Source organism: Pongo abelii, chromosome 1 (genome assembly GCF_028885655.2).
Source record: "Pongo abelii isolate AG06213 chromosome 1, NHGRI_mPonAbe1-v2.0_pri, whole genome shotgun sequence".
Taxonomy (NCBI): domain Eukaryota; kingdom Metazoa; phylum Chordata; class Mammalia; order Primates; family Hominidae; genus Pongo; species Pongo abelii.
The window spans coordinates 220,221,102-220,292,269 of NC_071985.2; the positions used below are offsets into that span (position 1 = coordinate 220,221,102).

A 71,168-nucleotide genomic window follows, 5' to 3' on the forward strand; every position below is an offset into this window, starting at 1 on the left:
GGCTCACTGCAAGCTCCGCCTCCTGGGTTCATGCTATTCTCCTGCCTCAGCCTCCCGGAGTAGCTGGGACTACAGGCCCCCGCCACCATGCCCACCTATTTTTTTTGTATTTTTTAGTAAAGACGGGGTTTCACCGTGTTAACCAGGATGGTCTCGATCTCCTGACCTCGTGATCTGCCTGCCTCAGCCTCCCAAAGTGCTGGGATTACAGGCGTGAGCCACCGCGCCTGGTCTGCACTTAGAAGTTTCTAATAATCACGATGCCCGGAGATGAAGAGAGTCGCTTCAGGGAGGAATGGTTACAGCTATTAGTAACAACTACATAGCTAGAAAAGAAAGTAAGAAAGCGTAGGCTGCATACATCAGGCTTCCTGGTAACCAGTAGACAGGTAGAGGGAGGGAGGCACGAGCAGGGAGGTGCTGGGGAGACCTGATTAATACCATCCCTCGTCCCTACCAGGGCTCAGATCAATGGAGAAATAACAGAACTGTTAGTGGACAGAGGACTGAAGCATTTTTTTTTTTTTTTTGAGATGAAGTCTCGCTCTGTCACCCAGACTGGAGTGCAGTGGCACCATCTCAGCTCACTGCAAGCTCCGCCTCCCGGGTTCATGCCATTCTCCTGCCCCAGCCTCCTGAGTAGCTGGGACTACAGGCGCCTGCTACCAAGCCTGGCTAATTTTTTTGTATTTTTAGTAGAGACGGGGTTTCACCGTGTTAGCCAGGATGGTCTTGATCTCCTGACCTCGTGATCCGCCCGCCTGGGCCTCCCAAAGTGCTGGGATTACAGGCGTAAGCCACTGCGCCCAGCCACATTCTTTTTATTATGAAGAAAGCTGACCATGAAAAAGATGTCATTTAAATCTGAAAGTGAGTGCACATTCTGCAAAATGGAAACAGACAGCTGTGCCTGCCCAGGTATAGGCAGAGTGGGGCCAGCGTGGGCCTCCCCACTCCTAAGGTGGAGCTGCCTCTGTAAACCCCCAGGTGGGAGAACAAGTCCCAAAAGGAAGAGAGAGAAGAGGGGCCGGGCTAGGCACATTCAGTTTCTCCAAGCTGCCCTCCTTCCCACAGGAGGAATGGGTGCCAAGGCCAAGAGCGGCTCCCTCACTAGCAGGAAACATCAACCCCAACAGAAACATCAGCTCTTTGGGGGTTTTGGCTGGCATGGCCTTGGTGGGGGGGTTGGCGGGGAGCGGGCTGCACAGCCCGTTTCTAAACCAGCCCTGTATTTTGTGTCTAACTCAGCACAGCATGATGTGCAATCTCATAAACAGGAACTAGAAAGAAACAAGTCCCCTTTCATGCCAGCAGCCCCAGGGCTGAGCAGCAATTGTGGCTTTGCCTTCTCCTTCACCTCGGAGAAGCCACCTTCGGAGGCTTCTGCCTTTTCGTTTTTTTTTTTTCTTTGAGACGGAGTTTTGCTCTTGTTGCCCAGGCTGTAGTGCAGTGGCGCGATCTCGGCTCACCCCAACAACCTCCACCTCCCGGGTTCAAGTGATTCTCCTGCCTCAGCCTCCTGAGTAGCTGGGATTACAGGCATGTGCCACCATGCCCAGCTAAGTTTGTATTTTTAGTAGAGATGGGGTTTCTCCATGTTGGTCAGGCTGGTCTTGAACTCCCAACCTCAGGTGATCCACCCACCTCGGCCTCCCAAAGTGCTGGGATTACAGGCATGAGCCACCATGCCCAGCCTGACTTCTGCTTTTTCTAGCCTGGTTTCTGGGCTTTTGAGATACCAAATTGGGACAATGAGTAAAGAAAATCAGAAAACAGGACATGAAAGGACAGAAAAGGTGAGTGGGCTTAGACTTCAGACAGCGTGGAGAGTGAGACTTGGAGCTTTGAAACAGCTGTGCAGATTTAAGCAAATTGGAGAGAAGAGAATCAGAGAGAAATAGAGAGCGAGCGAGAGAGAGAGGAGAGATTTTTGAAGAGTTGCTGAGGCTTATTACTCGGAGACTCCTTAACGTTATTCAAGAAGTGCCAGCAAAGATTGAATGTATATTTTAGCTACTTTAGGTTGCAAGATGGCGATGGCATTTCTTTGAAGTTGATACCATAGAGATTCTTTGCATGCATTCCTGGCGTATAATTGGATTATCCAAAATACTAAAACAACAGTCCAGGCGTGGTGGTTCATTCCTATAATCCCAGCACTTTGGGAGGCCGAGGTGGGCAGATCACCTGAGGTCAGGAGTTTGAGACCAGCCTGGCCAACATAGTGAAACCCCGTCTCTACTGAAAATACAAAAATTAGCCCGGCATGGTGGCTTGTGCCTGTAATCCTAGCTGCTCCGGAGGCTGAGGTAGGAGAATCACTTGCAACCGGGAGGCGGAGGTTGCAGTGAGCTGAGATTATGCCACTGCACTCCAGCCTGGCGACAAAGCGAGACTCAGTCTCAAACAACAATAACAGCAACAACAACAACAACAAAAACAGGTCTGGTCTTTTCTGAGCACCTGTAATGGGCCAAGTGCTGGGACAGGGTCTGATGAGAAGAGTGAGTCACAGTCTCTGCAGTCTCTGCCCTGACAGGGCTCATGATTTTGTGCAGGAGACGGACAAATAAACAAATCTCTGTAGTTCAGTAAGGCTAGAGGCGCATTAGAGGTCAGTACCAAGCACTATGGGAACACAGATAGGTGACAGTGGAGAAGTTGTTGTTTAAATCTGAAAGCAAGCGCATATTCTGCAATGGAAACACACTGATGTACCTGCCTGGATATAGGCAGAGTGGGGCCAATGTGGGCCTCCCCACTCCTAAGGTGGAGCTGCCTCTGCAAACCCCCAGATGGGAGGAGAACAAGCCTCCAAAGGAAAAGAGAAAAGAGGCTGGGTTAGGAGATCGAGACCGTCCTGGCTAACGCTGTGAAACTGCGACTCTACTAAAAATACAAAAAAAATTAGCTGGGCGTGGTGGCGGGCGCCTGTAGTCCCAGCTACCAGGAGGCTGAGGCAGGAGAATAGCGTGAACCCGGGAGGCGGAGCTTGCAGTAAGCAGAGATCGCGCCACTGCACTCCAGCCTGGGCGACAGAGAGAGACTCCATCTCCAAAAAAAAAAAAACAACAAAAAAACGCACACCTGGTTATGTCTCTTCCCAGATTAAAGCCTTTCAAGAGCTCAGAACAAAGTCCAGATTCCCGACCCTGCAAAATATACTGGCTTTTCCCAGTGCAACCCAGCCCCTCTCCAGCCTCTCTGCAGCTCCTCTCCTGCCCCATCTCTCATCTTGGGTATCAGGTTCACCCAGGTGTGCCATTGTATCCCCAGTGGGTGAGTCCATATATTGGAATCCATTTAGAAAGCACTTCGTAGGCATCGTTGGATGAACGAGTGTAAATTGCAGTTTTGTGATCACAGCTTTTAAAATGCTGGTACATACTGCTTCTTGGCCCTTTGGCAAAGGTTAAGTGTAAAATCCTTGTGCATAGCCATGAGACCCTGGGATGGCTGCAAAAAAAGGTCAAAAACTAGTACGGACTAGGAATTGGGAGACCTTGGTTATTTTCTAGCACCCATTGTAAAGGTTTAGTGAGCCTTTCTCAAATGTTCATAGCCAAATTCACGAAACATTTCATACTGTTAGACCTCTATGCCTTTATGTATGCAGTTTTCTCTCTCTGGAACATATTTTCCTTACCTAGAACAGATTCCCCATCTGCTTAGAGAACTCCTATTCATCCTTCAAAACCCTGGTCAGCCATCACCTCTACTGTAATATCTTCTCTTGATCCTTTCCACCCAAGTAGAATTATTATTCCCTTCCTCCTCTGTACTGCTGTATTTTGTACATACTTTTATCATTGTATATTTTGAAAAATTATTTGCTTCTATGTCTGCATACCACACTACACGTCAAGTTGTCTAGGGAACTATTTCCCATTTGCCCTTGTATCACAAGGCACTGGAGCCTTGGGATACAGATATAGGAGCTCAATAGTTTTGTTTTGTTTTTGTTTTTGAGGTGGAGTCTCACTCCGTAGCCCAGGCTGGAGTGCAGTGGCACGATCTCGGCTCACTGCAACCTCTACCTCCCGGGTTCAGGTGATTCTCCTGCCTCAGCCTCCTGAGTAGCTGGGACTACAAGAGTGCACCATCATGCCCAGCTAATTTTTGTATTTTTAGTAGAGACGGGGTTTCACCATATTGGCCAGGCTGGTCTTGAACTCCTGACCTCATGATCCACCCGCCTCGGCCTCCCAAAGTGCTGGGATTTCAGACGTGAGCCACTGCGCCTGGACTAATTGTTTTTTAACTAAACATTTTCAAGCCTCAAGTTCTCCTTTCATCAAATGGAGATGACAATACCTTCCTTAGCTACCCTAAAAGTTTTTTTTATGAAAATAAAATGACTAATAAATAAAAATTCCTTGACAAAAGGCATGAGAGACTCTACGAAGGTCAAGTCTAGTCTAGTAAACTCTTGCTTGGCCAGGGTACCTGGCTACTCGGCTGGACATAAGTTGACCTTATTTGGTTCAGGAAGTGCTTGAGGCTCTCCTAAGCCTTCATCATTGTCACTGTGAGCATGGGTGGAATCAGGGGTCAGTTAAGGACAGTGATTAAGAGCTGATGACTGTGTCTAAAAATGTGACCCCATCCTTCTCCAGCCCTTCCTCTGCTTTATCTTCATTGCCTTTATTGCTCTGTGACATCATCCAACAAATGTATTTGCCTTGTGAATGTCATTTCATGGCAAAGGCTGCTGGTTGCCCACCCAAATCCATTCTCCTTTTTACCCTGGCTGTTGATTAAACCCCATTCCTTAACCCTTTTTGAAGTAGGATGGGTCCACAGGCCTAGGTTCTCACCTACGGAAAGGAAACAGAAACAATGGCTGCCCCTCCCAGGCCCAGGCTTAAGCATGGTAGGTATGGCCTCTCCGAATTCCCTTTCACCGTCCCGTGTCTACACAAGGAGGTGGCAGCAGCCTAGCCTCACCTAAGCAGCTGAAGACAGCGTCCTAGGTGCTTAGAAGAGCAATGATGTGCAAGGGACCAGGGTTTTCCACATGACCACATGGCTAGGGCAAGATTGTCCATCAGTCTGGGACATACGCCTTGAATTACTACTCAAGAAAGAAATTCAGGCCGGATGCTGGGGCTCATGCCTGTTACCACAGCACTTTAGGAGGCCGAGGCAGGCAGATCACTTGAGGTCAGGAGCTTGAGACCAGCTTGACCAACATGGCGGAAGCCTGTCTCTACAAAAAATACAAAAAGTAGCCAGGCGTGGTGGTGCTCACCTGTAGTCCCAGCTACTCGGGAGACTGAGGCAGGAGAATCACTTGAGCCTGGAAGGTGGAGGTTGCAGTGAGCTGAGATGGTGCCATTGCATTCCAGCCTGGGCCAAGGAGTGAGACTTTGTCTCAAAAAAAAAAAGAAAAGAAAAGAAAAAAGAAAAGAAATTCACTTCTTTGTTCTTTAATAAATTTTGGGGTCTCTTTGTTCCCAACCCAACCTTACTCTAACTTACACATACTAATGCTTTGTGACAACTGAGACTTGGTCTTTTTCCTTCACTGCAATGTTCCTAGTGCCTAGAATAATATCGGGCTCATAGTAGGTGCTTAAACTAATACTGGCCCATAAATGAATGGAGTCAGTGCCTGTGTTTGAATCACTGACAAGCCATGTGGCCTCAACCTTGTGAATCTCAGCTTCCTCACCAGTAAAATGGTAATAATTGGACCTACCTTTTGGATTATTGAGGAGATTAAGATAATATATTCAAAGCTCATAGAGAAATGCCTGACATATATGTGCTCAGTATTAGAGATTATTATTACCACTATTATTATTATTATTATTTTGAGACAGAGTCTCGCTCTGTCACCCAGGCTGGAGTGAAGTGGCGCGATGTTGGCTCACCGCAACCTCCACCTCCTGGGTTCAAGAGATTCTCCTGCCTCAGCCTCCTGAGTAGCTGGGACCACAGGCGCATGCCACCACGCCCAGCTAATTTTTTTTTTTTTTTGTATTTTTAGTAGAGACGGGGTTTCACTGGGTTAGCGAGGATGGTCTCAATCTCCTGACCTCATGATCCGCCTGCCTCAGCCTCCCAAAGTGCTGAGATTACAGGCGTGAGCCCCTGCGCCTGGCAGCACTATTATTATGATTGCATCCATGTCATGTTTTCTCCAGCCTTTGGGGTCTTCAGTAATATTAATACTTAATGATGATTTTATGCTAATTTAGAATAACTTACAGGGTAGAAGAAGCCACGGCTGCCTGGATGGCAAATGTGTCTCTACTTCTGCCATTGGCTGGCATAGGTGGAGTGGCTTTACCTGTTACTTGTTTCAAGAACTCAATGGGATAGCTTTGGGAGCATATGAAAATATATGCAAATTGCACACAAATTTATAGAAAACAGCCTTGTGTGTGCCTCCGCATGTACTAGAAAGAATTCTGGTGGCTTTATACAATTCTACCTTTGGGTTATGCCATTTTGTATTCTGCTGTTTCAGAAAGACTTACCTGGAAGGAGGGAGGTGCGTGCACGTGAGTGTGTGCTCACGTCTGCAGGACGGGCCGGGGGAGGGCAGAGGAGGCCAGTCATGACAGCGGAAATACTGCTCAGCAATCAGATATGTTTGCTGAGCAGTGTTTCAGCTGTCAAATTTTTATTTTATTGATCCAAAATAAAATGTAAAATTCCAGGCTCTGAGGCCCTACCTCTAATCAGTCAGTCCATGCGATCAACAGCCACTAATGACCTCCCATCATTAGATAACCCTCCGCTGTAGGCCACAAGGGCTGCAAAAGGAGTACAGGAAACTTGTCTTTGGGTTTGAAATGTCAAGTATCCTTAGGGCTACTCAGCTGTGAAAGGGTAAGTAATCAGCCACCCACCAGGGGTTTTTGTAAAATGGGCACAAAGATGCAGGCTGACCAGCCCCCGAAACAGCTGCTCTGAGGCTCACTTGAGAGCATGGGTGTAAGGGGTCTTTGCAGTGTTGCATATGGGTGTGAGAGTGCACATGTCACCATCATTATTATCAGGAGGGGAGATTATGAGCAAGGAGGGCAAGTCCTGAGGCCGCCTTCTGCGGTATTTGTGGGGTTAAACAGGTAGGGCAGCAGCAGCATCGCAGAGACCCGCACCTTTAGAGACTTCCAAGGCAATCCTAACCTCAAATGCTTTGTCTACCAATCATTCCACACGGCAGAAGCATTTGCTTGTCACGCATGCGCTCATTCATTCATTTGGCAAAGATACCTTGAGCACCTTCCCTGGGTGGTGTCCTGTGCTGGGTTCCAGGATATAAACACGGAGAAGACACGGTCTTTGCTCAGGAGGGGATGTTCTTTCTCACACTAGAGCCGAGTAATAATCCAGGAAAGGAGAGAAACATGTTATCAATAAATACCACACTGCATACAAGGGACAGTAACACAACGGAGGAAAGACACAAGGGAGAAAATAATTTGGCTGTACCTGGGAAGGCTGAGGCCTCACGGAGGAACACATGGCATTTTTGAGAGTGAGCAGGGGCCTGCCAAGTGGACTGGCAGGGAACCCTGTGTGCCGGGGTAGAGAAGTGTGTAGCCACATGGTCGTATGCTCTGAGAGCTGATTTGGAAAATACAGTCCCCTGTGTCAAGATGTGGCTTTCTCCAATCATCCCGGCCCAGACATCCCTGACTCCTCCAAATGCCTGTTACATTTATTAACCCACAGTACTTGTTTGGCAGTCACTGTACAGGACAAGTCCTTGCTGCGGGTGGCCTGTCTCTTCAAGGAGGTTGTGAGTCACCAGAGAACTGAGGCTGTCTACTCTGTCTTGGTCTCCCCGGGACCCAGTTCAATGCCTTCCTTTGGAATATTAAGCAGGCAAGAGAAGTTTTTTGCTGGAAGTGTCCAAATGGATGAGAATATTCGCACCTTCAGATGCTACTATGTATTGAGAATCCCACAGGTGCTGTGCCAAATGCTAATTTGTATATTATCTTATTGAATCTTCACAATAACCCTATGAGGTAGACACGGTGGGTCCCCCTTTTACAGAGGAAACAACCGAGGCTTATGGCGATGACTTCACTTGCAGAAGAACAGCAGCTTAGAAGGGATGGAGCCGGGATCTGAATATGGGCTAACTGGCTCAAGGGCCAAGGTTTTTAGCTCTGACTCTACCCAAATGTACAGCTTCTATTTTGGTATACTTAATAACACTATATGAATTCGAGTTTTAGAGACCAACACATAAGTCCCAACTCTAATGAAACAGTGGTTATTTCTTCTTGTGGCTGTCTCTTGAGCCCTGGGCTCCTTGAGCATGAGGCTACACCCGTGCCCTCTTTATGCTCCATACCTAGCATAGCACTTATTCTCCTGGAATGGAGAATAAAGGGGACCAGGGAATTGTTCAGGGTAATTCTAGGAGGACTTCCTGGAGGAGGCCAAATTTCCTTAAGCAAACTGGGAACATGGTGAGAGGCAAGCCAGGAAGAGGGTATGAATAAAGGTGCAAAGGTGGATGTGATGACCTCATTTTTGGGGTGCCATATGCTTTTGATGAAGAGGAACTAGATATGTATTTGGGGGAGCCCCAAACTCCCAGGCTACTTCAGGGGTACAGTTGGAGCGCTTTGTGCTCCCCACGTAAATCTCATTCCTTCCTGGGAAAGAGAGCCAAGGCTGTCTTTGGAGGGATGAAGTTCCTTGCTCTACCAGAAATGATGAATGAGCTTCTCTAGGTGAGATACTGCTGAGAAACTGGTAGCCTAGTTGACAGGCATCATTTACAGGTGACAATTAGTTAATTAATCAATTCTTGAGTGTTCTGGGGCTGATTCTAGGAACTGGAATAAAGCATTGAGCCTGACCTGGCACAGTAGCTCACGTCTGTAATCTCAGTACTTTGGGAGACTGAGGCAGGAGGATAACTTGAGCCGAGGAGTCTGAGACCAGTCTGGGCAACATAGTGAGACACCCCCCCCGCCATCACTGCAAAAAGTAAAAAAAAAAAAAAAAAAATTAGCCAGGTATGGTAGCATGTGCCTATAGTGCCAGCTACTTGGGAGGCCGAGGTCGGAGGATCTCTTGAGCCTGGGAGGTTGGGACTGCAGTGAGCCATGATTGCCCCACTGGACTTCAGCCTGCACGACAGAGTGAGAACCTATCTCTAAATAAATAAATAAATAAGAAAGAAAGAAAGAAAGAATGAATAAACAGATTGGCCCTTATAGAGGTTCCATTTTAGTGGCGGAAAGTAGCGTGAATAAGTAGACAAACCAGCAAGCTGAGAAATGCCAGGGGGTAATAAACATGTTGAAGCTGGGAAAAGAAGGGAAGCAACTTAGGAAGACAAGGGAGAGTGACTGGAGAAAGATAGGAGGTCAGTGAATGCCATTTTGGGGGGGTGACATTTGGGCTGAGACAGTCCAAATGACCAAATGGCACCAACCATGCCAGGAGCTGGGAAGGAAGTACTTTCAGTGGAGGGCACACCAAAGGGCAGAGGTCTGGTGGTGGAAACAAACATGAGGAATTACATGTATGAAAAGACTAGAGTGTGGTGAACCAAGAGAAGAGGGGTCCCAAATTAGGGGGGTGGGGGAAGGAACATGAAGCCAGGCCATGCAGGATCTGGTGGGCTCTTGTTCTAAGTTCCTTAGTGTATCAGTTAGCTATTGCTGTGTAACAAACTACCCCCTTTTAGCAGTTTTAAACAAAACACATTTCAAAGCTCACAGTTTCTGCAGGTCAAGAGTCTGGGCAGGCTTTCTCTGGGTCTTCTTCAAGGAGTGTCACAGGTTGCAGTCAAGGTGTTGGCTGGGCTTTAGTCTCTCTGGGTTCAACTGGGGAAGGCCCCACTTCAAGCTCCTGTGGTTGTTGGCAGGATTCAGCTCCTCAGGGGGCTGTTGATCTGAGTACCCCCAACCCTGTTCCTCACCATGAGGGTCTCTCCAACAGAATAGCTTTCCTCATCAAATTGTGCAGGAGACGAATTGTTCAGGGAGATGACGCAGTCTGCCAGCAAGACAGAACCTGAACACAGAACTGACCTTCATTGCCTCTGCCATATTCTATTTGTTAGAAGCAAGTCATGGGTCCCACCTCCACTCAAGGAATACCTAGAGGTGGGGATCATTGGGGGTCATCTTAGAAGGCTGCCTGCCACTCACAGGAAGTCACTGGAGGTGTCTAAGCAGGGAGGTGACTTGATCTGACATGTATTTTCAAAGGGTCACTTTGGCTTCCTTAAATATTGTGTGGGTGGGGGATGGGCAAGAGTGGGAGCCAGCTGGCCAGCCAGGGGCTACTGTAAAAGATGATGCCGGTTTGGGTTCAGGAGGTAGCGGTGGAGATGCAGAGAAGTAGAGGCAAGGGGGGCTTGCCAGTGGATCCAGAGAGGATCACATAACGAGGAACTGGGGATGACTCCCAGGCTTCCCAGGGCTTGCAACTCGTACCTGTGGGAGGATGGCGCTTTAGATTCTCGTTTTTCTCCTCCTGAGACAGACAGGGTGAAACTCTCTCCACCCTCCTCCAACCCTACCCAAGGTCGCACACTTGCTGGATGGCTGGCCAGCATTAGGAGCCCCGGCTGTGAGCAGAGAGCAGATGTCTCCTTGTGCCAGGCTGAGAGACTGACCCTGTGTCCTCAGTCTCATTAGCCTGCCCACGCTCAGACCAACCAAGCCAGTGGGCCAGAGGGAGGGAAGCCGCTCCCCCATAACTGTGATCACAAAGTCAACCAGAGCTGGAGAAGGCTCAGGGGTGTGTGTGTCTGTGTCTGTCTCAGATGGGCTACACTTGGAGTAGGGAGCGGTTCAGGGCTCTAGACCTGACTCTAGGTTCTGACTCTAGAACGTCAGGGCATCGCTAGTCAATATATTCCAGAGAAACAAACACCTAAGCTCTTTATCTGAAGAATATCCGTGTACACGAAACCTTTATTTGCTCCATGTGGGAAGAGAGAGAAATAGATCATCATGCAGTTACCATGTATTGTGTTTCCACTACGTGTCAGTCTCACTGCTAAGCCCTCAACAGACGCCTCATTTCATCCTCATAACAACCCAGTGAAGTAGATATTAGTATTATCCCATTTCCTAGATGGGAAAACTGAGGCTTAGAAAAGTTAAACAACTTGCCCAAGATCTGTTTAACTTCAAACCCACGTTCCCAACGGCTACCACCACTCTGGCTCCCGTTTAGGCTGGTGGAAGATTCATTTCCTGCTTCCAGAGGCGAAACTAGAGGCAGCAGTTTTTCTTTTAAAACGTGGGTCCAGCCTTGCTCCAGGGAATAAACTGCGTTGAGAGAAGCGCTCAGTTTTGAGCAGTGGGGGCAGCAGGTGGTACCCCCTAGCGGTGGTAGCTAAAAAGGGCAGCGGCCGTGGGACGGGAACATGGAGCCGCAGTTGCAGCCAGTCAACGGGCTGGTGACAAAGACACGGTTGTGTCTGTGGAGCAGGGAGCCTGTTCCATCGAGGCAGGCTGCCCCAAGTAAAAGGCTAGAGAGTGTCTCCTTTCCTGGGGCCCATGAGATGTCCTCATGCTCCCTGGCCAGGCCAGCCAGGTGCTGATCAGAGGTGAAATACGCCAGTAACGCAAATGACATCACCAGACACCAGCCATACTCTTATTCAAACCTAGCATTTGCACCTAAATTCAACTTCTGCACATAAAATACTGGCAGCATCTTGTTTACGACTTGAGGCATAGGATTTTGGCTAATTTAGATGTCTGTCTGGTGAACAAAGGGGGATATTCTTATTATTGAATTTTTCTTGCTTACAGCAACCAGGCATCGCGTGGTGGGTTTCCTGGGGACCACCTTGCACATAGCTTCCCAAGGCCCAACCTCATGGGCAATTGCACAGGGATGGAGAGTGAGACACGACGTGCTCTGTAGCTCGGAGAACACAGAGAGGAGTGAGGATTCCGATGGGGGTGGGGGTTGGGGAAGACACGACATCAGGTTTTTAAATCATAGGGATACCTTGGGTATTTGCCACACTCCTGCTTTGAGCCTTTTGAATAGGAATTACAAAGTGTGCTGACTCTGAGAATACATACAGAAACAGAGCTGACAAGTGGAATCTCTCAACGTTCCTCCCTGTTACCTGCAATGTTTGTTACCTGCAATGTTCGCCCTCAAGGGTAAGAGACTCCCTTCCTGGGGAGGGGGTGAGTGGGTGAATTGGTGAATGGCGCAGGTGGGGACTCAGAATGCCTGTGTTCTATTTCCAGCGCCTATCACTGACTCACATTGTGACCTTGCTGAGGTCATGGCTGTTTTATTTGTTGGGGGAAAAATTTAGAGGTGGCAAAGCTTGTATTTCCCCCAAGGGATGGGAGCTCTGGAATGTGAGATACCTCCCTGCCCCCGGCAAAGCCCGATCTTGTCTAGTTCTGCTGATATTAATGAAAAGAATGCTTACATTTGGATCCAAGGAACTTTGGGGGACACTCGATGAAACAAGTGGTTCCTGCCATCGCAAGATTTGTGGCCACTTTTATCTGCAATATTTCTCCAAAGACCTTTCAAATCATGTTTCCATACAAATACTTCCCCATGCGGCCCTCACGTTGTCTGTGGAAAGGAAGAAGAAAGGTATTTTTTCCTTAGTTTCAGGATGAGGAAACCAAGGCTAGGAGTGGTATTTCTCAACAGGTTTGTTACCAAGAGCCCCTCTTAATATTTTAGTACCATGCATTCCCGTTTTGCAAGCCGTTGTCAACTAAATATTGCATTTATTCAGTAGAAACTCATCTCTGTTTTTCTTAAAGTCACCTATGAATGCCGGTTCTGCACAAAAGGACTAGTGCTACCATTAAGTTCGCTGGCAAGAATTGCAGTATTTAATCCGGGAGACCTCCTCAAAGATAAAGGCCTAATTTTCACCAGACTTTTTTAAATTTTGAAAAGACCTCCTCTTCATAGTATCTGGGGACCCGGGCTGAGAAGTCCCCAGAAAGATCAAGTGGCTTGTGAAAGATTCTGTGGCTAGCGGTGGGGCCAGGACCAGACACAGGGTCTTGATTCATACAGGCCAGTGCTCCAGCCAACCACACCACTTGGCAGGGAGAGCTTGTGTACACACTCAGACATACAGACACGTGGGCGTGCACGTGCAAGATGGCAGCCCAACCAAATGCGGGTGTCATGAAACCATGATGCTATGGGCTCAAACCAGTAATAGGTTCCCCTCAGTACAGGAGGGAGCAGCCAGAACCAAGCCTGAGATTAGCAGAGGGCAACAGTTTGGTTCAGGCTGCTTTTGCAGAGTTGCAAGGGTGGGAGATGTGTTTATTCTGCCACCTGCCTGCACTTTGTGTGACTCTTCATTAATTTATGCATCATTTATGTAGGCAGAAGCATTTTCATCCACTCTGGGAGCATTCAGACCACTCCCCCGGGCACCTGCCTCTTCAAGAGCATGAGACTGGGGTGGGAAGGCTTAGCCCTTGAAGTTGGGGATGGCAACGGCAAATTGGGCACCCTGGGAGAGTGGAGATAGAGATGGAGAACTCAGGGAGGTCTGGCTTAGTGGCTTGGAATGTAAGTAGGGGAAGAGCTGCAGGACTCCAGGTGCCTCAAAGCTTCCCCCTGGGTCTCCCCCGCCTCTTCCCCAGGGCTCCTGCAAATATGCTCATCTGTTGAGCCCTTGGCTCCATCCCAGGGGATCAGTTTTTTCATCCCATGGCTCAGAGGCATCAAGTCGGCCTGTACCTTTGGAAGAAGGCCGAGGGCTGAGCTTTATGGCTTCAGAATCCAAGGCTCCACCAATCCCTAGCACGGCCAGGGGCCAGGGCAGGGTCTCTGGGAGCCTGCTGCCCAACAGCTGTTCCCCGGGTTATTTTGGTCTAGTGGGAGTCTGTCAGTTCTAGGGCATTTGGACCAAAATAGCCAACAGCAGGACAATCTCTTGGTAGCTTCTGTGGGGACCCCTCCCCATACAGAAGTTTCTAGAATGAGGTGGGACAGAAGGAAAGGAGTTTGGCATGGGAGGGGTGAAGAGGGAATTTTCCTGCCAGTGTCAGAGGCTGACATCAGCAATTCCTCACTGTCCTTTCATCTCAGCCTTGGCACGTTTCTGACCACCTCCCTAGGCTATCCAAGGTGGGGTTTTGAGGGGGAGAGAGGAAAAGATAATTTTTGAACTTTGTTTTTGACTTCTTGGTCCTCCGCCAAAGCTGGTGAGGTATATATTACCCTTTCCCATTTCACAAATGGAGCTTCCAGGTCCAGAGAGGCAGAGGCACTGGTCTGAGGCCACACAGCTTGGAAGCCAGGCCTGGTGACTCCAGGCCTCAGAGCCTCAGCGGCTGGACCTGTCAGACCAGCAGCTGATCCTTGCGTGGATGCCAGTTCCATCCAGAAGTTCGGGGCCAGCATGGAAAGTGCTGACTGGCCTGGCCTTCTTTCGGGCCACAGCGGGGGCCCTGGCAGGCACCTGCCTCGCTCACCCTCCGGCCTAAGATGGTTCAAGTGCAGGTGGGGGAGGGAAGAGGGAAGACCAGTCACTCTCTCTCTCTCCTTGGAACCCCGCCCAAATTCAGACCAGCAGCCCCTGGCACGGCACCCGAGAACCTGCGGGGATTGCCCCCGGAGCAGAGTCAGAGTGACCCAGGTCCCACTCCCTTTGGCGACATAGGGTGACGTGCAGGGAGCGTGCTTTGGCACCAGGCGGGCGCGAGGGGGCAGGGCGCACGCCCGGGACACGCCTTAGGGAAACCGCTCCCGGGCTTGGTAACTGAACTTAGACGTCGAGTGCAGCCTGCCCGGTGCGCGCGGCGTCTTACTTCCAGATCTCGGAAATCAGCTGCCAGGGTGGGGCCGCGTTTTGGCGACGGCCGCTCGGCCACCCCTGCCGCTCCTGCCTCTCCCAAGAGATTTTTCTAGCGGGTTAATTTCCTGTCCGGGTAAACCCTTTGGTGAGTCCCTTGCCCCTCCCTCCCCGCCCCTCCCCTCTCCATCCCAGCTGTCCCGGCCCCCTAGTCCGTCCGCGCCGCGCTCCATCGCCCCCGCACGCCCGGGCGCACGCCCTCCCCGCCCGGGCCGCCCTGTGGCTCTCCGCGCCCGGCAGACGGTGCCTCACCGCGCCGCCCCGCGCCAGGGCTCGCTCCGAGAGCCGCCTCCTTGTCGCCGCGGCCGGCGCGGGCCCCCCGGCCATGCGCCCCCGAGCCCCAGCCTGCGCCGCCGCGGCGCTCGGGCTCTGCAGCCTCCTGCTGCTGCTCGCGCCCGGGCACGCGTGCCCCGCGGGCTGCGCCTGCACCGACCCGCACACCGTGGACTGCCGCGACCGCGGGCTGCCCAGCGTGCCAGACCCCTTCCCCCTGGACGTGCGCAAGCTGCTGGTGGCCGGCAACCGCATCCAGCGGATCCCTGAGGACTTCTTCATCTTCTACGGCGACCTGGTCTACCTGGACTTCAGGAACAACTCGCTGCGCTCGCTGGAGGAGGGCACGTTCAGCGGCTCGGCCAAGCTCGTGTTCCTCGACCTCAGCTACAACAACCTGACCCAGCTGGGCGCCGGCGCCTTCCGCTCGGCGGGGAGGCTGGTGAAGCTTAGCCTGGCTAACAACAACCTGGCGGGCGTGCACGAGGACGCATTCGAGACCCTGGAGTCGCTGCAGGTGCTGGAGCTCAACGACAACAACCTGCGCAGCCTCAGCGTGGCCGCCCTGGCTGCGCTGCCCGCGCTGCGCTCCCTGCGTCTGGACGGGAACCCCTGGCTCTGCGACTGTGACTTCGCCCACCTCTTCTCCTGGATCCAGGAGAACGCATCCAAACTGCCCAAAGGTGAGCCGAGGTGGCTGGGCTGGGAGAGGGAGTGGGGCAGGGAGAGGCCACCCCAGACCCCAGTCTGGGTGCGAGGAGCCGTGGGTTGAGTTTGGAAGAGGAGGCTTGGGGGATCCTGAACTTTTCCTGGGTCTTTGCTGGGGAAGTGGGTGGAGAGGGACACATCTGGAATTCTTTGGAGTTTCTGAACCCTGAGGCTGGACTTCTTCCCCTGTTTCTCCAGTAACTCACTTTCCCAAGTTAGCGACCTTCCCGTTCTCGGGATGCCCAGGATCATCTCCCTGGGCTTTGGGTCCTAGGACTGGCTGGTGTGGATTACTTATGGGTCCCTGGTAAGCGGAACGCAGCCTACTACTGTGTGGGGAAACGGCCGTATTCTCAGTACCGTGCACGAGGAGTCAGGCAGTTCCAAGGGCTCTCCAGCAGCCTCCCAGCCTAACCCGGCCTCTCAGCTTCTCAGCTCTAGTTTGCTCTTCTGTCTAATATGGGTGTGGAAGATTTCTGATGAGGAATAATGGCAGCCCATTAAGAGCCAATGATGCAGTAATGATTTGTAGTTCTCTGTGGGTTTTCAGCCAGATGTGAAAAAGCTGAACCAAAATGTAGTGGGCTGGTGCCCCCTTTGCTTTCCTGGTGCACGCTTCCAATGGCGGCGTGGGCATACAAACCCACCTGGCAGACGGGAACACCAGGGCGGAGGGAGTTAAGGGGCTCCATTAAGGCCCGCAGGAAGGGAGCAGGGGTGGAGCTGAGAAGGAGGGTACTCCAGCATCCACAGGGATGAGCACCCTGAGTGAGGAGGCAGGTGGCAGGTGGGTGTCCTTCCCCCAAGTGGATTCCAGCCTTCCACTTGTGACCCTATGAGCACCAGTGCCCGCAGTGACCTCTCAGAGCTGAACTCTGCCTCCTGCCTTGCTCCCAAGATTTCAGCAGAATTGGAACCACAGCTGCAAGGCGCACATCATCAAAGGTGACATACATGCAGATTTAGCTTCAGAATATCTTTTTTTTTTTTTTTTTTCCATTTACGGAGGAATCAAGGATGCTGTTCATCTGTGTGCTGAACTCCTGCATTCATATCTTCGTTCCCGACTGTCATCAAACATACCCCATGCTTCGGGGTGCTCACGCTTCAGCAAATGCAGGCCCCTGAGCCATCACTTTCAGCCTAAGCTGGCTGAAATTCCTAAAACGATCTGGCCTGCAGGGTGCAGAGTCCCCACCTTTAAACTTTGTCCTCATCCACTTGTCTGGCTCCCCAGACCCTCCCCACCATTAGACTCGGTCCTGGAGACAGGAGTGACTGGATGAAGAGCTTATGGTGGGATGGGGTACACCTCGGTTCTGCTTGCTTCTGCCTTTCCTTTTCAGTGGGGTTGGCACCATTCACCCCTGTTGTTGGTTGGGTTGGTTTATTGGCTCCAGTTGTCTTCCAGGTGAAGGCAAGGTTTTAAGAAGTCAGGAGCTGTGGGTTTGTCTCAGTTCTGCCATGGTGACTGTGACCTTGAACAGGCCACTTGTTCCATTTGGGCCTCAGTTTCCTCATCTCTAGAATACTTGCGTTGACCTCTGAGATCTCCAAAGAGCCCTGGATTTGGAGTCTGAAGACATGGGTTTAAGTCCCGGCCTAAAATCTGGGGGACTCTGGGTGGGTCACTCCAGTTTTTTAAGCTTCACCTTTCCCCTTGAGTGAAATCAAGACATGGGTAATGCTGCATAGCCCATCCCACTCAGTGGTTGTTGAGATCCAAACAAGGTGATGTGGGTGAAAGTAATGAGCAATGGGAGTGAAATGTTCCTCCTCCTGCTGTCTGTGATGTAGAGAAGAAACTGGATTCAGATGGGAAACACTGGAGGAAGGATGGACAAGTTCAGAGCAAGGAGCCATGTCCAGAGCCCTGGGAACAGAGTTTGGGGGTGTGGCTTTGTCTCAGCCAGTAGGGAGAGCATGGACATAGCTCTAGGGCACCTCGCAAGGTGCAGTGCCGTGAGCAGCTCTGGTCTCACTGCCACTGTCCATGCTGTGTGGCCCAAGAGTGTCTCCTAAACTGTGAGCCAGATGCAGTGTGGGTGGTGGAGGTCTCAGCACATACCTTGAAGTGAGACCTGCATTCAGGTTTGGACTCAGGTTTATAATCCTAGGCAAGTCCCTGACCTCTCCAAGCCTCAGTTTCTCTGCATCTGGATTCAGAATGTGGTAACGGTGTCCTCTGCCGTGCTTGCTGTGAGATTTAAATGAGATCATCTCTGTAAAGGACACCGTCTTGCTTAGTGTGCAGTAGGTGCTCAATAGGTGTTCACCGCCCCCTCCCTCCTCCTCCTGCATTTGTGCTTTTTCTAGTTTTCACAGAGACAGCTTAGAGCCCAGACGGGCGCCAAGCTGCTTGCGTTCAAATCCTGCCTCTACTTCTTACTGATTGTGTGATCTTTTTGTACCCGTTTCCTCATCTATAAAATGGGGCTGGTACAGTATCCACCTTCTAGGCTTGTCAGGAGGATTAAAAGGGCATTATTTATAAAGGACCGAGAACAGTGCCTGGCTCACAGTATGTATTATGTAAGTGTTTTAATTGTTGCTGTTATTATCCTGTTTTGACTAGAGAAGTGATGTAACTTGCCTTAGATCACACAGAGAGTTAAACCCAGAGCTGGGGGTGCACCAGGATGTCCTATCTCCCAGCACCTCCTCCATGAGGACCACCCACTTCCTGCCAGAGAAAACCAGGCTCCATTAGGGTACAAGCTCCAGGGCTTTCTAGGCAGGCCTTCTGCCTCTTCCAGGGGAGGAAATTGAAGGAAGGAGCAAAGAGGATCCTACCCTTGCTTTCCCTTGCTTCCCTGCCCCCTTATCCTCCAGAGAAGCAAGACAGAGCCCAGAGCGTTTGCTCTGTGACCTTGTCTAGCTGTGACAGTTGCAGTCATTGTGCTGTCTGCCAGGTGAGCCTCCCCCCTGTGGCCACAGGGCTGATGGGGAGCACTCAGCCCCAGAGCATACAGCAGAGGGGAGAAAGGAAAGGCTGTCAAGGGCCAGTGGTACCCTCTGTCCAGGCTCTTCCATGGTCTAGGGGCTGGGGGAATCTGAGACTGAGGACTGAGGAGGAACTGCCTTGCTGGTGGGAGGACGGCGAAGGGATGCCAGAATACCCAGCAGCCAATCAGCAAAAACCAAAACACAACGATACAACAAACCAAAACACCCAAGATGCCCAATTAATATTGAATTTCAGATAAATGACAAATAATATTTTAGTATAAGTAGGTCCCATGCAATATTTGGGACGTATCCAAAACATTATTTATTGTTTTTCTGAAATTTAACATTAATTGGGGATCCTGTATTTTATCTGGCAACCCTACCACCCTACCTTATGGGTGCAAGCCACCTTGTAGTTTACAAGAGCTGTGTCTTTTAATACAACAGCAGTGCCTGGCAGATACCTTTACCTATGGGTTACCCAACAAGAAACAGAAGAGGTGCAAAGAAGTGAAGAGGTTTGCACAGGTTACATAGTGGCTAAGATGAGCTTGAACTCAGGAGTGTTGAACCCACACCCAATTCTTTCTGATAGGCATAGAAAACGAGAATGAGGCCAGGCGTGGTGGCTCATACCTGTAATCCCAGCACTTTGGGAGGCCTAGGTGGGCAGTTCACTTGAGGTCAGGAGTTCGAAACCAGCCTGGCCTACATGGTGAGACCCCCGTCTCTACTAAAAAATACAAAAAAAGTTAGCTGGGAATGGTGGCGGGCACGTATAATCCCAGCTACTTGGGAGGCTGAGGCAGGAGAATTGCTTGAACCCAGGAGGCGGAGGTTGCAGTGAGCCAAGATTGCGCCACTGCACTCTAGCCTGGGTGGCAGAATGAGACTCTGTCTCAAAAAAAAAAAAAAAAAAAAAAAAAAAAGGAGAATGAGAGTATCCCCAGCACGCCCCGCCCCGACATCACTGATCCTTCTGGGTGACAGTGGCCTGGTCTGGTGGTTCTCCTGTGAGACAGTGGGGTTTCAAGCAGTTTAGCACAATGTATAGCCAAAAGGACAGTGATGATCTCTTTTTTTGAGATGGAGTTTTACTGTTGTTGCCCAGGCTGGAGTGCAATGGCGTGATCTCGGCTCACCGCAACCTCCACCTCCCAGGTTCAAGCGATTCTCCTGCCTCAGTCTCCCGAGTAGCTGGGATTACAGTCCTCCATGTTGGTCAGGCTGGTCTTGAACTCCTGACGTCAGTGATTCACCTGCCTCGGCCTCCCAAAGTGCTGGGATTACAGGCGTGGACCATCACGCCCGGCTGATCTCTTTTTAAGTATTAGAAAGGGCTCCAGATCTGGAAGCCAAGGCAAAGTGAAAGAGTAGGGAGGGCTCAGAGGAGACGAGGAAGCAGTGCAAGGACACTGTCTTCATCTGGCAGTGATCTTCAAAGCCTTTCACATCATCCATCGTCTTCTCTGCACAGCAGCCCAGCGAAGTGGGCAGGAGATAAAGACACAAAAGTGGGGAGCACCTGAGAACCACCGGCATGAGAATCGCCAGGGGAGCTTGTGTGAAGTGCAGATTCACAGGCCCCCAGATCTACGACCGAATGAGGGCCTGGGGGTAGGGGGCTGAGGCCTGGGGATCTGCATTTTAGCAAGCTCCACACCTCCAGGGGATTCCTGTGCATGAGAGAGCTGGGGCTTTTCGCTGGCTCTGTGGTGCAGTAACTCACTCACCGTGGGACTGTGTATAAGTTGCCTGTCCTCTGTGCCTTCGATTTTTCTCTTAAAGAGTGTAGGTAGGAGGACCGTAAGGCTCCTTCTAAGTCTAAAGTTCTACAGTTTTAGGGAAGGGGACATTGATTTGGTTTTAAAAGTTGGGAAGTCAAGGCCTGGGGAGGCACGTGAGCTCCAAAGACCCCTCTGCTGGAATTCAGGGGGCCGTAGTCTCTGTGCATTAGGGAGGGAAGAGCTCTTGGGTGCACTGGGGCTCTGGGCTCATGGGCCTGAGATGCTGTCACCGTGTGGAAGGACTTTACACATGCTGTCCCTAGCCCTGGTCCTGGGCCATAAGGGAGAAAATGCTGCTGGGTTTGAGAAACCGAGGCCAGTGGGCATGAGGCTTGGTAGGGGTCATTGGACTCTGGGCTTGGCTTTGGAGGGGCACAGAGCAGCTGACACAGCCCACAACATGCCTGGGAGTGTATCACAGGAGGGGCACTTGCAGGTGTCAAGGTGTAGGAGGCTGCATTCACCCAGGCACCCTCTTGCAGCTCCCTTTCTAGCCGCAGCCACGTGTGGCCTGAAGGTCACAGCCTACAGCACTAGGAAAGAGATTTGAGCTGATTCTCTCGCTCTACAACCTTGATGCATGGAGGTGTAGGGAGGGCAAGGCTGGGAGGAAGGATGGACTGGAGCGGAATTAAACAGAACCACATGTCATGCCTTGGGTCTGTGAACCCTGTCTCCTGGGTGGAGACAGCTTCCCAGAAAAGATCCACTAAAGGGCATCTGGAGCATCTGAGTATTTCAGGGGCTTGGGGCCCCCATGGGGCAGACCCTGAAGATAACATCCTGTCTAGGAAGGGCATCATGGCAGGCAGGTCACGTCGTTTAACCCCATCAGCTTACCAGATCTGACTTGGGACTTGCCGGGGGAGCCTCTCCCCATTTCCCCGAAGCTCCACTTCCGTTTTCTGATGTCAGACACTGTGAGGGCCTGGTTTGGTCAGAGGAATGAGGAGTTCTTGTCGTACTGACAACATAAATGGTATTTCAGCCTAAGGGACAAACCTGGCGCTTGCCTGAAGGTCACACTGGCCCTTTTTCCCAGGTGACTCTATTTCTTTTTCTTCTTTGAGAAAATAAAAGCAGCTTTATGTTCCTGATGATAAAAATAACAGGCTCCTGTTATTAGACTGGGGAAATGCCGAAAGTTTCATGAAGAAAATAAAAGGTACCCAGAATTCCATTGCTATTAAAGTTTTGCTGTATTTTATTCTAGTTGTATTCTTACGTATATGTATATTTAAACAGATTGATATTATACTGTACATTTGCAGAATGATTTTTCTGTTACTGAATTGGGAGCATTTCCTGTCATTACAGTTGTTGGAGGATTTAACTTGAAATGGCCTTGAGAATAGGTCATTTTATAGATTTATTAATTGGACCCATCCCCTGTTGTTAGAAGTGTGGGTTGTTTCCTTTTATGTTTTGTATGTAGGCAGTGCTGAGCTGAATATCCTTACACATGGAAAGTCTGTGGAAACCTCTGGTTATTTTATTTGGGGTGGAAACACAGGGTGAAAGTCTATGTTTTTTTATTTTTTTGAGATGGAGTCTTGCTCTGCCACCCAGGCTGGAGTGCAGTGGCATGATCTCAGCTCACTGAAACCTCCGCCTCCCAGGTTCAAGCTCTTCTACTGCCTCAGTCTCCCCAGTAGCTGGGATTACAGGTGCCCGCCACCATGCCTGGCTAATTTTTATATTTTTAGTAGAGACAGGGTTTTAGCATATTGGCAAAGCTGATCTCGAACTCCTGACTTCAGGTAATCTGCCCGCCTTGGCCTCCCAAAGTGCTGGTATTACAGGTGTGAGCCACCGAGCCCAGCCAAGTCTATGCTTTTTTTTTAAACCCCTGAATGCATTAATGGTGCCAGCTGCCTGGCACCATTAGCAGAGAGTACAGGTGTAGCCACACCTTTCCCATTGCTTTTGTTTGTTTGTTTGTTTTGAGATGGAGTTTTGCTCTGTCACCCAGGCTAGAGTGCAGTGGTGTGATCTCGACTCACTGCAACCTCCACCTCCCAGGTTCAAGTGATTCTCCTGCCTCAGCCTCCCAAGTAGCTGGGATTACAGGCACACGCCACCACACCCGGCTAATTTTTGTATTTTTAGTAGAGATGGGGTTTCACCATGTTGGCCAGGCTTGTCTCAAACTCTTGACCTCAGGTGATCCACTCACCTTGGCCTGGCAAAGTGCTGGGATTACAGCCGTGAGCCACTGTGCCTGGCCCCCAATGTTTCTTATTCTCATTTTTAAAAAATGTTTTTCAGTTTGATGGGCAAGACAACAACATCTCCTTATTGCTTTAATTTGCGTTATTTGCTCACCGGTCGAGTGAACATTTTGTGTGTGTTTATACCTGACAGAGCCGTGTTGCTGGGCAGAGGCTTATTGAGGTCTCGGTTTTCATGCAAGTGACCTCCGTCCTGCTGTTGATGAGTCGGTGCATGTCCTATGTGCCACAGTCCACTGCACGCTTAACTTGTCTCTTAGAGTTGAGTCACTGGGGTGTCACCTTTCTCACCATTATCAGTGTCTAGGAGCCAGGTGCCAGCTCTTATGGGCACTGTGGTCTGGCTTTCTGGTGCCAAGCCAACTGCAAGCTTGACCTAAGGTAACCTCACCAGGGGGTCTGCCTTGGTTGCTCCCTGGAGAGCCCCCACAGGGTCACCCTACTCTGGCCCCAAAAACCAGATCTTTCTGAAATGTTCAACTCATCCAGTTACTCTACCAGTGAACTCAAAGGGAACCCTTTTTGCTGAACAACATAGGACAGTGGACAGATAGCCCCAGGGGAACCCAGGAGGGGATTTGGTTTGGAGAGGACAGTATCACCAGTAGGTACATCAGGCAAGTTCCAGCCGGCTCAGTTACCCAAAGGGTTAAGCCCTTTAAGCCAAGTGGCCGCACGGTTCCTGCTGTCCTAGCATCTTGCGGTCTGGAACATGGTTTGCAGGGATGAGGTGCTTGGCCGGACTTATCAGCCTTCGGGCTGGTGCGGGCTGTAAAAATGCATCAGGGCTAGGCGTGGTGGCTCAGGCCTGTAATCCCAGCACTTTGGGAGGCCAAGGTGGGTGGATCGCCTAAAGTCAGGAGTTCAAGACCAGCCTGGCCAAGATGGTGAAACCCCATCTCTACTAAAAATACTAAAAACTAGCTGGGCACGGTGGCATGCACCTGTAATCCCAGCTACTTGGGAGGCTGAGGCAGGAGAATCACTTGAACCTGGGAGGTGGAGGTTGCAGTGAGCTGAGATCATGTTATTGCACTCCAGCCTGGGCGACTGAGCGAGACTCTGTCTCAAAAAAAAAAAAGAAAAAAGAAAAAGAAATGCATCAGGACCTCCATGTGCTGGGAGTTGTGGTGAGTCCCTGGGTCAGGAGCGTTGGTGGTTCTGAGTCAACTCATATCCTGAGCATGGCCACAGTAAGATCACAGCCGAGTGCATCCCTTTTGGTCCCGGGAAACATCATGGGCTGTGATGCCACAGGTCTGTGCCTGTGCTGTTACCCATCCTGGGGTTCTTTCTTCCTCCCCATTCCCTGCCTTGACTTCTTTACCCTTCTGGTTCCCACTTAACCTTCCATGCTCCACCTCTTCTCTGGGCTCCTGAGGCTGGGTTGGGAGCCCATCCTGTGTGATCTCCTGGCATGCTGTGCTTATCCTGTGACCACTGCCTGACATTACAGGTCACGTCTGACCCTTTTTGAGGAGGCAACATGTGTCTTGTTCTTCCTTGAATCCCCAGAGGCTCGTACAACACAGGGCATATTTGGAAACCTTCCAGTGGCTTCCATTGCATTTTGAATCAACCGAGCTCCCTCCCACAGCCCAGACGGGCCCCTCCCTATCATTTCTCCTCCATCCCTGCCCCTTCCCCACCTGTGCCACACCAGCCTTGTTCTGTCCCCGGAACACACCCAAGTGCCAGTATCCAGCCGGAGCCCCTGAACTTGCTGCTCTCTCTGCCTGGAAGGACACCTCCCCCCACTCCGATCTTCCTCATCACCAGGTCTTCCATCAAGCATCACCTCCTCCGAGAGGCCTTCCCTGACCATCCCACCCCTACCCCATCACTCTTGGTCACATCTTCTTGTTGTAGTTACGTCATAACACTCACTGAGGTTGACATTATCAAATTCACACATTTTGTCCCACTAGAAATGCAGGCTCCAAGAGGCCAGCATGCCTGCTGCTGTCAGCCGCACCCTGCGTAGGAGACTAGGAGGGTCTCAGTGGGGCCAAGGAATGCCCACTCCTAAGGGTCATCCACGGACGGGCCCAAATCACTGGCCTTTGTTTTTGTTTTCAGCAAATACCCGTCGGTGACTTCGGGTCAGCAAAGCATATCCGGATTGCCTTCAGCCAAGGCAGGGCCCAGAATGCACGTTCTCAGGGTTTCTTTCCTAGGTTGGGTTGTTTTGATCTTGGTCAAATCCCCCCCGGTAGCCCCCTGAGCCGCAGCTCCTGCTATGCAGGAGGGAGGGAGCGGCTACTCTGCCCCCATCTGCGGGAGCGCTGCTGGGAGAGGAGAGGGCCCTGGAGAGGCAGCTGGAATGTTCTTCCCTCCTCTGCTAAGCACAGCGGGAGTGGCTGATGGACAGAGTTCAGGATGCTGGGGCCACAGGTCTCAGTTTAACTCCAGCTGAATTGGACAGCTTTGCTTATCAATTCACAGAAACAGAAACCAATGTCATCTGGAATAAGCAAATAGGAGGGTTACTCTTAAGGATGCTGGTGTGGCCAGGAATGCTTTGTCCTGAACAGTCAAGCCCCAGGAAGTTGTGGGAGCAGAACTGGGGCACAGGAAACAGCACCCCTTTTCCTCGCTCATATGCTTGTCTCTGCTTCTCATACTGTTTTTTCTTTGTTTCTCTTTTCTATCTTTTTCTTTCTTTTCTCTTTCTCTTTCTTTCTTTCTTTCTTTTTCTTCCTTCCTTCCTTCCTTCCTTTCTTTTCTTTCTTTCTTTTTTCTTTCTTTCTTTCTTTCTTTTCTTTTTCTTTCTTTCTTTCCTTCCTTTCTTTCTTTCTTTCTTTCTTTCTTTCTTTCTCTTTTCTTCTTTTCTCTTTCTTTCTCTCTCTCTCTTCTTTCTTTCCCCCTCCCCTCCCTTCCCCTTCCCTCCCCTCCCCTCCCCCCTTCAACACAGTCTCACTCTGTCACTGAGGCTGGAGTGTAGTGGCGCAATCTCGGCTCACCATAACCTCTGCCTCTTGGGTTCAAGCTATTCTCATGCCTCAGCCTCCTGAGTAGCTGGGATTACAGGTGTGTACACTACCACACCCAGCTGTTTTTTGTATTTTTAGTAGAGACGGGGTTTTGCCACATTGGCCAGGCTGGTCTCGAACTCCTGGCCTCAGGTAAACCACCCACCTTAGCCTCCCAAAGTGCCGGGATTACAGGCGTGAGCCACTGTGCCCAGCCTCATGCTGATTTCTTATTTTTCTCTCTGTGTATTGATGGGCTTTCTCTGTTTTGCTATCTGTGTGGCAAAAAATATGTACCGTGGTTACCATGGGTCTGGGGCAGGGCTTGGCAGGCCACCCCCGGCGTCCATGACTGTCTGTGCTTCTAATGAGCTGTCTGATGGCAGATAAGTCCCCTGATGTTCCTGGTCCTCAGTGTCCCCTGGTCAAATGTAGGTGATAGCATCTCTCCTTTGACCTCAAGTGATAGTCATATAAAGAAACTTTTGAGCAATTTCCTCCATCACCACGTATAGAAGCTGTTATTATTTTGTCTTTGTTTAAAGCACAGAAATGTGGCCAAACAGACCAGATACGTATACAGGCTTACAAAACCCAATGAACTAAGGAATTGCCTGTCAAATCCCAAATGTGTGACAACCCACGCAGACAGCAGTATCTGTGAAAGCGCATCCTCCCAGCGGCTCTTGGCCGGCTCTTGCACGTCGGAGGCTGCCAATCAAGAGTCCTCTGGTGTCCCATCTTCTCCATCCTCCCAGCTGGATAAGTGGTAAATGTCAAGGTCAGGGAGTCAGGACCTTGAGGGCGCTATGGGTCATTGAAGATGAAGGGGCAGCTTCTCAAAGGCCAACAGAAACCGAACAGCCAAGGATCATGGTCCCAATCCCGGCTCCAACGTTAGCTCCCAGTGGGTCCTCCGCGTCACGTGCTTCTCTCGGCTTCAGCCTTCTCATCTCTCAGAGAGTGGATTTTCCCAGATAAGGAGTGAAGGAATGAGACCCCAGATGCCCCCAGGGTCAGCTGGGTGAGGTTAACAGAAGCAGCCAGTTGGAGTCAGCAGAGAACATAGGTATATAAACAATTTAGAGTGGGCAGGGCGCAGTGGCTCACACCTGTAATCCCAGCACTTTGGGAGGCCGAGACGGGCAGATCACCTGAGATCAGCAGATCGAGACCAGCCTGGCTAACATGGTGAAACCCCGTCTCTACTAAAAATACAAAAAAAAAAAAAAAATAGCTGGATGTGGTGGGCGCCTGTAGTCCCAGCTACTCGGGAGGCTGAGGCAGGAGAATGGCATGAACCCAGGAGGCGGAGCTTGCAGTGAGCCGAGATCGCGCCACATTGCACTCCAGCCTGGGTGACAAGAGTGAGACTGTCTCAAAATAAATAAATAAATAAAAATAAAATAAATAAACAATTTAGAGTGCTGGCTGAACTCCAAAACGTGTTCCTCCCACTGGCCACCAGTGGCAGACCCCTGCTCTAGGTGACCAAAAGGGCCCCTTTTCATTCTGATGTAAGCTGATGCTGGGACCTCTTGTGTCAGCCTCCTCCAGGGCACAGAAAGAGTCTGAGGCTCCCAGCAAAGGTCCCCTGGGTGGGTCCCTGTGGCAAATGTCCCACCACCCCAAGAGCTCCCTTTCAAATCAGGAGGTGCAAGAGTATGTTCTTGTCTTCATTTGAAAAAAAATACCTCCCTCCTTGAGTTATTGGAAAGAATAGCATTGCTTTTTCATAAGACCCCGATGAGATGGTATGTGCTTTTAGATCATCTACATCAGAAATGATCATCTACATCAGAAGTGAAAGTTGAAGGTGATCACCTGGAGGGGGGCAAGGAGCTTAGAGCCGAAGGTCAGGACCTCCTTCACTTGACAGGTCACCTAACTTCCCTGGGGTTTTGTTCCCTTGCCTGTCATCCTGAGGTTTGTCGAGAGGATCGAGAGGATCGAGGAAACACAGATGTGAAAAATCTTTAGAAGAGAATGGAGGAGTGTTTGCAAATGAGGAGGGCTTGTGTTAGCCCAGTAAAATGACAGTGGTTTATAGACCGTTCCTCATCTCCCCTTCCAAGTCACATGGTAAGCCACAGAATAGCAATAGGGCAGCCAGACAAGGAGAGAGGGTGACGGTCCAGGCCACAAGAACTGCTTGCTGATGGGAAACCCCGGCTCCAGCGTTCATTTGTGTGTGCAGGAGTCAGAGGGAGGAGGTGGTGAGGGGGTGAGGAACCCTTCTAGCCAGTGCCTAGGAGCAGCAAGGCTGGGGAAGCAAGTGGGGGCAGGTATGGGAGCCCCGAGGTCAGGGGAAAGAAGCGAGTTCCCTAGAAAAGTGACCAGAAGGATAGCCTAGTGCCAATAGTAATTTTCTCTGGGTGAAAAGGTGGTTTTATTTTATTTTATTAAACAATTAATAGACTTTAGCTAGGTGCGGTGGCTCACACCTGTAATCCCAGCCCTTTGGGAGTCTGAGGCGGGCAGATTACCTGAGGTCAGGAGATTGAGACCAGCCTGGCTAACACGGTGAAACCCCGTCTCTACTAAAAATACAAAAAAAAAAAAAAAAAATTGGCTGGGCGTGGCAGCGTGCACCTGTAGTCCCAGCTGCTGGGGAGGCTGAGGCAGCAGAATGGTGTGAACCTGGGAGGCGGGGCTTGCAGTGAGCCGAGATCATGCCACTGCATTCCAGCCTGGGTGACAGAGCAAGACTCCGTCCCCCTCCCCCCCAAAAAAATTAGCTAGGTGTGGTGGCAGGTGCCTGTAGTCCCAGCTACTCGGGAGGCTGAGGCAGGAGAATGGTTGAACCCAGGAGTGGTGCAGATCACGTCACTGCACTCCAGCCTGGGTGACAGAGCGAGACTCTGTCTCAAAAAACAAACAAACGAACAAACAAAAACAAAAATGAGCCGGGCATGGTGGTGCGCACCTGTAATCCCAGCTACTCGGGAGGCTGAGGCAGGAGAATTGCTTTAACCCAGGAGTTGGAAGTTGCAGTGAGCCAAGATCGCACCACTGCAGTCCAGCCTGGGCAACAGAGTGAGACTCCATCTCAAAAAAACAAACAAAAAAAACAAACAAAAAACCCCACAAAAATTAGTCAGGCATGGTGGCGTACACCTGTAATCCCAGCTGCTAGGGAGGCTGAGGCAGGAGAATTGCTTAGGAGTTGGAAGTTGGAGTGAGCTGAGATTGCTCTACTGCACCCCAGCCTGGGCAACAGAGTGAGATTCCGTCTCAAAATAAATAAATAAATAAATAAATAAATAAATAAATAAATAAAATAATTAATAGACTTTGTTAAGAGCAATTTGAGGTTTATGGAAAATTAAGCAGACAATAGAGATTTCCCTTTACCCCCCACCCTGCACAGTTTCCCCTATTTTAACATCTTGTGTTAGTATGTCACATCTGTGCCATAAATACATAAGTACTATATATAGTATATATACTCTATATGCTGTATATATTCATATATATTAGTATGCCACATACTATTTGGTATATACTAATATATATGCATATATATATCTGTATTAGTATGCCACATCCGTACCATATATTACATAAACCAAAATGATGAACCAATGTCACTGTGATTATTCACTGAAGCCCACAGCAGGTTTACATGAGGGTTCACTCTGTGTTGTGTATTCCATAGGTTTTGACAAAGGGATTATGTCATGTAATCCTTCACGATCATAGAATCACGCAGAATAGTTTTACTGCCCCTGAAAATCTCTGTGCCCCGCTCATTCGTTCCTCTCCCCTCCCTCCTCAACCCCTGGTGACGACTGATTTTTTTGCTGCCGCTAGCTTTGTCTTTTCCAGAATGTCGTATCATTTAAAATTTCTCTTTCGTATGCTTTCTGGCGTTCATTTTATAACCTTTTATTTTAGTATAACACTGTAAACCAAAAGGTATCTGAGACAGGTCTCAATCAATTTAGAAAGTGTATTTTAGCAAGGTTCAGAATGTGTGTATGACACAGACTCAGGAGGTCCTGACGACATGGGCCTAAGGTGGTCGGGGCACAGTTTGGTTTTATACATTTTAGGAAGACATGAGACATCAGTCAATATATGTTAGATGTACCTTGGTTCGGTCCAGAAAGGTGGGACAACTTGAAGTGGGGAGGGGGCCTCCAGGTCATAGGTAAATAAGAGACAAACAGTTTCATTCTTTTAAGTTTCCCATTAGCCTTTTGCTGAATTCACAATTAACAGGAATAGTCACTTATGCCACAGTGTGGCTTAGTGAAACAGTAGGGCAAGGGAAGCATTCAGATGGGCATTCATCTCATATGAGCAGAGAGATGACTTTGAGTTCTGCCTGCCCTTTGTCCACAGAGAATTTCCTTGTGGGCAAATTGTGAGGGAGGTATGTAGCTTTTTTCTTTTCTGTTTTAAATCTTGCAGCTTTTTTTTTTTTTTTGAGACAGAGTCTCACTGTCGCCTGGGCTGAAGTGCAGTGGCGTGATCTCGGCTCACTGCAGTCTCTGCCTCCCGGGTTCAAGTGATTCTCCTGCCTCAGCCTCCCAAGTAGCCGGGATTATAGGCGCGCACACTACCGTGCCCGGCTAATTTTTGTAGTTTTAGTAGAGACGGGGTTTCTCCATGCTGGCCAGGCTGATCTCCAACTCCTGTCCTCAGGTGATCTGCCTGCCTTGGCCTCCCAAAGTGCCGGGATTACAGGCGTGAGCCACCGAGCCCAGCCAATCTTTGTATCTATCTTATTTAGGAATAGAATGGGAGGCAGGTTCGCCCTACACAGTTCCCAGCTTGACTTTTCCCTTTGGCTTAGTGATTTGGGTGAGATTTATTTTCCTTTCACAATACACATACGGAAAGCGTGGATACCTACTGCGAGCAACCTCCCGTGGGTCGCACTGTGGTCTGGAAGGCTGCACACAGCTCCAGTCCTGCTGCCTCTCTGCCTCATGTAACTGCCCGCTCCCCTTATCTTTTCAGGCTGGGGCCGTGAGACCACCCCTCCCACTGGCCTGAGCCCTGGGGTACTGCACTATCCCTGTTGACTTCCTAAATCCAGTACACACCTTTGTAACCAGCCCCTTTGTTAGACTCACTTCAAATAACCCTGTTTGAGTGGGCCATGCCAGGATCCTAAGAAAGGAAGCAAATTCCTGCAGATTTCTGAGCAAGGAGCAATGGAAAAGGATGCTATGGGTGGAATTGTGTCTCCCTGTCACCCCCAAGTTCATACATGGAAGTCTTAACTCTAAATACTTCAGAATGTGACCTTGTTTAGAAATAGGATCATCTGGCCAGGCGCGGTGGCTCATGCCTGTAATCCCAACACTTTGGGAGGCCGGGGCGGGTGGATCACTTGAGTTCAGGAGTTTGAGTCCAGCCTGGCCAACGTGGTGAAACCCCGTCTCTACTAAAAGTACAAAAATTAGCTGGGTGTGGTGGCGGGCACCTGTAATCCCAGCTACTCGGGAGGTGGAGGCAGGAGAATTGCTTGAACCTGGGAGGCGGAAGTTGCATAGTGAGCCGAGATCATGCCACTGCATTCCAGCCTGGGCAACAGAGTAAGACTCTATCTCAAAAAAATAAAAAAACAAACAAAAATGCAATGGGATCAGCGTTGTAGGTGTTAGCCTGAACTCAGTGTGACTGGTGTCTTTGTAAAAAGGGGGAATTTGGACAGACATAGAGACAGATGCGCACACCGGGAGAAGGACATGTAAAGATGAAGGCAGAATAGAAGTGCTATACCTACAAACTAAGGAAAGCCAGAGATTCCCAGCAAACCAGCGGAGCCAGTGGGGAGGCCTGGAACAGATTCTTCCTACAGCCCCTGGAGAGAACCAGCGCTGCCGATGCCTTGATCTCAGATGTTCAGGCTGCAGAATTCTGAGACAAGCATTTCTGTTGTATAAGCCACCCAGTGGATGGTATTGTGTTGCAGCCACCCCAGGAAACACCTGCAGGGGATAATGCTAACAGCTCACCTGCCAGAGGGAGGGAGTGGGTTACAGCCTCTAGAATGGGTCCAGCCCTTAGGTTTTTTTGTTTGTTTATTTGTTTTTTGTTTTGTTTTTTGAGACAGAGTCTCGCTCTGTCACTCAGGCCAGAGTGCAGTGGTGCAATTTTGGCTCACTGCAACCTCCGCCTCCCAGGTTCAAGCGATTCTCCTGCCTCAGCCTCCCGAGTAGCTGGGACTATAGGCGTGCACCACCACGCCTGGGTAATTTTTGTATTTTTAGTAGAGATGTGGTTTCACCATGTTGGTCAGGCTGGTCTTGAACTCCTGACCTTGTGATCCGCCTGCCTCAGCCTCCCAAAGTGCTGAGATTACAAGTGTGAGCCACTGTGCCTGGCCTCTCAGCCCTCAGATTTTATAATATCCAAATACATTGCTTTCCTTGGTTTGCGTATGGGGAAATAAGCACTAAGATACAAACTGGGCTCTTGTTTTTTTTGTTTTGTTTTGTTTTGTTTTTGGTTGGGGGTCGTCTCTGCTTCGTGCCCCAGAGCAGGCTCCTCCCCTGGCTTCATTTTGTCAATTATCTGCTCGATTCCAGGCGCTGAGCTGAAAACTCTTGGGCTGCGCGGCCTGATAGAAATAGAATGCAAGCTGCAGAGATAATTTCAGATGTTCCAGCAGCCATATTTAAAACAGAAAAATGAGCAGATGAGATGAACTTGGATATTTTATTTAATCCAGCATATCCAAAATGTCATTTCTTTTTTTTTTTTTTTTTTGTGATGGAGTTTTTCACTCTTGTTGCTCAGGCTGGAGTGCAATGGTGCAATCTCGGCTCACGGCAACCTCGGCCTCCAGGGTTCAAGCGATTCTCCTGCCTCAGTCTCCTGAGTAGCTGGGATTACAGGCATACACCACCACACCCAGCTAATTTTGTAGTTTTGGTAGAGACGGGGTTTCTCCGTGTCGGTCAGGCTGGTCTCAGGTGATCTGCCCTCCTTGGCCTCCCAAAGTGCTAGGATTACAGGCATGAGCCACCATGCTTGGCCCAAAATGTCATTTCAACGTGTAATCAATGGAAAAATTAATCATGAGCTATTTTTCCTTTTTTGTCATATGAAGTCTTCAGAATCGCTCCAGTTTATGTGGAGTGATTCCCCCAGAGAGGAAGCCAAGGTGCAAACAGGTTAATGTAAGTTGGTCACCAGCCAAGAAGTGGCATAGCTGAGGTGTGACTCCAGGATCTTTGTTGCTAACCATTTTGTGGCCCCTGAAATCTCATGTCAGAAACTAGAGTCTCTTAGCCACAAGCTCCCACACTTGCTTCAGGCTGAGAACCAAACTTAGTGAGGCTTCCTGAGTCAGAACCTTCACTTGGAGGGAGGTAAATCAAAGGTGACTTGACCATATTAGTGGAAACCAGGGTGGATTAAACACTTGTTAAAAACAAATTTGACTCCTACCTTCCTCTCCTATGAGAGCTTTTTCTGGAGCAGTGACCCCTCCCTGCTTTTCAGGTATCAAGTCATGTTCCTCCTCGGCTCAGAGCTCTCCAGGGGCTCCCGTATCAGGAAGAGCAGAAGTAAAAGTCCTTCCAGAGGCTCACAAGGCCTCCTGTGATCTGTCCTCCTCTTAGTTCCTTTCTGACCAGATTTCTTGCTCTTCTCCCTTCATTCACGCTGGCCTGGGCACCCCAGATTCCTTGTCATTCCTTGAGCTTATCAGGTACCTTCTTACCTCAGAATCTTTGCACCTGCTACTTCCCGTCTGCCAGGATGACCTCCCTCTGGGTGTCAGCATGACTTGGCCCCTCCCTCCTCTCAGACCCTTTCTCAAATGCCACCTTCTCCCGGGGCTACAGCCCCAATGAACCCTGCACCCCACCACCTATGGCTCTCCTTCCCTGTCCCCCTGCTCCTCTTCTTCCTCTTGCACTAGTCCCTATGGGTCATGTTATACATTTTACTCATTTACTCATCGTCTGTTTGTTTCACTCAGTTGTAGCCACAAGAGCAGGGCCTTGTCTGTTCTGTTCAGTGTTTTAGCCACAGTGCTAGGACTGCGCTCGCAGGTAATAGGTGCTCCATACATAGGTGTTGAAGGGATGAATGACTCGGTGGGTGGATGCTGAGCCAAGGCAAAGGGAGGAGAAATGGAGAGGAAGAGGCCTCCAGAACTGTCCCCTTGCTGAGAGAAGCCAGTATGGTAAACTGGTTCTTGTTGGAGTGTTAGCAACTTGAGGCTTAACCAGAGATAAATGCAGTAAAGACAGAAGGGGGCTGAGCAAGGTGGCTTATGCCTGTAATCCCAGCACTTGGGAGGCTGAGGTGGGAAGATTGCTTGAGCCCAGGAGTTTGAGACCAGCCTGGGAAACATAGTGAAACCCCATCTCTACAAAAAATAAAAAATAAAAAATAAATAGCTAGGTTTGGTGACACACACCTGTAGTCCCAGCTACTTGGGAAGCTGAGGCAAGAGGATCACTTGAGGCCAGGATTGTTTGAAGTTACAGTGAGCTAGGATCTTGCCGCTGCACCCCAGCCTGGGTGACAGAACAAGACACTCTCTCTCTCTCCATTATATATATATATGTTTGATTAGCACTGCTGATCATTGAGGCATGAATTTGTACAGAATCTCGATGGTGATGCTTGGATGGGGGTGTTCAGAGAGTAGGAAGATTGAGGCCCCCAGACCCCTTCTAATCACAATTTGTAAGCCGTTACCTGGGTTTCCTGTTCATTAGGAAATGTCAGACACTTTGTATTCGGAGAGTAAGACTGTGCTGATATAGGAAAATTGATGTTCAACTCTCAAAAGTAGAGACTTGGAAGAACATAATGCCTGTCTGCAGGCACCTGAGGGGCTGTCACTGAACATAGGAGACTTGTTCTGACCTCAGAAGATGGGCCCATGATTGGGAACTACAAGGAAATGGAATTCGATGTACCATAATGAGAACTGTCTAACCGCATTAGGGCTCTGAAAATGGGCTGCCTTTGGGAGATAATGAGGTTGCCATCACCAGGGGCATTCAAGCAGAGTCCAAATGATCACTTTTTAGTGGTGCTGCAAGGAGCATCAGGTATTGGGTGGGATTTCTGCCCAGGGTGCTTGAGTCCTGTGATTCTTTCTGGGGTTCCTATCCTGGTTCTGCTGGCCGAAGGAGTAGGTCTTGAAGGAGGGTCCAGGGTGCTTATAAACCAGTGACTCCACCTGCTTTGATACTGAGAGCAGTCACTTCTCTTCCCTCCCTCCCCCTCCCCACCACGTTTCTTTCTGACCCTAAATAGACCCTGCAGCAGAGGACATGCAAAGCTCCCAGCCTCTTGCACGTCTCAGGTCTCATTCTGCTCACACCGGATCCTTGTCAGAAACTGGATCACCCACCAGCAACCAGAATCGGCTTCTAAATATGTATCACGTACATCTAGTTTATGTTCAGCTCCCCTTGAGCCAGAACACTGACCTTCTACAGCTCTTCCTGTGGGCCCGTGCAGCCTGGGCTCCCAGATACGCTGGGGCTGTCCCACCATGTATGTCACCAGCTCATCCTCATTCTTTCTTTCATGAATATTTGTCGTGCTTCTGCTCCATGCTCCAGAGAGACTGGCTCCAGGATCTTTGTCCGTGACCCTTCTGTGGTCTCAAATCTCATATCAGAAACTTGTATCCCCACCCGCTTGTGTCCATGGCTCCTGCCAGAACCTGGCCTCGTAGAGGCTAAACCAAAGGTGACCTGAACATATTAGCAGAAACCAGAGCAGACCAAACACCTGCCAAAAGCAAATTCAAGTCCAGCTGCCTAGAACATAGCAAGGCTGACCATGGCTCTGCCCTCCTGGAGCCAACATTCCAGAAGACAAATGGCTTAGACTGTAGGGTCATGTAACCTGCCTTTCTTCATGTTCAGGTTAGGAAACCACAGCTCAGAGAGACCAAGTGAGTTGCACAAAGCCACACAGCGAACTAGTGAGAAGCCGAGGCAAGAGCCAAGCCCCCCAGTTCCTGGTTCAGCATAGCTCCCCTCATATTGCGTGACACTCCTTAGAGGGGGATAGATACATCACAGTGGCTAAGAACACAGGCTTTTGATTTCGATCCACCATGGTTTAAATTCAGTGCCTTTATTTACCAGCTGTGTGAGCCTGGGCAAACTGCTTCACTGCTATGTACTTCAGTTTTCTTACGTATAAAATGTGGACAAAAATATTCACAAGTCTATCATGAGGGCCAGAGAGAGAATCCCTGTAAAAATCCTACCACATTATATAGCAAGGAAGAAATGAAAAAAAAAAAAAAAAAAGTCTAGCATAGTGCCTGGCACACAGAGCACGTCAACACCACTGTTATTGTCACTGCAGTCAGTCAGTGTTAACACTCAAAGGACTCAGCTCCTGAGGCTCACACTGAGCTACAGATGTGTCTCAATGAGGAACTGCTGAACGTGGGTGGAACTGAGGGTGCGGACACCTGGCTCCCGGGCTCGGCTCTGCCACTGACTCAATGTGTAACCTAGGGGTATGTGTGAGTTTCTTATTACTGCTGGAACAGGCTACCACGTTGTAGGGGCTTAAAAATGACACAAATCTGTTATCTTCCAGTTCTGGAGGTCAGATGTCCAAAATGCTGCTTCGGTTTTTTTTTTTTTTTTTTTGAGACAGAGTGTCCCTCTGTTGCCCAGGCTGGAGTGCAGTGGTGCGATCTCGGCTCACCGCAACCTCCGCCTCCTGGGTTCAAGTGATTCTCTTGCCTCAGCTTCCCAAATAGCTGGGATTACAGGCGTGCACCACCACGCCCAGCTAATTTTGGTGTTTTTAGTAGAGATGGGGTTTCACCATATTGGGCAGGCTGGTCTCGAACTCCTGACCTTGTGGTCTACCCACCTCAGCCTCCCAAAGTGTTGGGATTACAGGTGTGAGCCACCATGCCCACCCCAAAATGTGTCTTAGAGGCTAAAATCACGACATCCGTGTCCTTTTGCCTTTCCAGGTTAGAGGCTGCCTGCACTCCCCGGCTCTCAGGCACCTCCCCGTGACCTCTCTGCATCGGCATATCTCTTTCTCCCGCTCTGACCCGCCTGCCTCCCTTTTATAAAGACCCTTGTGATTATATCAGGACTGCCTGCAAATCCAGGATAATCCCCCCATCCCAAGAACCTTAATCTAATCACGTCGGCAAAGCCCCTTCTGCCTTACAAGGCAGCATATTCACAGATTCTGAGGATTAGCATGTGGACGACTTAGGGGGTCAGCCTGGATCTCCTGCAGGGAAGTAACCTCACTTCTGTGTCCCTACCTGTGACAGTAGAAGGTCAGATAATGGCGAGGTCTTCTCTACCTGTATAGGCTCATTTCTCATGAAACCTCCCCTTGCCCACCCCAAAGGCCCCACCCCGAGGTCACTTCCCCGTACCACAACTCTGGCTCTGGCGACAGCAGTTGCTGCAGCACTGAGCCCCGCTGAAGACCACCAGGTACAGATATCTGGTGCTGGGAACCTGGGTCTACCTTGGCCCCTGCTGCTAGAAAAATTATAAATACAAAAAAAAAAAAAAAAAGCAACTTGATTTCTGACTTGCCAGGAAAATCAGAATTGCTTTTATTGGTAAATTATTTTGAAGCTATTTGAAGCATAGAGAGCACTTTGTGAGCTGAGGATGAGATGCCTGCACTCACAGGAAGATATCCCTGGAATAACTGTCGCATACAGCACAGAGACGGGGGGGGGAATCCCCATCCCAGGGATAGCATGGCCCCCAGGGAACTCCCAAGAGCGACAGGCCTCATGTGGTCAGAGGAGAGAGGGGAGCGGCAGAGCAGAGATGCATCACATCTTTTATAATAGAATTGTGAACGCAGCATTATATTGGCTTGTCTGCACTTTGAGATCTGCTGGGTCTACAGATGTGCCAGTCAAACAGGTCCTGGATGAGTAAGAGAACAATTCATAGAGTTTCAGGGCTGGGTGATGGTATGTTTTTAAAAAGTGTTTTTTTGTTTTTTCTTTTTTGAGATGGAGTCTCACTCTGTTGCCCAGGCTGGAGTGCACTGGTGCGATCTCGGCTCACTGCAACCTCCACCTCCCAGGTTCAAGTGATTCTTGTACCTCAGCCTCCCAAGCAGCTGGGATTACAGGCACCCGCCACCACGCCCGGCTAATTTTTGTATTTTTAGTAGACATGGGGGTTTTGCCATGTTGGCCAGGCTAGTCTCGAGCTCCTGACCTCAGGTGATCCACCCACCTTGGCCTCCCAAAGTGCTGGGATTACAAGCGTGAGCCACCGCACCCGGCCAAAAGTCCTTTTTTTAAGAGTGAAAATTTTCTCTGTTTTTTGCATTATATTTTTCCTCCAAATAAATGTAACAACAACATGTTGTCTATCCATGAAATGGATTATTATGCAGCCCTAAAAAGCAAGGGAATCCTGACGTGCCTTACAACATGGATGAACCTTCAGGACATTATTCTACTTGGTGAAATTAATCACAAAGGACAAATATTGTATGATGTCACTTGTATGCAGTACCTAGAGTAGTCAAACTCATAGAAGAGAAAGTAGAATAATATTTGCCTGTGCCTGGGAGGAGGGGGAATGGGGAGTTAGTATTTAATGCGGACAGATTTTCAGTTTGGGAAGATGGAAGGAGTTCTGGAGGTGGATGGTGGTGATGATTGCACAACGATGTGAATGTAACAACGCTAGAGAAACTTTCCACCTGAAAATGGCTAAGATTTGGCCGGGCGCTGGGGCTCACACCTGTAATCCCAGCACTTTAGGAGGCCGAGTCAGGTGAATCACCTGAGGTCAGGAGTTTGAAACCAGCCTGGCCAGCGTGATGAAACCCTGTCTCTGCTAAAAATACAAAAACCATAGCTGGGCATGGTGGCACATGCCTGTAATCCCAGCTACTCTGGAGGCTGAGGCAGGAGAATCACTTGAACCTGGGAGGCAGAGGTTGCAGTGAGCCAAGATGTCGCCACTGCACTCCAGTCTGAGCGATAGAGGGAGACTCTGTCTCAAAAAAAAAAAAAAAAAAAAAGAAAAGAAAAGAAAAAGAAAATGGCTAAGATTTAAATACATCATCTTAGTCATTTTCAAGTGGACAGTTTGTTTCTCTAGCATGAAGCTACCTTCACATTGTTGTGTTGTAAATTTTACCGCAATTAAAAATATTTTTGGCCAGCCTGGGCAACATGGCTAAACCCTATCTCTACAAATAAATACAAAAAATTAGCCAGGAGTGGGGTCACACATGACTGTCATCCCAGTCACTCGGGAGGCTGAGGTGGGAGGATCGCCTGAGCCCAAGAGGTCGAGGATGCAGTGAGCTGAGATCACGCCACTGCACTCCAGGCTGAGTGACAGAGTAAGACCCTGTCTAAAAAATAAAAAATAAAAAATTTTGAACTGGATTTAAAAAATACCCCAAGGCAGGGCATCTGATGCTCAGCACGGCTGCTGCGTGAGTGAGGCTGGCTACTTCTGTGTTGTGGGTGCTGTCTTGTGCGGTGTGGGACGTTCCATGGCATCCTTGTTCTTCTGCCTTCCAGATGCTACTGGTGCCCCACCCAGTGTGACAACCAAAAATGTCTCCAGACATCGACAAATCCCCCTGATGGGCAAGATTACCCCCAGCGGAGAACCATTGTCCTGAAGGGTTGTTGGGCAAGAGGGTTACATTAAATGGTAACCGGGAAGTACTCATCGTAGTTCCTGATAAATAGCAGGAGTTTCTAGAAATATTACTTCCCAATAGGATGCCTGCTTGACAGTGTCATGGGAGGGGACACACACACCCCTGAGTATCCTGAGCACACACAGCACGTCTCTTCTTCCAGTGCGCCGGCGAGCCCACCATTACAGATGAACTCAGGACAGTGGGTGCTTTAGAAGGGCAGGCCTGGGAGGGAGCCACAGTGGGTGCCTGACCATCCAGAGGCTGTGTGGAGCTCTGAGCACCATGACAGGCTATGGGAGGCACCAGACTCATGGACCATTCCTGAATTTCCTCACGCTGCCTAACCAGAAGGTTCTCTCTAACCAGATCATCTGTAGTCACCAGACACAGATTAGTATCCCTAGTATTCAGCCTGGGGCTCAACTCATAGGACGTGTTTATTTTGGATGATGGAGCGGATGGGGGTGGAGGTGGACATGGGGAGGTGGTGGGAGCAGCAGTGGCAGTGATGGCTGAGATGACAGGGGTGATGGTGACATCAGTGGGGATGGTGGAAACTCATGCTTTTTTCCCAAGAGTATGATTTTCTATAAGGCTGGGCACAGTGGCTCATGCCTGTAATCCCAGCAGTTTGGGAGGCCAAGGCAGGCGGATCACTTGAGGTCAGGAGTTCAAGACCAGCCTGACCAACACGGTGAAACCCCATCTCTACTAAAAATACAAAAATTAGCCGGGCATGGTGGCAACTGCCTGTAATTCCAGCTACTCGGGAGGCTGAGGCAGGAGAATCACTTGAACCCGAGAGGCGGCGGTTACAGTGAGCCAAAGTCACGCCACTGCACTCCAGCCTGTGCGACCGAGTGAGACTCTGTCTCAAAAAAAAAAAAAAAAAAATTCTATGATCATTCTCTGCTCGTTTCTTACCAGGGGAAGGACAGATTACAAAAATCACATGAACAGTCAGTCGGTTTTCCTCGCTTATGTGTGCGACTGATGTCAGTGTTTTAAGATGAGGGGTGGGACCCAGGCTAGCGTGTGGGATTCGGATACAGGTCACACCCCTGGTGCAGGGTCCCCGTTACTGCACTGCTCCTTCTACAGGACACACTCTGTGGAGCCAGGACAAGCCAGGGTGAGCCCTTGACCCGAAGCTGCAGATGCAGCTTCCTCTTAGCAAAATCAGCTTATTACTCAATCAGACGAAGTGTCTACAGTAGAGATGAGACGGGAGTTTAATTGGGAATTTTCCCCCTATGCAACTGTTGATATTTAATGAAAGTGGTGGTGGAGAACACAGGTCAGCACTATCAGAAATTAGAGCTGGTGTTCCTGGCACCCCTGTCCCCAGGAGAGAAGCAAGCCCTGCAGTCCCCTCTCGGCTGCCTCCTTATGAAGAACATTTCTCTGCGGCTTGAAGCGGCTGCAGCAGTGACTGCAGCTTCCCCAGATGCTCAGGGTGAATTAAGGACCTGGTGACTGGGAAGAGCACTACACAGGGAGTCAGGAGACCTGGGTTCCAGTCCAGACTCCAAGTGGCCTTAGACAAATTGCCCAAGTTCTCTGGGCTTCTCATCTGTAAAATAAAGGAGAGGGGTGGGGAGGGAGGGGAAGTGAGAGATATCAAAGGTGACTTTGATCCTTTATGATGCTATGAAACCAAGGCTGGCTATGGGCGTGAAAGGCCAAAAAGCTGCTGTTACTTCCTGGGCCTTTGGGATTGGAGTTCCTGGAGGCTGGCAAGGAGGGCAGGGAAAGGTGTTCTACCAGCACAGGCTGGGCTCTCTTAGCCAGAGAGGGGAAGGCAGAAGAGAGTGATGAGCAGTAGTAAGCTCTTGCCAGGAGCAGAGGGACCAATTCCCAGTGGTCCCTGGAGAACCTTCCATGTTGGTCCTTTCTCTAGGCCATGGGAGGAAGAACCTGACTTCCCTGGAAGTTGTAGCTGCAGTAATGGCCGCAGGGTATTTTATTGTGTAGATGAGCCATGATTTACTTACTCAGCCCTGGAAGGTTTTCAGTTTTCTCTCCTAGAAGCAATGCTGCTGTGAACAGCCTTGCCCGCATTCTTCATGATTTCCCTAAGACACATTCCCACAAGTTGAAGGTTGTGGAAATGGATGGGGTTGGGTGGGCTGGATCCATCGTACTTCTCTCCAATCCCCCCTTCGCACGACAGCCTCTCACCTTGGGAAGACTTGCAGAGCTAATGTCATAGCTCCTGGGCAGGCAGTTCACAGAAGGACACATCCAAGTTTCCAGTGAGCACGTAATACAACGTTCAGCTCTCCTAATAATCAGATAAATGCAAACTAAATCAACAATATACGCTTTCATGGCTTATCAGATTGATAAAGATGAAAGAGTGACAAAATCCAGTGTTGGCGCAAGTTCAAGGACTCACCCACAACCTTCAACTTGTGGGAATGTATCTTAGGGAAATAATTAAGAATGTGTTCGGCCAGGCACGGTGGCTCACGTTTGAAATCCCAGTACTTTCGGAGGCCGAGGTGGGCGGATCGTGAGGTCAGGAGTTCAAGACCAGCCTGGCCAACATGGTGAAACCCCGTCTCTACTAAAAATACAAAAATTAGCCAGGCATGGTGGCAAGTGCCTGTAATTCCAGCTGCTCAGGAGGCTGAGGCAGGAGAATTGCTTGAACTCGGGAGGCGGAGGTTGCAGTGAGCTGAGATCCCACCACCACTATACTCCAGCCTGGGTGACAGAGCAGGACTCCATCTCAGAAAAAAAAAAAAAAAAAAATGTGTGCAAGGCTGTTTGTTCATAGCAGCATTAGTTCTAGGAGAGAAAACTGGAAAGATCCTGGGGTTGAGTAAGTAAATCATGGCTCATCTACACAATAAAATGCCTTGCAGCCATTAAAAACGATATCTTATATTTGTTGAATGGAAAGATGTTCCCAGTATGGTTATCTGACAGAGTGGTGGAGTATATTTCTGCTTGGTAGATTTATGTACACACACACACACACACACACACACACACACAAAATCTAGAAAGGTATAAGCCAAGTGTTAACTTTTTTTAAAATTCTCCCTTCTCTTTGATTATTTTTATTGTCTCAATATATATGTGAGCTTTGCCTAATAAGTGGAGATAAGAAAACAAAAAAATATTTTTAATGACAAAAAGCGCTTACCAGAGCCTGTTGTTAATCTGAGTTACGCAGTTCCCAGGAGGCCAGATCAGGGGAAAGGCCCTGAGAGATCCTCTGGCTGCAGGCCTGTTTGTTGGCAAGGGTCTGGTCCGGTGCAAGAGATTAATCTCAATCTAACATCCGCTGTGTCACTGTCTATTTCTGGAGAATGGCAGCTCTTCACCCTCTCCAGCTCAGGTGTCAGCTGCTGGGGAGAAGTCATCACTAAAGGGGAGGGAGCCCAGACAGGTGGTGATGGGCAGGCCACTGAGCCGCCCTGCACAAGGGAGATGCCTGTCTCTTCTGAATGTACCCTGGAAGATAAGGAAGTCGTGGTTATAAGGGGAGGGCGCTGTGGGCCCTGTTCTGCCTAGGCCAGAATGAGATGAAGCCCACTTTGGTTTCAGTGGGTTGGAGGTAGACCCATCACAAGATGAAAGGTAGGAAGTCAACTTCCCACCAGTTGAACCTGCCTATTGTGGGGAAGTGAGCTGCGTGACTCCTGCTGCCTCCCAAAGCCCTCATGCCACCAAGCACATGGTTTTATAGAACAACAGGACCCAGTTAAATGATTTGTGGCTGTGGCACAAAGGCTGACAGGACAGGAGCCCAATTCGTTCTTGAATTCCATTGTCCTGGAATCTATTGGTTGGGTATCTTCAGTGTAAACAACAGAAGCCAACTCCGACTAATGTAGGCAGGGAAGGAATTTGTTGCAGGATGTCAGATAGTTCACAGAGTTGAAGAGAAGCCTGGAGAAGCAGGCTCAGAAGAGAATGGGGCAGCTCTGAAGGTGGAGAATGCAGAACAAATGGATAGTTTCTGCAGGGTGGGGCTGCTGGCTGGACTGAACGGGTTCCAGCCACCTATTTAGTCAACCCACCCAAGACTCAGTGTCCTGGGACAGACAGACTCTGGCTCAGTGTCGGTTGGGTACTGACCTCTATGCCAGGAGAGGGCCACACATTTTAAGAAAGTTAGGCTAAGTGCAGTGGCTCACGCCTGTAATCCCAGCACTTTAGGAAGTTGAGGCAGGTGGATCGCTTGAGTCTGGGAGTTCGAGACCAGCCTGGGCAACATGGCGAAATCTCGTCTCACTGAAAATACAAAAATTAGCTGGGCGTGGTGGTGCGTGCCTGTAACCCCAGTTACTTGAGAGGCTGAGGTGGGAAGATCAGTTGAACCCGGGAGGTGGAGGCTTCAGTGAGCGAAGACCGTGCCACTGCACTCCAGCCTGGGTGATAGAGTGAGACCCTGTCTCAAAAAAAAAAAAAAAAGGTGTACCAAGACATATTTAATGGGTGAGAGATGATTATTCCAAAAGGAAGCTGGGGAGTTGCCTCAGGAGAGATGAAGGGGGAGAAGCCAGAGGGCAACAGGTGGCTACAAAATATGTGATTCCTATAGTGGGTTGAATTGTATCCCCCGAAAAGGCGTGTCCAGGTCCTAAGCCTTGGCGCCTATGAATGTGACCTTATTTGGAGAAAGGGTCTTTGCAAATGTAATTAAATGAAGGATCTGGAGATGAGATCATCCTGGACTGAGGGTAGGACTGTCCTAAATCCAATGGCAGATGTCCTTGTAAGGGAAAGGCAGAGGGAGAGGCTGGAGGGAGGCAGCCATAAGCCAAAGGATGTGAAGAACTACCAGAAGAGTTCGAGACCAGCCTGGCCAACATGGCGAAACCCCATCTCTACTAAAAATACAAAAATTAGCCTGGTGTGGTGGTGGGTGCCTGTAATCCCAGCTATTCGGGAGGCTGAGGAAGGAGAATCGCTTGAACCCGGGAGGCAGAGGTTGCAGTGAGCCGAGATTGCACCACTGCACTCCAGCCTGGGTGACAGAGCGAGACTCTGTCTCAAAAAAAAAAAAAGAACCACCAGAAGCTGGAGGAGGCCAGGAGGGATTCTCCCCAGAACCTTTGGAGGGAGCCAAGCCTGGCTGACACCTTAAATTTCAGAATTCTGGCCTCCAAAACTATGAGAGAATAAATTTGTTTTAAGCCCCTCAGTTTGTGGTAATTTGTAACAGCAGCCCAAAAAACACACACAGCATGCAGCCCCCCTAGAATGACCTTTTAGTGCTCTTCGCCCTGAGTACTCCAGGCTCAGGCCACCAATGGAGGTAGCATGGGCCCCAAACCAGATTGACAAGACATTGTGCAGCTTTGACATAATCGTAGGACCCTCCGGGTCTTAGTGTCCTGGCAATAACTTGTGCAAGCATTCTTCTTCTTCTTTTTTTTTTTTTTGAGATGGAGTCTCGCTCTCACCCAGGCTGGAGTACAGCGGCACAATCTTGGTTCACTGCAAACACCGCCTCCCGAGTTCACACCATTCTCCTTCCTCAGCCTCCCGAGTGGATGGGACTACAGGCACCTGCCACCACGCCCGGCTAATTTTTTGTATTTTAGTAGAGACAGGGTTTCACCGTGTTAGCCAGGATGGTCTTGATCTCCTGACCTCGTGATCTGCCCGCCTTGGCCTCCCAAAGTGCTGGGATTACAGGCGTGAGCCTCTGTGCCTGGCCATTTTTTTTTTGTTTTTAAGATGGGGTTTCGCTCTTGTTGCCTAGGCTGGAGTACAATGGCACGATCTTGGCTCATCGCAACCTCTGCCTCCTGGATTCAAGCGCTTCTCCTGCCTCAGCCTCCTGAGTAGCTGGGATTACAGGCATGCGCCATCACGCCCAGCTAATTTTGTATTTTTGGTAGACATGGGGTTTCTCCATGTTGGTCAGGATGGTCTTGAACTCCTGACCTCAGGTGATCCCCCTGCCTCAGCCTCCCAAAGTGCTGGGATTACAGGCGTGAGCCACCGTGCCTGGCCTGTGCAAGCATTCTTAAGGCAACAAGGAAGGGAATTGTCTAACTGCATAGGCACTAGGGTGAGACCACCTGATTCTAGATCCTGGCTCTTCCATTCTTAGCTGGATAACCTCAAGCAGGTAACATAACTGTTCAGTTTGCTTATCTGCGAACCAGGATCATCCCAGTACCAGCCACAGAGTTTGTTTTGTAGATTAAAGGAGTGCAGGCAATGCAGAGTGCTTAGAAGAATATCTGGCATATGGTGAGGCTGCAAGAGAGGTTGGCTGATGCATCTTCACTCTGTCTGTTTCCAAAGATCAGTGAGAATTTCCACCTCCCAAGAGAGGAAAGCATGAAAACATACACAGCTTCTCTCTACTCCAGAGAGTTGCAAGTTACCTGCTGGTGAATTTGGGGGAAAGAACTTTTGTCCTAGAAGGCAGGGGCCTGTGCTGGTCCAGCACCATTGGCCACTGGGGATCCATCTGTCTGATAGGGGAGCTGGTTTCAGAACCCCTTTGTGGCCACACGTCTAAGCCACGTTCCCTGATCCTGTCTTTATTCATATGTTGATTCAAAAATATTGTTTACAGGTTCTAGTACTAGGAATACAGCAGGGAACAAAACAAAACGCTGGACCTCACATAGCCGACATGGGGGTGGGGGAGGAGCGGGGGGGCGCAGAAAATAAATACCTGCGCAGAGAAAAATAAAGAGGGAAGGGGGAGATGGAGGATGATGGGGTGGGGAGAGCGGCTGCTTTGAATGGAGGCAGGGAGGCCTCTTTGAAAAGGGAAGGAGCGAGCCAGGCAGAGCAGGCAGGTGCAGAGGCCTTGAGGGTGGCCTGCGCGGGGGTGTTTTGAGGAACAGCAAGCAAGGTGGAGTGGAGGAGTTTAGCAGGGGTGATACGGACTGTGGATTTCATTTTAAGAGAGATGGGGAGCCACTGAGGGATGTTGAGCAGAGGAATGACTAGAGGTACTTATAATAAATCTCTCTACACACACACACACACGCGTGCTTGCTCCCTCTCCCCTCCCCTTCCCGCTCCTCCCCTCCCTGTTCTGTCCTCTCCTCTCTGTTGGTTCTGTTTCTCTGGAACACCCTAATATGGGCACCCTTCTCATATATCTGGAGTCAAACGCAGGCTCAGTCTGAAACTTCAAAAATCTGAACAATGTTAACCACAGGGTTCTCGAGCACGTGCGTGGCCGGGTACTGTGGTGAGAGCTTTTCAGATATTCCCTTATTTCATGTTCACAGTGTCATCTCGAGGAGGCACTCAGGGTGGCTGGGCCTGGCCCAGTGTCACACAGGCACCAGTTGGTGGAGTGGCCCAGCCTGGGGTCCGTCCTAACCCTAACGTGGGCAGCATCTCTCCGTTCTGTATTTCAGGGCATCCAGAGAGCCCTTCTGACAAGGGTGTCCAGAAGCTGTGCTCCCTGGATGCCTGGTGGCTTCACCTTCCCAGCCTTTCCAGCTCATCGTGGGACCAGGAGGGTGGCTGGAGAGTTCTAGGCCATCTCTTTAGAAGACACTGTGCCTGGGCTGGGTACGGTGGCTCATGCCTGTAATCCCAGCACTTTGGGAGGCCGAGGCAGGTGGATCACCTGAGGTCAGGAGTTTGAGACCAGCCTGGCCAGGGTGAAACCCCATCTCTACTAAAAATACAAAAATTAGCTGGGGTGGTGGCACGCGCCTGTAATCCCAGTTACTCGGGAGGCTGAGGCAGGAGAATTGCTTGAGCCTGGGAGGCAGAGGTTCCAGTGAGCCGAGATCACACAACTGCACTCCAGCCTGGGCTACAGAGCAAGACTCTGTCTCAAAATTAAATAAATTAATTAATAAAATTAAAATAAAAAAAAAGACACTGTGCCTCGAGGGAGCTTGTTGGGGAGGGAGGGGGCTGGGCCAGGCTGGTGCAGCCCTAGGTCTCGTGTCTGGGAGAGTGGGAGGCACGATGCAGTGGCCAAGCTCCAGAACCAGACCAGCTGGGGTCAGGCCCAGCTCTGGCATTTCCCTGCTACATGGCCCCAGGCGAGTCACTTGCCTTCTCTGTGCTTCAGTTTGGTCAGCTGTAAGATGGGGGTACTTACAGTGGCCTTCCAATCAGGTTGGCCTGATGAATAAAAAAGGCTGGTACGTTTTGTGAAGCTTCAAGTGTGCCAGGCACACACCAGGTGCTGTGAAGTATTGGCTTTCCTTCGCTATTCTTAACTTACACAGCTGAAGGGCTGGGTCAGGAAAAGGAGAACAGCATTCCAAGGTCAAGTAGGAACATTGCAGGGATCCCACCGTCACCTCCATGTGCCGCATGCCAGCCCATCCTTCTACTGTCCTGTTGATCCAGTCCCCAAAGCCCCCTCTGTGAGCTTGCCCTTGACCTGGCTTGTGGGGCTTTGCACTTTCTTTTTTCTTTTTTCAAGATGGAGTCTTATTCGGTAGTGCAAGCTGGAGTGCAGTGGCACGATCTCGCTCACTGCAGCCTTTGCCACTGGGGTTCAAGTGATTTTCCTGTCTCAGCCTCCCAAGTAGCTGGGACTAGAGGCGTGTGCCACCATACCTGGTTAGTTTTTTGGTTATTTTTAGTAGAGACGGGGTTTCACCATGTTGCCCGGGGTGGTCTCGAACTCCTGCATTCAGGTGATCCACTCGCCTTGGCCTCCCAAAGTGCTGGGGTTACAGGTGTGAGCCACCTTGCCTGGCCGGGCTTTGCACTTTCTACTTTAAGTGTCCTCTTTTGTACCTGTGTCCCAATGCCTCTCCTGTAGGACCTAAGCTCCATGAGGCCAGGGCCACCTCTCTCTGTCTCTCTCTCTTCCTCCCTCTCTCTCTGCCTTCCTTCCATTCTCCCTTCCTTCCTTTTGTATCCTGCACAGCATGTAGCATGAAGCGTCACTTGTTTTGCTTAATGCATGGATTAAAGGAAGCCATTTAATAACTAAATGTCTATTTATTGACCCAAAATAGGCCTGTCTTAGAAGGTTACTATCTTAGTCTTCTCAGGCTGCCATTAGAAAACACCATAGATTGGTGGCTTAACAAGCAGGCATTTATTTCCTCACAGTTCTGGAGGGTGGAAGTCTGAGATCACGGTGCCAGCAGGGCTGGGTTCTGGAGAGGGCTCTCTTCTTGGCTTGCAGACGGTCGCCTTCTTTCTGGGTCCTCACATGGAAAGAGAGAGACAGAGACAGATTGGGAGAGCTCTCTGGTGTCTCTTCTTATAAGAACACATTGGCTGGGCACGGTGGCTCATGCCTGTAATCCCAGCACTTTGGGAGGCCGAGGCAGGTGGATCACAAGGTCAGGAGGTCGAGACCATCCTGGCTAACACAGTGAAACCCCGTGTCTACAAAAAAAAATACAAAAATAATTAGCCGGGCGTGGTGGTGGGTGCCTGTAGTCCCAGCTACTCTGGAGGCTGAGGAAGGAGAATGGTGTGAACTCAGGAGGCGGAGCTTGCAGTGAGCCGAGATCATGCCACTGCACTCCAGCCTGGGCGACAGAGCGAGACTCCATCTCAAAAAAAAACAAAAAAAAAAACAAAAAAAAAAAACATAAAAACACTAATCCCTGGCCAGATGCCGTGTCTCACATCTGAAGTCCCAGCACTTTGGGAGGCCAAGGTGGATCTCTACTAAAAATACAAAAAAATTAACTGGGCATTGTGGTACACACCTGTAATCCCAGCTACTTGGGAGGCTGAGGCAGGAGAATCGCTTGAACCCAGGAAGCAGAGGTTGTGGTGAGTCGAGATCGTGCCACTGCACTCCAGAGTGAGACTCCATCTGGTGGGGGTGGGGAGGAAGAACACTAATCCCATCAGGATGGCCACACCCTAATTACCTAATCTCATCTAACCCTAACTGCCTCCCAGAGGCCTCACCTCCAAATACCATCACACTGGGGGCTAGGGCTTCCACATATGCATTTTGCAGATCTAAATGTTTAGTCCATAATAGCCACCTAATGGCTGGGCCTGGTGGCTCATGCCTTTAATCTCAGAGCTTTGTGAAGCTGAGGTGGGAGGATTGCTTGAGGACAGCAGTTCCAGACCAGCCTGGGTGTATTAGTCTGTTCTCATGCTGCTAATAAAGACATACCTGAGACTGGGTAATTTATAAAGGAAAGAGGTTTAATGGACTCACAGTTCCACATGGCTGGGGAGGCCTCACAATCATGGTGGAAGGTGAAGGAGGAGCAAACCCACGTCTTACACGGTGGCAGGCAAGAGCGCATGTAGAGGAGAACTCCCATTTATAAAAACATCATGGTAGTGAGACTTATTCACAACCAGGAGAACAGTATGGGGGAAACCTACCAACTCCATGATTCAATTATCTCCACCTTAACAGTTGGGGATTATTACAATTCAAGGTGAGATTTGGGTAAGGACACAGCCAAACCATATCACTGGGCAACATTGTGAGACCCTGTCTTTACAAAAAAATTTAAAAGTCTACATAATAGCTATATACTTAGTAGAGCATGTCAGTCTAAAGCAGTGATCCTCAACTGAGGTGACTGTCCTCCCCACCCAGGGGACATGTAGCAATGTCTGGAGGCAATTTTTTTTTTTTTAGACGGAGTTTCGCTCTTATTACCCAGGCTGGAGTGCAATGGTGTGATCTCAGCTCATTGCAGCCTCTACCTCCTGGGTTCAAGCAATTCTCCTGCCTCAGCCTCCCAAGTAGCTGGGATTACAGGCATGCGCCACCATGCCCAGCTAATTTTTGTATTTTTGGTACAGATGGTGTTTCGCCATGTTGGCCAGGCTGGTCTTGAGCTCCTGACCTCAGGTGATCCACCCACCTCGGCCTCCTAAAATGCTGGGATTACAGGCGTGAGCCACCGCGCCCGGACTGGAGACAGTTTTGATTGTCACACTGGGTGGGGGGTGTTGCTGGCATCTGGTAGGTGGAGGCCAGGGATGCTGCTAAACATCCTACAGGACACAGGACAGCCCCTATGTCAAAAAATGATCCCGTCCCAAATGTCAGTAATGGCCAAGTTGAGAAACCCTGGTCTAAACAAGGGTCCGTTAGGAGAGAAGAGGGGACCCTGGAGTCTGCCTATGCCAAGTCCAGAGTTGTGCTGTTGGCTTCACAGCCTTTGTAGACAGCTTTTGTAGCAATACCCTTAGCCTTGTGCTGGGCCCTGTCTGCCTGGCAGACTCTCTTTGTCCAGCTCTTCTTATTTCTCTGCCCTTTGTGAGCTATGAAAGCTCATCAAGTCAGTGGATCTTATCATGAAAGCCCCACTAAGCACTGCCGTTCCAAAGTCCCTGCCCCTGGTGGGCTTGTGTGCACCGGTTTTCAAACAAGCCCATTTATTCTAGCCACAGAGAAATGTGAGATGACATTTTCTAAAACTGTCACTTTGTAAAAATGCCAAGACGAGTTTCAAGGCACAAAGAACATTGTGGAAATCAGAACTGACTTGGGAAGCGGTGGCTTGCAAAGCTTGGATTTAAACGGCAGGTGCCGTGGGCTTATGTTGTTGGGTTGTGGTTGTTTTCCGGTTGATACTGCTTCCTGAAGATGAGGATTTCTAGAAAATTTCTCCAGCTGAATAATGATCTGTCACTAGTTTGGAGGCTGCAAATAATCTGCTGGCTTTAGAAACTGCCTGTGCTTCACACAGTCTGTTGGTGTCCATCTTATTTATTTTCATATCGTTTGTGGCTGGGGTGGGCTGTTAGGAGGCAGGTTGATTGATGTTTTTCCATTTTTTCATTGAAGACATCAGTGTCTGCAAAAAAAAGCCCAGTATAACTTTATTTTAAAGTGCTCCTGTTTTTATTTTTATTTTTTAAAAGATAAAGCTCTCCTGTTTTACTCAAATGCATTTAAAATTCTCAGGATAAGTTTGGCCTCTTTAAGAGAAAGAAACAGTCAAAAACAGTAATCAAGTGTAAATTGGGGAGGCCTGCAGAGCTCTGGTCCAGCTAATTCTTTGGGTATATAAAGCAGACACTGATTCCGGGAGAGGAGGGAATGCAGAGTCTTGTTGCTAGACAATGGTTCCCATGGGACAGAAGCATCGATGGGTTGGCTGTAGACTACGTAAAAGATGGGGCAGGACAGAAGGAAGGAGGATGCTCAGACACTATTCCTCCATCTTCTGTTTCTGAGATGGAGAAAAAAAGACACAAAACCCCCCAGGGTAGTTGCAGGGTTGCTGTGTAATTAGCAGGGCTGCTTTTTCCAGGACAGAAGCCTGCTAATTAGTGAGGTGTGAAGAAATCATTTCAACTTTCACATAATGCTGGAAATGGGTTAAGGGTCAGATTTTTGAAACCCAGAAGCACTAAAAAAGAGAGGAGGTGAAGGTTTTCCTGAGAGTTGAACGAAGCCAGAGGCAAGCAGAGGCTGAAGGCAGTTGAGCTTCATGTCAAAATGGCGTCGTTGCATCTCTCTGGCTATTCTCACTGGGAAAAGGGCACCTTGTTAATCAAAGGATAAGAGTAAGCTTCCACAGCCAAATGGCTGGGTTCAAATCCTGGCTTCATCATTGTGAAGCTGCATTGCCAAAGGCAAGCTATGCAAATGCTCTCAGTTTTCTCATTCATGAAATGGGCATAATAACAGTACTTACCTCATAAAACTGTTGTGAGTAAAAACGTGTGTAGCGATTAGAACAAGATCTGCACATAGTAAGTGCAACGTGACTGTTAGTTACTACTTTATTTATTTTTCTCTCCTCTTCCAGATCAGAAACAAAAGATCTGAGCTCTTTATGGATTATAATACCATTCATTCTCTTATAACTGAGGTTTGTAAAATCATGGTCGTCATTTGAATTTGTATATAGCTTGTATTGTGTATCAGTCAGGATAATTATTCTTGGTAACAAACAGTCTTTAGCAGCTCTGTACCACATAAGCTATTTCTTTGGTTCATGTCCAAGGAGGGCTGGTAATGGGGATGGGGGGGGCTCTGTTCATAATATTTATTCAGAGACCTTAACCATCAGGGGCTTTATCTCAACACATGGTGTGTTTCTCACCTAAGCTGATGCTAAATTCTCCTATGTTCACTCAGCTACCCCTGGCTACATTGTGTTCCCTGAATGCTGAGCTCTTTCCCAACATATTTTTGTTTTTCTTTTTGACACTGTTTCTGTTTTCTGGGCTAGAGTGCAGTGGCATGATCATAGCCTCAGTCTCCCAGGCTCAAATGATCCTCCTGCCTCAGCCTCCTGAGTAGCTTGAACTACAGGTGTGTACTACCACACCTGGCTAATTTTTAAAATTTTAGTAGAGACAGGGTCTTGCTATATTGCCCAGGCTGGTCTTGAACTCCTGAGCTCAAGTGAGTCTCTCATCTTGGCCTCCCAAAGTGTTGGGATTATAGACATGAGCCACCACACCCGGCCTCTTTCCCAGCTACTTGTCTCTGCCTAGAATGTTCTTCTTATGGCTAGTTTCATCTCATCCTTTCGACCTTAGCTTAACCTCCTGACCACCCCTTCTAAAGACAATTCTTTGTCCCGGACTTTCTTTATCATTCCACCTTGATGTTTCATCCTAAACATTTTACATATGTCTTGAACTATTCATTTATTGTCTAAAATGTAAGCTGCATGAAGGCAAGGGCTTTGTTTTGTTTCCTGCTGTATTCCCAGGGCCTCGTACATGGCAAATACTCAAAAACATCTGTGGCATAAATGAATGTCTATCTTGTTGAACTAGAATTTACACTCTTTGAAGGTAGAGGACTTAGTTGCCTTGTATATCACCAACCCAGGAAACGTACAAGTTCAAGCCTGGGCAACATGGTGAAACCCCATCTTCAATACATTCTTTTTTTTTGAGATGGAGTCTCGCTCTGTCACCCAGGCTGGAGTGCAGTGGCACGATCTCGGCTCGCTGCAACCTTTGCCTCCCGGGTTCAAGTGATTCTCGTGCCTCAGCCTCCCAAGTAGCTGGAATTACAGGTGCACACCCCCACGCCTGGCTAATTTTTGTATTTTTAGTAGAAACAGGGTTTCACCATGTTGGCCAGGCTGGTCCCGAACTCCAGACCTTAAGTGATCCATCCACCTTGGCCTCCTAAACTGCTGAGATTACAGGCGTGAGCCTCCATGCCCAACCAATACGTTCTTATTAAATGAATAAATGAACATATGGAGAGCCACCTCTCATGGTGCCCAGTTTCTCACGTCTCAGGCAAGTCTCCCTTTTGATTCATATAAGTAGATGGAGGGTACAGAATCCACCTGTCTGTAATTCTCAAAGCTGCCTTCTACTGCACTTGATGGCAGGTGGGATTCCCCAAAAGTGGTAGTTGAGTGATAAGGGGACCGTCCTCGGGAGGTGTCTCTAAAATGTTATAAGCCCATTGTGTTAGGATACCACCAGCTGACTGGCAGCTTCTGTCACTGTCATCTGATGGCAGCCATGGGAATAAAGCATCAGTTTCCTATATCTGCACTACCTGCATCCCTGGCACTTCTCTTCTTGGCTTTCTTCCCCTTTCCTCTTCCTTTTGGAAACATAGTGGCTACAGGCCAGGTCTCTGGAGACAGATTGCTTGACTTGTAATCTAGGTTCAGCCACATACTAGCTGTACAGCTTTGGGCAAGTTACATTACCACTCTGAGCCTGTTCCCCTATCTGTAAAATGGGGATGATAATGGAACTTACCCCCATGGAGTGGTTGTAAGGATTAAATGAATCAATATAGCCAAATGCTTAGAACAGTGCCTGGCCTGTGGTAAGGCCTAGGTAGCATGTATGTGTTATTAATTATAGAGCTCTTGCTCAGCACACACTCACTTGTGGTATTTTTCTAGGCTGGAGGGTTTGAAATGTCTTCATAAATTAGTCAAACACTCTTCAAGTAAAATTGGGAAGACAATCCTAATATATAAAACACAGTTTTAAAGGGCTTCTCTAAGGCCAGGCGTGGTGGCTCACACCTGTAATTCCAGCACTTTAGGAGGCTGAGGTGGGCAGATCACTTGAGGCCAGGAGTTTGAGACTAGCCAGGCCAACATGGTGAAACTTCATCTGTACTAACAATATAAAAATTAGCTAGGTGTGGTGGCACACACCTGTGATCCCAGCTACTTGGGAAGCTGAGGCACAAGAATCACTTGAACCCAGGAGGTGAAGGTTGTAGTAAGCTGTGATTGTGCCACTGCACTCCAGCCTGGGCAACAGAGCGAACTCTGTCTCAAAAATAAATACATACATAAATTAAAAAAAAAAAAAAAAGGGCTCCTCTGGTCCTAGTGGAAGTGAGTGTCCTAGAAGTTCTCAAACCCCTTCCCAACCTCCTCTGACAACTAGAAAATAATGCTTCTTGAAGTGGGCCTCAGGATCCACAGCATCAGAATCACCTGGTTATTAAAAATACTTATTAAACATGCAGAGTTTGGGGCCCCACCCCAGATCTACTGAATCAGATTCCCCATGGGTGGTGCCTTGGAACCTGCATTTTAACAGCCTTTAGGTGATTCCTAAGCACATGGAAGCTTCCTCCAAGCTTCCAAGTACCAAGAACTATTTGAAGGCCACCTTCAGATACATCCTTATGTTCTCCACCTCTGTCAAGGAAAAATCCTTTTGGGGTTGCGGGGTTCCTACAATGCCATGCTAACCCTCCTTTCACTTCCACTCAGAGGACAGTGAAGAGGAAGATAGTATGTAACTTGGAAAATGGCACTACCAAGTGGAGGGTCCATTCACTAGTTGGCACTGACCCATCACACTGCATCTGCCCCAACCTCCACTCCCTGCTACTAGCCAGGTCTGGATTAGGGTCTACAGAGGTCCTAAACCCGAAACAGATAATGGGGCTCTTCTATCCCTGCTCTGAGTAATTCAAAATCAAAAGAGTACTAAGCCTGGCTGGGCATGGTGGCTCATGCCTGTAATCCCAGCACTTTCGGAGGCCAAGGTGGGCGGATCACCTGTCCAGGAGTTCAAGACCAGCCTGGACAATGTGGTGAAACCCCATCTCTACTAAAAATACTAAAATTAGTCAGGTGTGGTGGCACACACCTGTAATCCCAGCTACTCGGGAGGCTGAGGCAGGAGAATCACTTGAACCCAGCAGGTGGAGGTTAAGGTGAGCCGAGATCATGCCATTGCACTCCGGCCTGGGCAACAGAGACTCCATCTCAAAAACAAACAAACAAACAAACAAACAACAAAAAGAGGCCAGGTGTGGTGGCTCACACCTGTAATCCCAGCACTTTGGGAGGCTGAGGCGGGCGGATCATGAGGTCAGGAAATCGAGACCACCCGGCCAATATGGTGAAACCCCATCTCTATTAAAAATACAAAAAATTAGCTGGGCGTGGTGGCAGGCGCCTGTAGTCCCAGCTACTCGGGAGTCTGAGGCAGAATGGCATGAACCCGGGAGGCGGAGCTTGCAGTGAGCCGAGATCTCACCACTGCACTCCAGCCTGGGCAACAGAGCAAGACTCAGTCTCAAAAAAAAGAGAAAAACCTGAAAATAAGTCAGTGAAGACCAGCACATTCCAATTTTTCCCATGGTGATCACTCTAAGGCTTTTTTTTTTTTTTTCAAGTTTAAATTCCATTTAAATTAGCCTTTCCCCCCCTTTTATTTTTGGGAGGATGCTTGCACATTGCTGGCTTTGTAAGTACCTGCCTTGTCAACTTTTAGGCAACCTTGAGCTGCAGTCTAAATCTCTCTCTCCTCTGCCTGCCTTTTCTCAGGCCTTGATGAAATCCAGTGCTCCCTGCCCATGGAGAGCAGGAGGATATCCCTGCGTGAGCTGTCGGAGGCCAGCTTCAGTGAGTGTAGGTTCAGCCTGTCACTCACAGACCTCTTCATCATCATTTTCTCTGGTGTGGCTGTGTCCATCGCGGCCATCATCTCCAGCTTCTTCCTGGCCACTGTGGTGCAGTGCTTCCAGAGGTGTGCACCCAACAAAGACACGGAGGATGAAGATGAGGACGAGGATGACTGAGCCACTTCCTCCCTCCTGCTCCTTACTCTCCAGCACCGAACCAGAAGCTCTCTCCAAGAAGAGAGGGAAATGCTGAAAATGGAAAAGCACTGGCCACTGTCCGTGAACTGAACACAGCCTGTTCCATGTCTTGGCCCCTGGGTACACCTGCTGGGACCACCAATCTCAGAGTTTAGAATCAGCAGAACATAGAAGCCCAGAAAGGATGGAGGGAATTATTCCTGGAGCATAACCTGCCTCTCAGATTGAGGTGTCTGTTGGGGGAGAAGACGACTGAGTCAGGCTTCATAGCTGATGACTAAAAGCCTCCCCCAGGAGATATGAAGACTGGCAGCTTTCAATGGCAAAGATGATTTTATGCCATTCTTTTTCTGACCTGTACTGGGAGATCATGAAGCATCTGCCTTCCTCCCAAGAAATAGCAGCTCAAACAGTGGAGATTCAAATTCGGATCATTCACCACAAGAACGAGAACTTTGATTCTTATATAATGGGCCTCAGCAACCTTGGGATGTTATACTGAGAACTAATAAACTCATGCGCAATAGACTCAATGTTTATGTTCCCCCAGATTTTATACGTTGAAACCTAATCCCCAATGTGATGGTATTTGGAGGTGGGGCTTTTGGGAGGTGATTAGGTTTAGATCATGTCACGAGGGTGGGGCCCAAATGATGGGATTAGTGCCCTCATGAAAGGTGGCCCCAGAGAGCTCCTTCACCCCTCCAACACTTGAGGATGCAGCAAGAAATCAGCCGCCCATGAACCGAGAAGCAGGCCCTCACCAGAACCCAGCCATGCTGGCACCCAGATCTCAGACTTCCAGCCTCCAGAACTGGGAGAAATAAATAAATATCTGTTGTTTGTCAGCCACTCAATCTCTGGTGTGCTGTTATAGTGGTCGAAATGGACCCATGAAGAAGCTAAGAACTGGTCAGAGGGTGTCTGTTGTTAATTTTGGTAAGCTGGTTGGGAAAACTTTGACTTGACATAACTCAAACCCTGATCTTTATCCTAAGCGGTAGCGACTTGTAGAGGAAGGGTTAGTTGCTTTGTACAGTTGTGATGGTCTCTCTGCTCAGCATCATTTTTCCTTCTGAAGGACAGGCAGGTTGTTCTCCTCCATCACCCACTTCCTGAGTCCCTTCCCAGCTACTCTTTATGTCAGCACAGTTCTGTATCTCCAGAACTTTTGGTAAACTTGCCTGGAGGCCAGTATTCCAATCAGCATGTTGCACTGGATCAACCAAATGCTTAAAAAAAAAAAAAACACTGGGACTTGGGCTCTGAAAAACTTCCATCAGTGGCCCTTAGGGTGTATGTGACATTGCTTTGGTGCACAGGCTATGACAGGCACCAAAAAGTGTTTTCCAGGATGTGGAATGCAGCACTTTGGTTCAGAGACAATATGAAACAAACAAGTCTTACACCCCAGTGGGTTAATACAAGATAGCTTGTGCTAGTAGCATTGGATGAGGCTGGGGGCTGAGACTTGGATGAGGGCCTCACACCAACTCTCGAGATATTTTTGAGAATCTTTTCTCCATTGTTTCCTATCATATACTCCTGTTTCTTTCCTCCATTGCTCCTTTCCATCTTTGCCCTCATAAATAGCTATTGAGTGCTTGAGTGCCAGGTACTGGTCCAGGCACTGTGGCTATGCATTGGATAGGAAACACAGGTTCCCTGCTCTCTTGTGCTTTATATTCTTATGGGTAGAACATAAAACAAACAGGGAAACAAAACTACCATTGCAGATAGAGATAAGTATCATGAAGGAAATAAATGAGGTCCTTTGACAGAGAGTCACTGGGAGAAGACACTCCAGCGGAGGTAGTGGGGTGTGTTAGGTTTCTCCAGAGAAAACAGAACCAACAGCAGACAGACAGACAAAGAGATTTATTGTAAGGATTTGGCTCAGGAGATGATGGAGGCTGAGAAGTCCCATGATCTGCAGTTGGTGAGCTGGAGACAGGAGAGCTGATGGTATAGTCCCAGGCCAAGGGCAGGAGAAGACTCAGCTCAGCAGTCAGGCAGAAAAACAGTGGATTCTTCCTTCCTCCACCTTTTTGTTGTATTCAGGCCCTTACTGGATTAGATGAGGCCCGACACATTGGGAAGGGCCATCTGCTTTACTCAGTCCACCTGTTCCAATGTTAATCCCATCCAAAAACACACAGACACACCTGGAAATAGTTCAACCAAATATCTGGGCACCCCATGGCCCAGTCAGGTAGACACAAAATTAACCATCACATCGCAGAAGGCCTTTGATTGGGTGGCTTTTGGGCTGAATCCTGCTTCCCCCTTCTCCCGCCTCCTAACCTCCTCCCTTCTTTCCTACTCTCCCACTCTTTTCTCCCCTTCAGCCTATAGGAGACTCTGGGTCACCCCTCTGCTCCCCAGCATTGCAGTCTCCAGTGGAGGAGACCTGGCTCAGGAGGGCTACCTTCTCACAGAGACCCTGGGCCAGCGGAGAAGTGAGTGGCATCTTCCAGGACTCCATGGCAACCTCAGCTCCTGAGAGAGCCCCATCTATGGTCTCTGACCCTCGGTGCACATACTGCTCCCCCTGGGAGTTTGAGATGCAAAACACACAATCTAAAGTCAGCACCTCCCCAGCCTGGCCACAGATTCAGCTGAGACCTACGTGGAGTTGGAATTGTTGCCATGGTCTGCTCTCCACCCCAGGAGCACCACTGCCTGAGACTCAAAGGCATGAACCCAACTGGGTTTTGGCCCCCACCAAAGTCATAATGTGTACCTCCAAGAGTCCTGGGGACATGGTACCCTAAGCTGGGGAAATAGCACTAGACCCTTGTTCTAATAGGTTCTAGTGGATGAATTCCCATTTAATGAGTCTGCTTTATTCCTTCTGTCTGCCTCAGGTGATTCATGCTGGTCAGCAGGTTCAGTTGTTTCCTTAGAAGGCATGAGCCAGGCCGGGCACAGTGGCTCACGCTTGTAATCCCAGCACTTTGGGAGGCCAAGGCGGGTGGATCACGAGGTCAGGAGATCAAGACCACCCTGGCTAACACAGTGAAACCCCGTCTCTACTAAAAATACAAAAAAATTAGCCAGGCATGGTGGCGGGCGCCTGTAGTCCCAGCTACTCAGGAGGCTGAGACAGGAGCATGGCGTGAACCCGGGAGGTGGAGCTTGCAGTGAGCCGAGATCCTGCCACTGCACTCCAGCCTGGGCAACAGAGCAAGACTCTGTCTCAAAAATAAAATAAAAAATAAAAAAAGCATAAGCCCTGCATGACGCAGGGGCCAGGGTTCATTCACGGAATAAATTAGTGAGAAGGGGAGGGGCAGTCATTTCTGCTGGCTGTACCAAAGAGTTTTGGAGTGAACGTGATTCTTGGGAAGAACAGGAGCTTTAAAAGATGTCCAGTTAAAATGGTCCCTTACTGCCTGGATATAAAATTTTTATAAAACATTGAGAACATGGGCGACCTGGGAGTGGGGAGGATCTGCAGTCAGGCCCAAGAAAATAAACTGACCAGGAGCCACAGCTCAACTGGGGAAATGCCTTTTGAGACATGACATTGCACAAACAATAGGCAATGATTTAGAGCTCTCTGACTTGCCATTGATTGGGTCTCAAGTTATTGCCATTATTAACAGTGACAGTGCTACATACCAGTTTAGGGTCTCCCACATCTCCAAAGGTGTCATTTGGGTCTCCGCTCAAACATTACTTCCTCAGTGTCAGCCTTATCACACCACCCTATATTATTTTCTGCACAGCTCATACTATGATCTGATCTATGTGTTTGTTTGCATGTTTATTGTTTACCTTCCTGGACTAGAACTTGAGCTCCCCAAGGGCAGAGACTTGGGCAGCTCATGTGCCCAGCATTTAGAACCATGCCCAGCACAGCCAGGTGCAGTGGCTCATGCCTGTAATCCCAGCACTTTGGGAGGCTGAGGCAGGCAGATCATGAGGTCAGGAGATTGAGACCATCCTGGCCAACATGGTGAAACCCCGTCTCTACTAAAAATACAAAAATTAGCTGGGTGTGGTGGCACGTGCCTGTAATCCCAGCTACTCAGGAGGCTGAGGCATGAGAATTGCTTGAACCCAGGAGGCGGAGGTTGCAGTGAGCCGAGATCGTGCCACTGCCCTCCAGCCCAGGCGACAGAGCGAGACTGTCTCAAAAAAAAAAAAAAAAAAAAAAAAAAAGAACCATACCCGGCACATAGCAGTGGCACAGCCAGCATAGGTATTGGTTGAAAGAACAAACAAATGGTTTGCCACAGTAGCTACCCCACAAACCTGAGGTCTATGTAGGCATCCTTACAGCTCCAGGTAAGAGCCACTATCGTCCCAGTTTTGTAGATGAGGAAGCTGAGGCTCAGAGAAAGTAGGTAGATTACAGGAAGCAACTGACCCCAAAAAGACTTGTGGCTATTGGACTCCAAAGCCTGTGCTCTTGGTTCTGCTCACAGTTCATGTGTATTAGAGGCATTCTCTGTATGAGATGCTGGACCAAGCCCTTATGCGGATTTCCTCCTGTAAGCCACTCAAACTGTATGAGGCAGGTACCATTATTACCTAGTCTTTACAATTCCTTCACTTCCATTTTGCCATTGAGAGAGCTGGTTTGGGTCTGGGAGTAACTTGCCAGGGGGACACAGCCCGTCAGTGATGGTACGGGAGTTGGCCACAGGTGTTCTGACCTCTGCGTGCACTGCCTCTCTTAGCCACATGCATTCCCTTCTTAGGTCAGCAGGTGCAGGCCTGGCAAGAACAGCTTGGAGGGACACATTTCTTGAGGCTGCATGCTGAGCTTCTGGAAAAGCAGCCTGCAGTTGCCATATGCACCCAAGATGAGTTTATTCCAAGCCTCAAATCCAACATCTCGGATCCCCCCCAGTGAAGAGTCAAAACCACCAAAATGTCTCACTGTCTTGCTCTCAAGACCTTATGACTAGAGGATTCCAGCATCACAATCAAATTCATCAGTAATGAATGCTGTGATGACAGCGGGTACCACTAGTACAGCCCTTGGACCTGGGCAAGAGGGGCATTATCTTGGGTCCAGTGCTTTAGTGGGCCCTGCTCCAGTCCTCCTTCAGCTGTGCTCTTCCCCAGGGAGCAAGGAATCCATGGCCACCCAGAACATGTCTCCTTCTATAACATTTTTTGGGTACTTGGGGCCCCCGATTTCTGGCAAAAATGATTCCAAGCTTGGATGTGGGCATCTTCCCAGCATCCCTGCTTTAGAGCAGGCTGAGTGGCCAGACAGGATGGTGGCGGGGAATGTGAATAGAGGTTGGATGTGAGGGTGGGATGTCCACACAGGTGTGCATAGACCCCTAAGGTGCAGGATGGAGCTGGGAGTGGGAAGAGAAAGGGAGCAGGTTTCAATTAGTTAAGCTGTCCCCACAATGCCATATTCTGCAGCAGATTTCCAAGAATTTAATAATTTACCATTTAAACCTAGTCTTCGAAGTCATTAAGAAGGTACTTTTGTTGGCCGTGTGCGGTGGCTCACACCTGTAATCCCAGCACTTTGGGAGGCTGAGGTGGGCGGATCACCTGAGATCAGGAGTTGAGACCAGCCTGACCAACACGGAGAAACCCCGTCTCTACTAAAAATACAAAATTTGCTAGGCGTGGTGGTGCATGCCTATAATCCCAGCTACTTGGGAGGCTGAGGCAAGAGAATCACTTGAACTTGGGAGGCGGAGGTTGTGGTGAGCCGAGATCGTACCACCGCAGCCTGGGCAACAAGAGCGAAACTCCGTCTCAAAAAAAAAAGAAGGTACTTTTGTCAAGGTAACTGGATAGAACTTTTTTTTTTTTTTGAGATGGAGTCTTGCTCTATCACCCACGCAGGAGTGCAGTGGTGCGATCTCAGCTCACTGCAAGCTCCGCCTCCCAGGTTCACGCCATTCTCCTGCCTCAGCCTCCCAAGTAGCTGGGACTACAGGCACCCACCACCATGCCCGGCTAATTTTTTTGTATTTTTAGTAGAGACAGGTTTCACTGTGTTAGCAAGGATGGTCTCGATCTCCTGACCTCGTGATCTGCCCGCCTTGGCTTCCCAAAGTGCTGGGATTACAGGCATGAGCCACGGTGCCTGGCCAGAGCATTTTTTTTTAACCGTTTATTGGCTGTGTGCGGTGGCTCACGCCTGTAATCCCAGCACTTTGGGAGGCCGAGGCGGGTGGATCGTGAGGTCAGGAGATCGAGACCATCCTGGCTAACACGGTGAAACCCCGTCTCTACTAAAAACACAAAAAATTAGCCGGGCGTGGTGGCGGGTGCCTGTAGTCCCAGCTACTTGGGAGGCTGAGGCAGGAGAATGGCATGAACCTGGGAGGCGGAACTTTGAGCCGAGATCACACCACTGCACTCCAGCCTGGGCGACACAGCAAGAGTCCTTCTCAAAAACAAAACAAAACAAAACAAAAAACAAAAAAAAAACCCAGTTTATCTGTATTTGTGACTTGTAAATATTTAGATATCAGCATCTGGAGGGTATATGCACTCTCATCCTGGCTTCACAGATGTTCCAGGTGACTCTGGGTACCACAGCAGGGACCAAGGGGGTGGCCACATGCTCTGGCTCTGGCCCCAGGATGCAGTAACACTTCAACCTTGCAGTGCTGGTCCAAACTAGGCTTTATCCTGGAAGAGAGGCTAAGAAATTCATGTGCTCAGACTGCTTTCCCTGGTGACAGAGAAGGGTTTGCATGGAACATCCATGCTGCTGTTGCCACTGCCTCTTCTCACCCTCCCCCTCCTCCCCTATGTCCCTACAGGCTCAGATGGTCAAAGTTACAGGCATGAATCCTAGGTGCCATCAGTGGCTGGGGGCAGGTGGTTTTCCAACTCTATTACATTTAACTGGATCCAGAGCACGTTCAAGCTCTGAGTCTCATTAATATCCTGCCACCGCTCACTGAGCCAGCCACCAGCCCTGTGCCTTGGCCATAAACTCCTTTTTAGTGGCCTCTAGCGGCCTTGAATGTTAAGTAATTTATTATTTGCAAAGTGGTCTATTGAAACACCTGTATTGTGAAACCTACCCAAAGCAAACCTCTGTGGGTTTCATTTGTCTGCAATCTACAAGGTATCTTTGTTCTTTAAGGCCCCAGACCAATAAACACACATGCAAACTTTACATTGTTTTTCCATGGTAAAGATTTTTTTAAATAAAAAAGAGCAGTGTTCTCTACTGTTTGCAAATGCAATCTTTTTTTTTTTTTTTTAATAAACATACCTTTCCAGGGTGCAAATGAGTTGTTATATTTTGGCCTTGGAAAAAAATACAAGGTACTTTTAGGGTAAAACTTTATACCCACATTCAGGACTGGTAGTCATGAACTCATTTGCTCTCTGTAGTTCCACTGGAACCCAAGCTGGGAGTTGGTTTTCTGAGAATCATTCTCTCAGAGTTTGACACTCAGCACAGAGCTTGCATCCCTATCTGAGTCTCTGATTGTGAATAATTACAGCAGGAAGCAATCCCCTGTTAGCTGGTCTCCAACAGAGCCCTTCAGTGGAGCGTCCCCTCTGTCCTCATAGCTGAGTGGCCTTGGACATGCTATGGATTCCCTTAGGGCCACAGGTCCTCCTCTGGGAAACAGTCACACTGACTTCTCGGCAGTCAGGGAGAGCACAATGAGGTAACGAGAGGGACTTCCCCGCAAACGTGGATTCCCTTCTCTCCTCCTTCAGAATCCTGGTGGTGCCTCCTTGAGAATTCACAGGTGCAAGGAAGAGGATGCAGTGGCAAGAGGACCCTAGCATCAGAGCCCAAATCCCAGCATCAGATGACAGAATGGACATCCGGCAGCCTGAAGACCTTAGTTCTCATTTTTACTGTTTCATAATTAGTCCCCAGGCCCCCCTGCTGTTGGCTTAATGACCCAGCTGCACTGCAGTGCTCGAGAATCTGCATAAATGTCAGAGGCGGCTTTTACACATGTGACCCACACGTCCCCAGAGTCCACTCACCTGGGGCGTATAAATGAGGCCACATGAATATCCAAATTATGCTGTCCTGGTCATCCCACCACCTGAATGCAAGATTTCACCCCAGTGAAAGTGCGCCTTCCCATGCTCTGTGCTCCAGCCCGTGGGCACTAAGGACTTCTGGGGATGGGGAGGCTTTCTTGGGCTTGAAGCCAAGCCTAACTCATGACCACAGAGTGTCCAGGGTATCTGCTGAGGGCCCACCCTTACCCTGGGGCAGTATGGCCTCCACCAGCCCTCTTGGGGTCCCCTTCCTGAAACTGTCCACCCTGTCTAGCTGTTTATTTATTTTTGAGACAGAGTCTCACTCTGTCGCCCAGGCTGCAGTGCAAAGGCATGATCTCGGCTCACTGCAACCTCTGCCTCCCAGGTTCAAGCGATTCTCCTGCCTCAGCCTCCCCAGTAGCGGGGATTACAGGTATGCAACATCACGCCTGTCTAGTTTTTATATTTTTAGTAGACAGGGTTTCACCATGTTGGCCAGGCTGCTCTCAAACTCTTGACGTCAGGTGATCCACCTGCCTTGGCCTCCCAAAGTGCTGGGATTACAGGCGTGAGCCACTGCACCTGGCCCCTGCCCAGGTGTTTAATCCCAAACTGCCAATCCCTGGAGGTGCCCTCATAGAATGAGCTTCCTTTTGGCTCATACTCATCCCACAGGACCACAGTGTTTCTTCTGGAAGCAGGGACAGTGTCCCCTCCGTGAGGTCAGACCTACTCCCTAGGCCAACCTCGGGGCCAGATTTCCTCCTATCGCCCCAGTTTCCCCATCTCTCCAGTCTCTTATCTGGACATCAAAACCTCCCTTTCATCAGCCTACTCCACTCAGGTTAATCAATGTAAGAAATTAGGTTCCCTGGGGCAGGGAAGGTCCTGAAGCCATAGCAGCTGGCTAGCTTCCTAACTGCAGATCAGGCTCAGGTGGGACAGTGCATGGCTGTGAGCCTGAACCTCTGCTCCTTCGTGATTGCCAGGGAAGCTGCGGGGTTCTTTCTGCTGGTGACCAGAAAGCCGTGGACTCCACACACCCTTAGGAGCTGCTGCGTGAAACGGTGAGAAATGCAGGGGCTGAGGCCCTGCGGGTCATCTCCCCTCCTCCCCATGGAATCCTCTGTCCCCAGAGATGCCCTAGACTGTAAGCTCCATGAGGTCATGACTAATGGGTGCCACTCATCAGTAAATACCAAGCCTTGACGCAGGCTTGGCAGACAGGAACCCTCGATTGTAGCATGAACTGAGGAACACGGACGCAGCTCCTAACCTGCAGAGGGCCATACCGTGTGGCCTGCCTTAAGGAAGTAAGTCCAAGGCGGGTTGAGGAGGCATGGCAGAGCCCAAGCTGGGGCCCAAGCTGGGGCCCAAGCTAGAATTTATTGCAGTTGATCTTTTCAGAAACCCACAACTGTTGAAGTGGTTCTAATAGAATATTTGGAAGTAGTGTTACCCAAGTATTAGAATAACAGAGTAACAAAATATTCAAACCGAATATCAGAGTATTCACATTCTACCTGAGTATTTAGGGGACAGCTGTGCTGGGCCCACTGCCCACCCAGCTGGCCCTTAGGTTCTGTAGTGCTGTCGTGAGATGTCCCAGACTTTGCCAGCCTGCCCGATCCCTGTCCCCATCACTCATGTCCTTCAGCCCCTCAGTCCTCGTCTGGTTTCTGACCCAGGCCTAGCTTGCTCCAGCCAGAGGGTCCTTGCACCTGGCTGTCCCCTTGCCTGGGATGCTTTCCCCTGAGATCTTTGCTCCTTCTAGGCCTCCAGGTCACTGTCTCAGCTTGGAGAGGCCTTCCCTGCCCATCCCAGCCAAAGAAACCCTCACTTGTTGCCACTCTCTGTAATGGTTAATTTTAGATGTCAGTTTGTCTGGATTAAGGGATACCCTGGTAGCTGGTCAAGCATTACTTCTGGGTGTGCCTGTGGGTGTTTCCAGAGAGACTGGGATTTGAGTGAGTGGGCTGAGTAAGGAAGATCAGCTCTCATCCAATGTGGGCAGGCACCATCCGATCGATTGAGGGCTGGGACAGAACAAAAAGGCAGAGAAAAGGTGAATTCACTCCTCCCTCTGGCTTCTGGAGCTAAGATGCTTTCTTTTTTTTTGAGACAGAGTCTCGCTCTGTCACCCAGGCTGGAGTGCAGTGGCGCGATCTCGGCTCACTGCAAGCTCCACCTCCTGGGTTCACGTTATTCTCCTGCCTCAGCCTCCCAAGTAGCTGGGACTACAGGTGCCCGCCACCACGCCCGGCTAATTTTTTGTATTTTTTAGTAGAGACAGGGTTTCACTGTGTTAGCCAGGATGGTCTTGATCTCCTGACCTCGTGATCCGCCCATCTCGGCCTCCCTAAGTGCTAGGATTACAGGCATGAGCCACTGCGCCCAGCCGCTAGGATGCCTTCTTATCCTACTCTTGGATATCAGAACTCCAGGTCTCTGGTCTTTGGACTCCAATACTTGCACCAGCGACCCTCAGGTTCTCAGGCCTTTGAACTTGGACTGAGCCACAGTATCAGCTTGCCTGGCTCTCCAGCCTGCAAACAGCCTACTGTGGGACTCCTCAGCCTCTTTAGTCCCATGAGCCAATTCTCCTAAAAATCTCTCTCTATCCATCCATCTGTCAGTCATCTATCATTTATCTATAATCATTCTACCATCTATTATCTATCTGTCCATCCATCATCTATTATCTATGTATCCATCCATCCATCCATCATCTATTATCTATCATCTATCTATTGTCTATCATCTATTATCTATCTATCTATCTATCTATCTATCTATCTATCATCATCTATTTACCTATCTATCTGATTGGTTCTGTTTCTCTGGAGAACCCTGACTAGTACACCCTCTAATGCATTGTCACCCTGTTTGTCTTTACAGCATTCATGACTGCATGGGCTTTGTGGGTTTTGATTGCTTGCTTGTATACTGTTTTCCTCTGCTAGATTATAAACCTCAAGAGGAAAGTCCATGCCTGTCTTGCTTACCCTGTATGCCCAGAGCCTAGACCTGCCTTGAGCTTGGCAGGAGCCTGATTAATATTTGTGAAGTGGATGGTGGGTGCGTGGATGAATGGATGGATGGGTAGGTGGCTGAGCTGTGGATGGGTGGGTGGGTGGATGAGTGGGTGGGTAGATGGATGGGTGAATGGGTAGATGGGTGGGTCATAAATGTCCTATCCTTTCCAAAGATGTGAAAGCCACACATAATGTGTAAGAAATATGACCAAGGAAGGATTTGCAAGACTCATACTGAGTTCATTAAAGAAAAATTCCTCTTTTTCATCTTGCCGAGGGCACAGTTCTGAACCCAGGGCTATAGCAACAGCAGGAGCCATTTGTGGTGTTTCCTTTCTTAGCAGCTGCCTATTCCTGTTGTACCTCAGGCTGCTGGTTACAGACGTAAACCCCCAGACTTCACACTCTGCCTTTCCTGTGAGAGGCCGGGGGAATAAGCCCCTCAGTTGGATCGCCATGTCTGGTCAGGCTGCCCTCTCCTCTCTGAGCCCTCCTGCCTCCTTGGCATTGCCAGCCTTGGCATCAGCGGCTGGGCACTGAGTGATTTCCATTTGTGACCATCTGACCTCTAATTACTTCTGTTAATTACTTGGACAGGCTTTCTGTGCCAAAAGGGCTTAAAACCCAGGGACAGCGGGAAGGGGATGTCCTTCATCTGTCCTTGTCCACCACCTGTCCCTGGAGGAAGGAGGCGGTACACGGTGTGGGTTATTCAATTTCCCAAAGATCTGTTCTCTCTCAGATTCTGAGCCATGACTGTCATTCTGATGGGTTCCCTCGAAGAGCTTATTCTTTCACTAATCCTGAATCTTCTGGTGACTGATTGCCTGATGGGGGAAACAAGTGTGAGAGCAGGAAAGGGAGGGAGGGGGATGCACCGTGTCAGCTGTGCGGTGCGGAATTAACCACTTCTGTTGTTTTGGGGTCCCTTCTCTGATTCTTACATCCAGGGAAAGGCCAACATGGAGCAACCCAGTCCATGGTGCAGAAGTTCAAGCGTAGCATAAAAACCTATAGCTTCCACTACCAGGCATGGTGGCTCACGCCTGTAATCCCAGCACTTTGGGAGCCCGAGGCAGGTGGATCACTTGAGGTTGGGAGTTCGAGACCAGCCTGGCCAACATGGTGAAACCCTGTCTCTACTAAAAATACAAAAATTAGCTGGGCATGGTGGCAGGCACCTGTAATCCCAGCTACTTGGGAGGCTGAGGCAGGAGAATTGCTTAAACCTAGGAGGCGGAGGCTACAGTGAGCTGTGATCCTGCCACTCGGGAGGTTGAGACAGGATAATTGCTTGAACCCAGGAGATGGAGATTGCAGTGAGCCAAGATTGCCCCACTGTACTCCAGCCTGGGTGACAGAGCGAGACTGTCTCAAAAAAACAAAACAAAACAAACAAAAACCCCACAGCTCCCGTCGACCCTCAAACCATCACCTGATGCCCATGGTACCTGTTCCCAGCCCTCCAGTGCTTCAAAGGAGGGTGTAATATGCATCCATGTTATTTGAGTCTGCACTTTTCCCCCATTTTCTCTGTTTGTCCTGACTAAATCCTCCTTATCCTAGATGCTTCTGACTTGAGACTCATTCATTCATTCATTCATTCATGCTTTATTAAGTATTAACCCGTGCAAGGGACTGGTCACAGAGCAGCAAACAGGACACGCAGTCTCTAACCGCAAGGCAGCTTTCTTTCAGAGAAGACAAATAAACAAATGTTTGAAACAAATGTAATGAGTTTCAATAGGAAACACAGGCTGCTTGGGGAGCCTAGAACTGGGACCATCTCAGGGTCAGGGGTCAGAAAAAGGGTCCCTGGCAAGAACTGCAGAACTCTCGGCACATAATGATTCCGTCCAAACACCTGCACTCAGAGATGGCTGGACTCTAGCATGACGCCAGCACCCACTCGAGATGCCTGCCTAGGAAAGCCCAGGGCTGCCAGTCCAGCAACTGACGTAGGACCCTGGCCTCCCTTTCTTAGAGCATTTACTGAAAGGGGCTTATGGTAAACTCTTCTTCTGTCCCTTTGAGATGCATTTGTATCTCCTGCAACTCAGAAGTGTCTTTCTCCAGGACTAACAGCCATTCCTTGAAATATAATCAGGAAGGATGGGACCTCCAATTCTCAGACTCTGTAGGAATTAGAATCCTGACTTTAGTCATTGCAAGCCCGAAGACACTGGTCTCATCACATTCACACCGACCAACCTTTTGTGATTTTTCACTTCTAGGCTCTACTAAGCCTGTCTTTCCCTCCCTTCCTCTGCCTTCAGAAAACCCGGTCCCCTCTGCACAAATCAGGATGGAGCTCAGCCCTTTTGGTGACTATTTGGATATCATCTGTTTTCACTGCTTTAACTCGCACCTGGCTTTGTTTCTCTTTGGTGCTGTGGGAGGGGCATTTTATGTCTGAAGCTGGAAAGCTGAGCAGGAGTTAGCCCAGCTTCGTGGGTGAGTATGAGGCACAGAGGCAGGGCAGGCAAGAATGTTCCAAGCAGAGAATAAGGGAGAAGCCAAAAGAGGCTTGGACAGGCTGGAGTTGGAAAGGGGAGGAGGTCTTTGGTCCACCCTGTTGGCGCAAGGCTGTCCTAGCCCTTTTTATCCCCAGTGACCGCCTCTCACTGAGGTGTCAAGAGCCTTTGACCCCACTGGAGCTGCTCCCAACCCATCCAGCCTCCTTCCCTCTTCCTGATCAGCTCTACCCAGCTGGCTCTCAGCCTGCCCTGCCTTCTCCCTAAGGGGCTGCTTTGGGGCTGTCCCAGCCTCCACGAGGATGCTGCTGACACCTTCCCCGAGCCCCCATTTAAAAACAGAGTTAGGCTGGGTTCGATGGGTCACACCTGTAATCCCAGCACTTTGGGAGGCTGAGCTGGGTGGCTTGCTTGAGCTCAGGAGTTTGAGACCAGCCTGGGTAACATGGCAAAACCCCATCTTTACAAAAAATACCAAAATTAGCTGGGTGTGGCATGCGCCTGTAGTCCCAGCTATTTGGGAGGGTGGGGTGGGAGGATGGCTTGAGCCCGGGAGGTTGAGTCTGCAATGAACTGTGATCGTGCCACTGCACACCAGCCTGGGCAATGGAGCAAGACACTGTCTCAACCAACCAACCAACCAACCAAACAAAAACCATTCCTTAGGAGCACTAGGAAGACTAAAACAAACCCAAATCTAGTTATGATTCACATACCATAAAGTTCGTCCTTTAAAGTGTACAATCAATGGTTCTTTGTATTCACAAGGTTGTGCAACCATCACCACTGTCTGATTCTAGAACATTTCATCACCTTAGAAAGAAACTCCTACCCATTAGTAGTCACCTCCATGTCCCCCCTTACCCCAGCCTCTGACAGCCACTAATCTATGGCAATCACTGTGTCTGTGGACTTGCCTATCCTGGACATCTATGAATGGAATCATACTGCGTATGGCCTTGGGTGTCTGGCGTCTTTCCCTGAGCACCACGTTTTCAAGCTTCATCCATGTTGCAGCATGGATCAGTACTTCCTTTTAACAAAAATTTATTTTTAAATTTTTATTGACTTTGAGACTGGGTTATAACACTGGCTAATTTTTGCATTTTTGGTAGGAAAGGGGTTTCACCGTGTTGCTAAGGCTGGTCTTGAACTCCTGGGCTCAAACCATCTGCCCACCTCAACCTCCCAAAGTGCTGGGATTACAGGCATGAGCCACTGCACCTGGCCAGCACTACCTTCTTATGGCTGAATAATATTCCATTGTGTGGATAGACCCCATTTTGATTGCCCATTCATTAGCTGATAGGCGTTTGGATTGTTTCTGCTCTTTGGTTTGTGAATAATGCTGCTGTGAACATTTGTATACATTTATTTTTATTTTTGAGACAGGATCTCACTCTGTCACCCAGGCTGAA

The 71,168-nt window shown here is 49.4% G+C and overlaps 1 protein-coding gene across 1 annotated transcript; it reads left to right on the plus strand.

Moving 5' to 3' along the window:
• The first annotated feature begins 14,724 nt into the window (after nt 1–14,724).
• On the plus strand, nt 14,725–57,172 carry LRRC38 (leucine rich repeat containing 38). The gene is made up of 2 exons (XM_024232202.2): nt 14,725–15,765; nt 56,011–57,172. Exons 1-2 carry the CDS (start codon nt 15,135–15,137, stop codon nt 56,262–56,264), a joined length of 885 nt encoding a protein of 294 aa, XP_024087970.2. The 5' UTR covers nt 14,725–15,134; the 3' UTR covers nt 56,265–57,172.
• Nucleotides 57,173–71,168: the final 13,996 nt, after the last annotated feature.

What these genes read in the sequence shown, in the direction of transcription:
- LRRC38 (XM_024232202.2), top strand. Translation starts at nt 15,135, where the DNA reads ATGCGCCCCCGAGCCCCAGCCTGCGCCGCCGCGGCGCTCGGGCTCTGC. An exon ending in CGCATCCAAACTGCCCAAAG is followed by an intron (nt 15,766 to 56,010) that starts GTGAGCCGAGGT and finishes GCCTTTTCTCAG; the next exon opens with GCCTTGATGAAATCCAGTGC.